This window comes from Monodelphis domestica, chromosome 2, assembly GCF_027887165.1.
Source record: "Monodelphis domestica isolate mMonDom1 chromosome 2, mMonDom1.pri, whole genome shotgun sequence".
Classification (NCBI taxonomy): domain Eukaryota; kingdom Metazoa; phylum Chordata; class Mammalia; order Didelphimorphia; family Didelphidae; genus Monodelphis; species Monodelphis domestica.
The window spans coordinates 494,764,293-494,834,847 of NC_077228.1; the positions used below are offsets into that span (position 1 = coordinate 494,764,293).

General features: G+C 42.4%; 2 long non-coding RNA genes and 13 other non-coding genes across 15 annotated transcripts; 9 read left to right on the top strand and 6 right to left on the bottom strand.

Moving 5' to 3' along the window:
- Positions 1-13,044: 13,044 nt before the first annotated feature.
- On the bottom strand, positions 13,045-14,149 carry LOC130457522 (uncharacterized). Its single transcript, XR_008916791.1, has 2 exons — positions 13,660-14,149; positions 13,045-13,525 (listed from the first exon to the last, which is right to left on the bottom strand). It is a non-coding gene; the product is annotated as an uncharacterized LOC130457522 (long non-coding RNA).
- Positions 14,150-14,186: 37 nt separating this feature from the next.
- On the top strand, positions 14,187-14,260 carry TRNAI-AAU (transfer RNA isoleucine (anticodon AAU)). Its single transcript has one exon. It is a non-coding gene; the product is annotated as a tRNA-Ile (tRNA).
- A 3,271-nt stretch (positions 14,261-17,531) lies between these two features.
- Positions 17,532-17,602, top strand: TRNAG-GCC (transfer RNA glycine (anticodon GCC)). The gene has a single exon. It is a non-coding gene; the product is annotated as a tRNA-Gly (tRNA).
- A 2,727-nt stretch (positions 17,603-20,329) lies between these two features.
- TRNAI-UAU (transfer RNA isoleucine (anticodon UAU)) lies at positions 20,330-20,426 on the bottom strand. The gene is made up of 2 exons: positions 20,389-20,426; positions 20,330-20,365 (listed from the first exon to the last, which is right to left on the bottom strand). It is a non-coding gene; the product is annotated as a tRNA-Ile (tRNA).
- Positions 20,427-21,681: 1,255 nt separating this feature from the next.
- TRNAK-CUU (transfer RNA lysine (anticodon CUU)) lies at positions 21,682-21,754 on the bottom strand. The gene has a single exon. It is a non-coding gene; the product is annotated as a tRNA-Lys (tRNA).
- A 120-nt stretch (positions 21,755-21,874) lies between these two features.
- TRNAK-CUU (transfer RNA lysine (anticodon CUU)) lies at positions 21,875-21,947 on the bottom strand. The gene has a single exon. It is a non-coding gene; the product is annotated as a tRNA-Lys (tRNA).
- A 994-nt stretch (positions 21,948-22,941) lies between these two features.
- On the top strand, positions 22,942-23,014 carry TRNAK-CUU (transfer RNA lysine (anticodon CUU)). The gene has a single exon. It is a non-coding gene; the product is annotated as a tRNA-Lys (tRNA).
- A 120-nt stretch (positions 23,015-23,134) lies between these two features.
- TRNAK-CUU (transfer RNA lysine (anticodon CUU)) lies at positions 23,135-23,207 on the top strand. The gene has a single exon. It is a non-coding gene; the product is annotated as a tRNA-Lys (tRNA).
- A 1,255-nt stretch (positions 23,208-24,462) lies between these two features.
- TRNAI-UAU (transfer RNA isoleucine (anticodon UAU)) lies at positions 24,463-24,559 on the top strand. The gene is made up of 2 exons: positions 24,463-24,500; positions 24,524-24,559. It is a non-coding gene; the product is annotated as a tRNA-Ile (tRNA).
- A 2,727-nt stretch (positions 24,560-27,286) lies between these two features.
- TRNAG-GCC (transfer RNA glycine (anticodon GCC)) lies at positions 27,287-27,357 on the bottom strand. The gene has a single exon. It is a non-coding gene; the product is annotated as a tRNA-Gly (tRNA).
- Positions 27,358-30,628: 3,271 nt separating this feature from the next.
- TRNAI-AAU (transfer RNA isoleucine (anticodon AAU)) lies at positions 30,629-30,702 on the bottom strand. The gene has a single exon. It is a non-coding gene; the product is annotated as a tRNA-Ile (tRNA).
- Positions 30,703-30,750: 48 nt separating this feature from the next.
- Positions 30,751-31,872, top strand: LOC130457523 (uncharacterized). Its single transcript, XR_008916792.1, has 2 exons — positions 30,751-31,229; positions 31,369-31,872. It is a non-coding gene; the product is annotated as an uncharacterized LOC130457523 (long non-coding RNA).
- Positions 31,873-57,993: 26,121 nt separating this feature from the next.
- Positions 57,994-58,066, top strand: TRNAK-CUU (transfer RNA lysine (anticodon CUU)). The gene has a single exon. It is a non-coding gene; the product is annotated as a tRNA-Lys (tRNA).
- Positions 58,067-59,787: 1,721 nt separating this feature from the next.
- On the top strand, positions 59,788-59,859 carry TRNAM-CAU (transfer RNA methionine (anticodon CAU)). Its single transcript has one exon. It is a non-coding gene; the product is annotated as a tRNA-Met (tRNA).
- A 10,108-nt stretch (positions 59,860-69,967) lies between these two features.
- TRNAK-CUU (transfer RNA lysine (anticodon CUU)) lies at positions 69,968-70,040 on the top strand. The gene has a single exon. It is a non-coding gene; the product is annotated as a tRNA-Lys (tRNA).
- The last annotated feature ends 515 nt before the right edge of the window (positions 70,041-70,555 follow it).

Here is a 70,555-nt window from a genome sequence, read left to right on the forward strand (position 1 = left end):
TCTCAATAAACTTTATTTTTGGCTTGGAGACTTTGTTTCTCTTATTTGCATTTTGTTTGGATAGAAATTACACAACACTGTGGATTAGAGTTGTCATATTTACTGGGGTCTGGTAGCTTCCAAATTCAGGTGGAAGTATGTTTTGGGGTTTTTTGCCATAAGGAATAAGAAGCATGTGCAAGTTTGAGGGATTTTTCTAGAATGACAGAGTCTCCAGTGTTCCATGTTCCTCTATTGTCTACCTTGTCATCATTTATCTATTTGGGAGAAGTCTTACTGCCCTTCTAGAATGAGAACATGGGGAGTGGGTGGTACATTGGAGTACCACTATAGGTAATTAATTATTTCTAAGCACAATATAAGTAATTAATAAAACAGAGTAGGTACAAAGTTGATGCCCAGTATAGAATGTTACAGATGCAATATACAGTGTCTATAATTGAACAATCTACAATTCATGTTTGACTAATGCTGAAACTATAGGTTTTACAGTTGATATCTAACCAGTACTAACTAGTGAGAAATGCAAGATTTCAGAGTATGAAGGTCCCATTCCTATTATTATACTATCTGTAATATTCTTGAATAAACATTTTCATGCCTTAACATGAAGGAGTCTAAACTGCAATACTTTGGGTGAGAACTAGCATTCACTCTCCCACCACAAAACTCCCTCTCCTACACTATGATAGACCACTCTGACAAGACATGTTTAATATCAGAAAAAGATCTCCATATATTCCCATATTACTCAATGGGGAAGTTTTGCCAAACTCTGAAAACACCAACAGCCCAAGATAAATATGTTCTAATCCCACAAATTCCTGATCTCCTGCTGGGAAGAAACATGGGGATTGCATCTCTAGGTTAGTCATTCTATCACATTCCAGGGCTTCTACAGCTCCACAATGGTTGGCTTCCTGCCCCCCCCTTATTCCCCCTTTCTAGCTACACACCAGCTTCCTAGTGACTTTAACCAAGGTCAAATTCCTAGGTAAAGTAGCCTATCTGAACTCAATCCTCAATGGATAATGTATTCCCACCCTACCTGATTTTCCTTTCTTAGTGATTCAGATGACCTGCCTGTCATTGCTCACATATCAATCACTGTTCCTCCAGACCAGTCCTTTATTCCCATTCCCCTTAACACGTACTTCTCTCCCAATGCTCCATTCTAAAGCTATACATCACTTCTACTGTATTCTTTGGGATACTTGTTCCCTAAGTAGCTCATATGCTTTTCCTTTTTCATTCACTTCTATCTTCTTGTAATCATTGAGACCTCAACTTGCTTGTTAACATTCCCTGGTTTCCCCTTTTCAGCACTGGTTACACTTTCACTCATAACATCTCCCCTTCCCCTCCTCCCACTCATTTATTGTAATGGGAAAGTTGAAATACTCCTTGCTTTCCATTGCAAGAAGATGTAAGTGACATCTTTCTTAATGGACACTGTTAATATGAACACTCCCCCCCCCATCTGCAATAGTTTTAGAAAGAAATTTATTAGATTATTTGCTAGACAGTAACTCAGAAAGGAGTTATGATTCCCTCCCTCCAGATTCTGAAAGACTCACATTAAATAGGATTTTGAAAAAGGTTTCATACTGTGACAAGGGAATCACTTTAAAAGACTGATATATATTAATTTAAGGTCGCCAAGGAATCAGCTATGTAATTCCTAAATGAAAAACTCAAGTCAGCCGTCAGCCTTTTTTGGAGTTTAATTACAATAGGAGTAAGAAGGGAATTAGAGAGAGAGAGAGAGAGAGAAAGGGAGAGAAGGGAATAGGGCTTAAATACCCCTTCTGTTTAGGCTGGGCCAAAAGGCCCAAGCCCTTAGATAGCTGGGGCAAAGAAAAGAGATCAGTCCCTATTACTCACATGTCCAAAATGGAGAAACAGTCTCAGAGGCCCCCACCTTCAGCTTCCTTCAGAGCAAGCCTTCTCAGAGCCCAGGAACCACACCGACCAAAACCTCAACCAACCTCCTTCAGCTCCAGACCCTCCTATCTTTAAGGAAACCCTCCAAGTTGCCTCCCCTCAGTCCTCACATCTACCAATCACTGTTCATCAATTTCCCTGTCAATGGAGGCTCTAGCTTAACCCAGGACCGCCCAGAGGTTTCTGGCTTTTGCACATGTCTGTTGAAGGTCATATTTTCAAATGATTAAATCTTTACTCCTTTGCTACAGCCCTTTCTAAATCCTGTTAACTTGAGTATGGTAGAGATTGGAATAATTAAATTTTGATCTAGGCTGCAGCCCTTACTCAATCCTATTAGGACTGAATAGGGTGGAGATTTATTCCAAGTATCTCCATTGTATCAATTCTAAAATCAATCAAGACTCAAAGAAATTCCTGTTCTATGCTTAAGCATAGGTCAAAGTCCTTTCCATTGTTCAGCAAAGGGTTTCTGTCCTAAAGTAATCTTAAGAAGGGAAGAGAAAGAACCTCCCATGCCAATGGGGTTCCCATTCCAATAGACTATCAGTAAGAAATTTTCCAAGTATGAAATATCCCAATGGTGAAATTTCCAACATTTATAAGTCTAAGGAAATTTGAGGTTTACAATACTCAGGAATGCCATGTACACAATTAAGTAAATTTGCCTAAAAGCAAGGTAGATTGAGATAGCTATGAACATGCTTAAACATTCAATAATATTTAATCAAAGCTAAAACACAAGAGTACCCAAAACAGAAGTTTGGGGTGGACTCCTCAGGAGTTCCTGGGTATGGCAACCCAAGACAAGAATACTTTGGATGAATTTTGGGCCTGGTAGAATTAGAAACACCTTGTAGCTATCTCCAGTGTTCCTAGAGAGTTATTGAGTTCAAAAGACATTTTACGTGTGGACAAACTTTAATAATATAAAGTTGGATTTAAATAGTAATTTTTTTCCTGAAACTATGATAAATCATTTCCCCACAAGGAGACAAGGATGTATAGAGGAATCTGTTAGAGTTGTAAAGGGTAAATTTAGGGTTGAAACTGAATATAATTTTAATTGGTCACTAGAGATTTGATTTCTTAAATCCCAATGAAGCACTCAAGTCAGAATGGAATTTTATGGTGATTTATTTGCAATAGGAGGAAGAAATTAAGAAAGAGAGAGAGAGGAAAAAGAGTTAGTTTAAACTGCTCTAGCTCAGGCTGAGCCAGGAAGGAGTTCAAGGCCTTGGCCCAGAGGGTCTCCCCAGAGAGCCAAGGGAAAGGGGAGCTAGTCTTATCACTCACCACGTGAATATCTTAAGGAAGCCCTCTGAGGGAGCTCCTCCATGTTCGAGTTCCAGGGTCAACTGGAGCCAAGCCTCCTCATAGGAAGAGAGGAGAACTCCAAAGGCTATTCTCTAAATCACTTCCTGCATCTCACATTTGCCAATGGTGGCTCAAGCTTGACTTAGGACAACTGTGATAATTAAAATGTTTTGGGAGCAAGGGAAATATATAACAATTATGACCGCTGAAATATGTTTTCTACTGTGTCTTGGGTTTATATAAATATAAGATGGTCGCCAGGGAATATATTCCCAATTTATGAATATGCCCAAGCCCTTAGATAGCTGAGGCAAAGAAAAGAGATCAGTCCCTATCACTCATGTGACCAAAATGGAGAAACAGTCTCACGGGCCTCCACCTCCAGCCTCCTTCAGAGCAAGCCCTCCTCTCAGACCTCTCCAGGAGCTCTCCCTCCAGGACCTCTCTCCTCTCAGACTCCTTCAGAGCAAAACATCTCAGAGCAAAACCCCCTCAGAGCAAAACCTTCTCAGAGCAAAACCTCTCAGAGCAAAAAACTCTCCTCCTCTGTCCTCAGACCCCGCTATCTTTAAGGAAACCATCTAAGTTCCCTCCCCTCAGTTCTCACATCTACCAATCACTGTCCATGACTCCCCTGTGCCAATGGTGGCTCTAGTTTAACCCAGGACCACCCAGAGGTCTGTGGCTTTGCACATGTATGTTGAAAGTCATATTCTCAAATAATTAAATCTTGATCTTTGCTGCAGCCCTTCCTAAATCCTGTTACTCTAAGTAGGGTGGAGATTGTATTTTCCAAGACCTGGTTCTGTCATTCCAAGTATCTCTATTGTATCAATTCTAAAATCAATCATGACTCAAAGAACTTCCTGTTCTATGCTTAAGCATAGGTCAAAGCCCTTTCCATTGTTTAGCAAAAGGTTTCTGTCCTAAAGTAGTCTTAAGTAGGGAGGAAAAGGATCCTCCCATGCCAACGGGTTTCACATTCCAATAGAGTTCTTACTATCAGTAGGAAATTTTTTTCAAGTATGAAATTTCCCAATGGTGAAATTTCCAACATTCATAAGTCTAAGAAATTTTAAGGTTTACACAACTCAAGGGATAGTCAGTATTTTCTGATTTGTCACTCGCTAGCATGTGCCAGTGTAGTGTGGGTGTATATATTCCTGGGGGCTAGACTAAGCAAAATGGAGAAAATCCTAAAAATCACAGAGTTAATAGTGAGGAAGCAGACAGTATATATTATGGACAGATCCTGGTGACACTCTGTCTATAGGAAAGGACTTCTGTTGTGAGTTTACATTACAACATGGGAGGGTCCATCAAGAAGGAGGAGGGGAGGAAGGGGATAGAGAGGAGTGAGGGATGCACTACTTCTCTTTGATATCTAAATTGGTGTTGCCTTTCATATCCAGTTGATTCCCTTTATTTGGCAAGTCAGTCCAGACTTTTTCCAGCTCTTTTGCTTTCTCAGATCTTGTGGATTCCTGATTATGGCAACTGATTTTCATTGCACAAGCTTCTTCTTATTCTACAAGATTATATTCAATAAGTTTCAATCTCATTTTCCAATTCTCACTCTAAGCATCAATTATTTGTTAGAAATCATTCAGAATCAAATTGTTGCAACATATGATTCTTATTCAATGAAAAATAAGTGGCTATTACTAAAAGATTATAGAATCATGGGTTTAGGGGTACAAGAGATCTGAAATGCACACTGAATCTGACTGATGTTCAGATAGGTTAAGTAATGCACATAGAATTATATAGCTAGTTAAGCAACTGAAACAGGCTTTGAACCCAAGTTTTCCTGACTGAGTAGAAGAGCTCTATACACTGTTCATCATGCCTGATTGAGGGAAGGGTTGGTGAAAAAAAAAAGAGTAGATTTAATCATGCACCCAAAGGCAAAAAGTGACATTTCATAGAATATTTGGTCCTCATGTGCTGCAAAAGTATGCACGGTATTTGCAAAAAGTACCCATGAAAATCAGTATATGCATCAACATTGCTTCTTGGGGCTTGAAATAATATATATATATATATATATATATATATAAAATGGATAAAATCTATAACTATAACAAAATAACAGTTTATTTAAGGTAAGAGAAGGAAGGGAAGGGAATTGGGATGAATTATCTAAAACCCCGAATCAAGTTGTTACCTTATACTATCTAATATTTCTCTACCTATAAATCTATCTCCTATAACTAGTTAAATTAAACCTCTTAGTTACTATATAAATTGGGAAGGAAATGAAGATAGAAGGAACAGGGTTCAGAAGAAAGTCTCACTGACAGTTGTCCTCAGAAGTCTTGAACAGCCCTGTTGAACATCACTCTTCAGCAGTAGCAGCAGGGATAGGCAGAATCTCAAGGAAAGCCACAGGAGAGGGAATATCTGATTCTCTAGGTTCACTCCAGAACCAGACAGAAAAATCTCCTGGCTGCTTAACAGTCTCCCCCAGAAAAAAAGACTCTCTGTCCCTTCTTCAGAGCTTCAGAATCATGCCCTTGATTCTGCCCTATAGAATCTTCTGCTCTTGTTTTGCAGCATTGCTTCTGCTCCTGCTAATTCCCTTTATCAGGCTGAAGAGATAGAAATATTCTACAAAGAACTCTGTAAGAACCTACAAATTAAATCAGCCACATCCCCTGATATTTGGTGAGTTCAATGCAAAATTGAGGATAGGGAGACATTGTATGGAAAAGCATAGCTCAGGAAAAGAGAATGAGGGTGAGGACAAATTCTTGTATCTTACCCAGAAGTCTCAATATCATGAATGCTTTCTTTTAAAAAAAATAAATGCTGCTAAGTGCTGGACATTGCAAGCACTAAATAAGTAGACAAGAAATGAAAAAAGTATATTTTAACAGACAAGGAATGATTTTTTATTGATATGAATCATTCCTGAGTCAGTTATCTGTGTACAACCAAGTTATTCACTTATTGAAACCAAGATCAGAATTAATCAAAATCAAGAAAAATAATGAAGATGAGAAAAATATATTTCACCATGTAACCCAATGTAGCATACCAGGCATGTTGGCATCTGGGAAGTATGATTGATATTGTATTACCAGACACATGGTCAGACCTCTTGATGGTCATTGTATGGAAAGGGATAGGCCAAAGCACTAGCAAAGGACTATTAAATTCATGGGCTGGGCCTTGACAGGGGTCAGGATGCCTCCACTAGGACTACACTCATTTGCAAAGCTCAGGTTAAGATTAATCCCCACCTCTTTGATCTCATCATTGTCAATTCAACCAATGTTAAAACCTATGTCATGTTACGTATTTATTGATCCACATTCCTAAAAACCTTCAATAAATACTGGGGACTATCATGGAAACTCTCTCTTACTAGCCCTTTACTAGCTCTCTCTGGCTTGGTCTCTAACTAGCTCTCTCCCCCTTCACTTCCTCTCTCCCTCTGTTCCCTCCTCAACTCTCAGTATTACTCTTACTAGCTCTCTTACTTTTACTCTTACTCTCTCTCTCTTCCCCTCCTCTCCTCTTACTCTGTTGCTTCACTGTATCTCTTTCCTAGCAATGGGGTCACCCCCAGTGCCTCCTATTGCTATAGGTGACACCAAGGAGTTGAGACTCCTCACTTTTTCTAGTGACACTGTCACCCCCAAAGCAGACTCTGTTATCTATAGAGCATCAAGGAGTTGATACTCCCCACCTATTCTCTTAATCCTCTTATTTCCTCAGAGTTTGCTTTACTCCCCATGTGTTTCAACTTTAGCCTTTGAGTCATTATTATTCTCCTATTTCCTTAGCCTCCTCTCTCCACCTCAGGTTATTACTCACAGATAAATATTATAGGACTTCCGAGGGGGGGGGGGGGCTTTATACCCAATATCTTGGATTTCAGGTCATTACCCTGGCTCCATTCATTATGTTGATGTAAAAGCTTTTAAGTTTCATATAATACTTTTTAGTTTACATATTTTACTTTTTTTGTGATTGTTTCTGTTCTTTGTTTCATTAAAATCTTTTCCTTTAACCACAGCAACAGCTTAGATATATGTGTGTGTATATGTGTTGGAACTTGTACTGAATATGGGAGCAAGGACAAATAACGGAGAACAAATTCTCCCCAAAGTGTCATATTTCTATGATTACAAAAATAACTTACATTTACATATATAACAAGGTTCAAAGCACTTTACACAAATTACTCCTATTTGGTCCTCATGGTAGTACAGAGAGATAAGTGAGAGAAGGATTATTATTCTAGTAGCATAGGTGAGAAAACTGAAGCATAGAGAGATTCATAAGGTTTTTTTCCAGGGTGGATTCTCTGATGTTTTCTAAGACTTGAGCTCTCACTAATGTCTTTCCACATTGCTTGCATTCATAATGTTTCTCCCCAGTGTGGATTCTCTGATGTTTTCTAACATTGGAGCTATGACTAAATGTCTTTCTACATTGCTTGCATTCATAAGGTTTCTCCCCAGTAGGGAATCTCTGTTGACCAGCAAGACCAGCCCTGTGCATAAAAGTCTTTCCACACTGATTACATTCACTAGGTTTTTGCTCACTGTGCATTCTTTGATGTTCAATAAGGGAGGAATTTTGAGATTCATCACAGAATTCTCTCCAAGGGAAGTTATCAGGACCTTCACTCCTGAATTTTTGGTGGTTGTGTTCTTCCATAGAAAGGCTAGCCTCTGTTGGAGTCACCTTCATTTCAGGTCTGATTTCTCCTTCTGAATGGCAATTTCTCAGACTTTCTTGCTCTAGTATCCAGGGGGCTGCCCTTTGCTCAGAAGAAGAGATCACATCTTCTCTGGGAACTGCAAGCCCCACAGACAGAAGGTTCTAGGCATTCTCCAGCATCACCTCCTTGTGCAGCTCCTTCTGGGTGTGAGATTTAAAATGGTTGAGGTCTTAAACTGTAGTGATTAAAATAGTGGAAGATATAAATTGTGATAGATATAAGAGAGGGTGAGTAAATTTGACTGCAGAAATATGTTTCACTACAGTGTCTTGAGTTTTAAAATCAAATATAAGGTGGTCACCAGGGAAATATTCCCAATTATTCAAATATCCAAGTCAATTGGGTTTTGTAGAGATTTTAATTAATAATACAATGAGTAATCAAGGAAAGAGATAGAGAGTAAGAAAGGAATAAGTATGAAGGGCCACAAGCCAATATGGCCTAGACCTGAGCCTTAAAAGAGAAATCAGTCAGTTTTTTATAACTCACCATAAGATCTGTCTAAGTAAGGATTTCTAATGACACCAGGCCATCGTCCTTCTTCAAAGAGTCTTCCAGCCAGAGATTGTTTGGCGAGGGCCTCTCTCAAGAGCCTCCAGAGCTCCTACCCCAGAGGGACAGAGCCCCTCAGAGGAGCTCCTCAAGGAGCTCTCCTTCAGAATGAGAGTCAGAAATCGAGATCCTCAGAATGAGTCTTCTCAAAATGAGCTCCCTCAGAATCAGATCCAGCTCTTCTCTGAGCTCTTATTTTTAAGGGCAAAATCTCCTATGTCACCTCCCCTAAGTCCTTACATCTACCAATCACTGTAGATGTTTCTAAAGGACCACCCATTCTTAGTCCACACCTAAGAAGGAGTGGATTTTTGAGTAATTCACACCAGGAAAGCTCTGAGTAAGTTTTCCAGTTCTTTGTTCCTTGTAAATTCACAAGTTGCTTGACCTTTATAGGTACTTAGCTTAAGAAAAGTATGGGTTTAAGTACTTTTCATTGTTCAGAAAAGTTTACAACTTTATCTTCCCCCAGTGCAGACCCAAGTAGGTAAAGTAGAGTTCTCACATTCCTGCTTTAAGTAGAGTTCACTGCCCAAATGGGGAATGGTCTTAATCCAATCTTATAAAGTAGGGTCTGGGAAATTTTAAGGTTTACATGGGGAGTGGTCAAGAGGCACCACTCCTCCTGGGTGAAGTCCACAGTCACATCCTTGAATGTCACTGCCTCCTGGGCTGGGAGTCTGTCCCTCTCAAAGGCCATTCCCTCTGCCTCCAGGCTCCCCTTCAGCTCAGCTCACCAGACAGAATCTCTCAGCATAGAGAGATTCAATGACTTACCAAAGTCATAGAGCTACTAAGTGTCAAAGGCAGGTTTCTGACCTAGGGAGAATGAATGCTGGTATCTTGGTCTTCCCACTAAACCACATGATGGCTATGTAAGAATTATATCTGGAGTCCCCCTTGTAAAATAGTGCTAAAAATGCTAAAGTTAAGAAAGAGTTAACATTGGTGATGAATGCTAAAGGCAACAAAAGAGACTTCATTTATTCATCCATCTATTTATTTCCTTAGTCATGTTGGGGGCATGCCTGTGCAGATGAATGAGACAATGATAATAGAGCTCAAGGGAGAATTTTTCTGTATTTGCAAGATAGAGAGGAATGATCTTCCACTTGGGAAAGGTAGAACAAAAAGAGTTAATAAGAAGTTGAAACTGAAGTGTAAGATTTAAAATGGGTTTGACAAATATAGGAATTTTAAAAATAGTTGTGATCACTGTTTATAAAAATTAACTCTTAAGTCATGAAGCTGTTAGTAGCTTTATTACAGCAAGGTAGAGATAGTAAAGGGGAAAATGTAGGAAGCAGGTAGAAAATATTGCCTAGCTAAATACCCTAAGTCCAGATCTCAGTGCCTCCAGAAAAAAAGAGAGCATTCCACTGAAGAAAAGAGAAGAGCCAAAAGGCCAGTGTCTCCAGCCAGGGTCTCCTCAACCCAATCTAGTGACCAAAGCCAAACTCCTCAAGCCACCAATGCAGAATCACCAGACAGAAAAATCCCTTTCAGCAAGAGCCACCAATGCAGTAGAATGAATCAGAATGCCCTCAGCTGGCTTTTGTAATAGGATATTTGTTAATTAAGAGTTTATTAGGAAATAGGGTTGATTGCAATAGATAAATATAGAAATTTGAGAAAGCTGGATTTCTTTAAGTCAAATTAGAATTTTCAAAGAGAATTATGGGAAATAAAAAGAATTTCTTAGAGGTTCTTGGAAAGGACAGTTAGACCAATGTGACAAGGAAATCACTTTAAAAAGACTGATATATATTAATTTAAGGTCGCCAAGGAATTCAGCTATGTAATTCCTAAATGAAAACTCAAATCAGCAGTCAATCTTTTATGGAGTTTAATTACAACAGGAGGAAGAAAGGAATTAGAGATAGAGAGAGAGAAAAGGGAGAGAAGGGAATAGGGCTTAAATACCCCTTCTGTTTAGGCTGGGCCAAAAGGCCCAAGCCCTTAGATAGCTGGGGCAAAGAAAAGAGATCAGTCCCTATTACTCACGTGACCAAAATGGAGAAACAGTCTCAGAGGCCCCCACCTTCAGCTTCCTTCAGAGCAAGCTTCTCAGAGCACACTCCAACCACTCAGACCAACTCCTCAACCCACCCCCCTGAGTCTTCAGACCCCTCTCTCTTTAAGGAAACCATCCAAGTTGCCTCCCCTCAGTTCTCATATCTACCAATCACTGTCCATCAATTTCCCTGTGCCAATGGAGGCTCTAGCTTAACCCAGGACCGCCCAGAGGTCTCTGGCTTTGCACATGTCTGTTGAAGGTCATATTTTCAAATAATTAAATCTTTGATCCTTTGCTATAGCCCTTCCTAAATCCTGTTAACCTGAGTAGGGTAGAGATTGGAATAATTAAATTTTGATCTAGGCTGCAGCCCTTCCTCAATCCTGTTAGGACTGAGTAGGGTGGAGATTGATTCCAAGTATCTCCATTGTATCAATTCTAAAATAAATCATGACTCAAAGAAATTCCTGTTCTATGCTTAAGCATAGGTCAAAGTCCTTTCCATTGTTCAGCAAAAGGTTTCTGTCCTAAAGTAATCTTAAGAAGGGAGGAGGGGGAAACTCTCATGCCAAAGGGGTTCACATTCCAATAGTCAAGACCCACTATCAATAGGGAATTTTTCAAGTATGAAATTTCCCAATGGTGAAATTTCCAACATTTATAAGTCTAAGAAATTTTGAGGTTTACACCAACAAACTCACTCTTGGTTCATCCTGACTCAAGGAAGGTGGTCCAAGGAGTTTGCTTAGGGAGTTGGAAGTTGAAGATATGGTGAAATTTCTACTTGAGAAATATCCAAGTAAGGAGATTTTGTTGTATTATCATTGCTTTGCCAGTGGTGGCAAAAGAGAGCAAAACTATGAAGATTCTGAGTAGCTGTTTTCCCTTCTAAACAGCAGGAAATAAATCCAATCTTTCTCATTGTGATAAAATATATATTTTTTAGTTTTAGGGTAGAAAGTTAGAATTGGGTTAATAGACAGATATAAAGATAAGTTAGCTTTGATTTTTATCAAGGAGAAGCAAGTTCTTGCGAACCTTAAATTGGGGGTTTGGGTACAATTACAAAATTTAGATTTAGGTTAAATATTCTTACTTGTCTCCTTTTTCTTTCTCTTTCCCCTAAATCTTAATACTTTCAATAAATAGTTTTTTATATAAAACTATCCTGAGACCAAATTTTTTTTAGACTGCTTGGGAAGCCATCTTTCCCAATGGTCAAATCAACAGCCTGTCTATATAGGGCACAATTATTGGAAATACTATACCAACTTATAAAGGTTAGAAAACCTTTAAAACACTTTTATAAGCAGTTTTCTCCCTGTCACTTCCTGTATCTCTGGCTTCTACTTTTCACTGTGGGCTGGTCTATCACATCTCTGGAATCAATCAGTTTCTTAATTTGTCTTAATTTGTCACCCAGGGGGCAGTGCCTATAGGATCCACCTCTCATCATCTGAGGATGTGAACCCTTATCCAAAGGATCCTCAAGTTCTTGACTGAATAAGTTAAAAGGGTGGAACCCTCCTGGTTCTGTTCCTTTCACTCTACATCAATTCCTGGAGGTCATTCCAGTTCACGTGGAATTCCTCCATTTCTTTATTCCTTTCAGCACAATAATATTCCATCATAAACATACACCACATTTTGTTCAGCCATTCCCCAATCGATGGACATCCCTCATTTTCCAATTTTTTGCCTTGACAAAGAGTATATATACTATATATATGAGTAATAAGTATTATAAGGCTATAAGTAATTTTTTACAAGTTTTTTCTTATTATCTCTTTGGGGTACAAACCCAGCAGTGATATGGCTGGGTCTAAGAGCACGAATTCTTTTAAAGCCCTTTTTGCATAATTCCAAATTGCTCTCCAGAATGGTTGAACCAATTCACAACTCCACCAGCAATGTATTAGTGTTCCAAGGCACATTTGTGGACAGAACTAATGTACTTATTTCTTTTGCTTGACTGCATATTTCTGATATGGGCCTTGTTTTTCATCTCTTTTTCCTTCCTCATTTGACAGGAAAGTGGAAAGGAGAGACATGTTTGTTAATTGAAAAAGAAAATTGGAGGCATGTAAAGTCACGTTCACTTGATCATATAAGGCTGAAAGTACATGTTGGGGGGGAATCTTTCTATTTTTTTTTTTTGGTCAGAGAAATTGTTATCTGGTTCTTTCAGTATTTATCAAGAAAAGGCTTTGATGCTTAGCAGGAACTTTACCAAAGAACCCTGGATCATTTCTCTTCAGCTGTTTCTCCCTCAACTTTATTGGGCTCTTTGGACTCCACTTCCTGGTCAGAAAAAGGTTTGGTGTCTTGCACTCAGGTACTTTACCCTACTTTAGGGTGGGCATTCCTTGTAGCCATCTATGACCAATGGCTAGACTACCCCTACTAGTCAACTACCTACAAACTTTGAGAGACTGTCCCCCAAATCCTAAGGTTCAAAATTACTTCCACATTCCATAAGTATAGTTGGCATTCTGTATTTTCCATTTTCATAGCCTGGAACACCACAGCTTCAGAACCTCAGCTTCTAATCTGCTGCTGGCATCCTTAATTTCAGTCCAGATAGGCAGAGATCCAGGAACCACAAAGAGAGTCATTTCACTTCTGGGTGATATAGAGACAGTGCTCGTACAATCGTCAGTTCTCAAAGTGCCCTAGTCTTCGTGTCTCTGGAACAGATGAGTGGAACCAGGAAGTGGGAGATCTGGGCTTTCCTTATTAATTTCCAGCATCCCAAACCTTGGGACCCTTTCCCCTCTCTCCCTTCCAGGACTGGGCTCTCCTTCCAAGCCGGCTTGGATGGCTTGATACTGCAAGCCCCAGGTGGATTCCTCCTGGGCAGTTTGCCCTTCCCACAGTGCCTTTGGAGCGTTGCCTGGAGGTCACAGTCTTTTGGTTCAGGATTCTAATCGTAGCCCCGAAAAAGACTGGAGCGACTCACCCTGCCAAAAATAAACACAAAAAGTTGAGGCTGGCATCCAAGAAGAAGCGTGTTGGGGAAGGGTGGAGGTGTGGGGGGGGGGGGCATAAAGGTCGCGGTGTGGGGGGCTTTCCGGTGCAGAGTGGCCCCACTGACCATAGGTCAGCGAAGTGGTGTTTGTGATGTTTCTCTCTCTCTCTCTGCGGTCTTCTAACTGGCGTGTCCCCTGGCCTCCAGGATGCCAAGCCGGAGAGCGATAAGTAAGAGGCAAGGCGGCCCCCGCCCGTCTGGGCCAGGTATTGAACTTGAACTCCGGGGAGGGAGGGCTGGCCCCCGCTTCGGCCCCCCTGTGGGGAGACTTGGGTTGCTTGGACACGGAGCCACGCTGTTGTTTTCTTTTCTTTCAGAAAGGCATGGAGAGTGTCAGGGAGTGTGCGGGTGACGGGAAAGGCGAACGGGACGAGGCTTTTAGAGGGGTGCCTAGTGGGCCAGGCGGGCGTGAGTGAAGTCAAGTAGTGTCGGAGAGGCTGTGGTTCCACGGGGCTCAGGAGGAATGACAAAGCTTTCCTCGAGTCCAGTGGCGCCGCTGACCAAGTCAGGAGCGGCGCTGAATGGCTGTTCGAGGACAGCGTGGTTTTGCTATGCAACCTCATAAAGGGTTTGTGCAAGCGCTGTTCCGAGGGGGCCGGTTAGCTCAGTTGGTTAGAGCGTGGTGCTAATAACGCCAAGGTCGCGGGTTCGATCCCCGTACGGGCCACTTGCCTCCCTTTTGGGACCGACGGATAACGGAAAACAGCTGCGAGACGCGATATACAGGACGCGCCTTGCCTGCCTGCCTGCCGGCCTGGCAGGCGCTTGCGCATCTTCAATAGTGAACCTAACCAGACATAGTCGATTGCAGCATGCCAAAGCAAATCCAGGAACCACAGAATCCCAGGTTCAAGAGCGGCGCCTAGATACAAAACAGGCCCAAGGAGAAAACACAAACCTTCCATTCTACCACCTACCCAGGGACTTCTCTTTATTGCTGACACCTGGAGCCTTCCCACACTTCCCACACTTCCCTAACCTTAGCCCCAACTCCCCACTGAGACCCAGCTGTCACCATTCCTTCGCCTTACTTACACAGAAATTACCAGGATCCTTGCAGAGATCTCGTCGAGAAAAGCTACTGTAACATAATGAAACTACAACACTTTCCATTCTGTCGCCGAAAAGACTAGTGCATGTTGTTCGAGGCTTGATTTCTGTGCCTGCCTTCGCCCAGCCGCGCCCTAGAGGCTCTAGACCTACCTACGGTTCCCTATGGGTTGGGATAGGGTCTAGACGCCTGGTTTCATCGAGTTGCTGGGAGAACTGAGAAGCGACGCTACTGGTTGGGGTCACAAACTGGTCTGTGTCAGAGGCACAGGTCTCCCTCTGAGACTCTCCTCAAGATGCTTTCATCCTCGGAACTAAGTGAAGATGTGTCCAGCAAGCAGATCTAGTGAGTGGTCGCTATCAGTGGCAGGAACAAGTTGGTCTGCCTGGGCCGGATGAGAGGGTTCTCTCAGCTCAACATTCATAGGATTTGGGAGGTTGGTGGTCCAAGCAGGTATGCATTCCTGACCAGAACTACAAACTCGGGGCCCAAGGCCTCTGAGGCCAGGGTAGGCAGAGAAATGGCCTGAGGCAGTGGAAGGATTAGGGTCCCTGACTCCCGGGGCCATACTTAATGAACAAGAGCCCAAAGAGAAAGCACTTTCAATTGAGCTGTTTGATGAACCTTTGGATCCCTGATTCCTTCAGTAAGTCAGCTGTCACCTGAGTTTTTGTTTTATTGAGGAATGCTGTGTTTGGGAACAATATTGACTTTGGGCTTGAGGAAATGGCTGGTTTCTGGGAGATTTTCAAGGCTAGGATGGATTTCTGGATCTCTGGATTTTCTCTCTCTTTAAGCAGAGACACTTAGAAATTGGAACCTTTGAACGAGTGACTCTCAGGCAGGCTTGTTCCCAGTATGTCGGGGTCTGAGCAAGCAATATTTCCTTCCACACCAGTGTCCAAGGAAGTAATGTTTCTGGCTGGCCCTCAGCTCAACAAGTTCCTTTCTTGGACCTTCCAGCCAGCACCTTTCATTTAGCTTCAACTTCCTTTTGTCTTCTGGTTTCAGTTATGACAACAAGCACAATCTGTTTCGGGACTTGCAGTACCTGGACAGTTTGTTGCTTGTTAGGCAGGCAGATCTCTGTGTGTGTGTGTGTGTGTCTCCCCCAATGTGCAATGTTTCCCAACAAAAACCTCCATTAGCATGGGCTCAGCTGTTACTGAACTTGGAAATCTCAAAACTTAATAGTAAGACTTTGAAGAGCTGTGGGCGCAAAATGATGCCATCATTGGCAGTTTGCGCTTTCATGATAAAGTCAGCAATGAAGAGTCACCTCTAAGCCCCAGGACCAGATGAAGGGTGGATTGTTTCTGGACGTTGTAGTCAGACAGGGTGCAGTCATCTTCCACGCTTGCCTTGCAAAGATGAGCCTCTGCTCACCAGGAGGGATGTCCATTTCAGCTATTTTTCCAGAGGGGCTCCGAATGCTGCAACTACCTTGCCAACCTATCACCACCGTCTCTAATCCTACTCTTTCCTCTCCTTTTAATGATAATCTTCAAAATCTACAAAATGCATCCCCTTTCATTGGATAAATGAAACCAGCTCTTTAGAGATGTCTTTAGAGACGCTCCACTTCCAGCCCCCACCAGTCCATTGGCGTCCAGCCAACTGAGAGAATGGAATGGCATCCCCATTTCGATTGGAAACAAAGCAACCTGTCTATGTATGCATTCCATGCCCAGCCAGATCCCAGTAAACTCCTTAAAGAGCAGGGGCCTAACCTAGAAGCAAACCAGTCAGCTCAGGCTCACTAAATTGTTGATAAAGAAGATGATTGCCACTCAGTCCTAGGCCTCTCTCTTCTCGGGGGTTTTCACCTGGGAAGGGAGGAATGGGCCCATCCGGGATTGCTATGAAGGGCTGGAACCGAAGCCGCTCTGGTCAGTAAGCTTAGGGCTTTCGTGTAGAAGAAAGGGCAGGTCATAATAGGGCGTTTCCCCTTCTCCATAGCGGCTAGCGAGGCCACTCCATTTTCCATCTGTCGAGGCTCTTTTTGTCTTTTTTTTCCTCCCCTCCCCCCCCCCCCCAATGGAGGTACACAATTCCCCAGTTGACTCCAGGCTCCAGTTACTTCCTCCCTCCCTGGGTCTGCTCTCTTCTCTCTCTACCTCGAGTGTCCAGGGCCTGCTGACCTTGCTTGGGGCGTGAGGGTGGGGGTGGGGGTGGGGGAAAGATGGTCCGGGAGAATCACCTCGTGGGACCCGAGAGTTACTCATTTCCTGCGGTTAAAAAAAAAAAAAGCACTCCTGGCCCAAGATGGAATCTAAAGATCCAAGACCCTCAATTCCCCAGAATCTTCCACCTCCCGCCAGGATCGCCTTGGCTCTCTGAGCTCCTCCCACACACCTCGCCCAGTTTCTGCCGAGGGGCTGCGGTCCCAGTTCCTCTCTTTTGAACCTGGTGCATCGCGGCGACGGTGGGGGTCGCGGAGGTTTGCATCCCTGAAGAAATCAAACAGGCGTCATTTCTCTGGCACTGCGTTGGGGTGGTCTCAGCCTTCAAAGTATCCCGACTGCCCATCAGCCCTCTCAGCTGACCTCATATGTAGTGGTCCCTGCCCTCATGTAGCTTTTCCTGCTTCAGGCGTTCCGCCCTCTCCCCTCGGTCCCGCTGCCCCAAGAATCTTCCTAAAGCAGGGCGTCTGAGCACGCTGCTTTCTGGTCTGGGGGCGGGTTGCAGCAGCCTCGCTGTTATCCATTAGTGTAGAAGATAAACGGGTCGGCTTGACTTTCCTATCCCTGCCTGTGCGTTCTACCAGTGGCCTACCTTTTGGAGCTAAGTTCGAATGACTCTTCTGCGCCCCAAGTAGCTAGCCTACGCTCTGGTCTCGCAATGGACATCACATCAGTGGCACCTGCAAGAATAGCTTTCCCGCCTTGCATGGGTGGTTCAGTGGTAGAATTCTCGCCTGCCACGCGGGAGGCCCGGGTTCGATTCCCGGCCCATGCACAAGCGTGTTTTTGCCTTCCGCGGCTCCAGGGCCGCAATTGCTTAGTGAACGCCGCTCGTAGAGCAGTACTAGTCGGCTAAGAATGCCGAGCTCGTGAGCTCGATCCTCCCCTGGAGAAATTTGCTTTTGCCGTCTACGGGGGTATTCTAATACCTTTGCGGTGAAGGCTTGCCGCTCCCTCCCCCGCCCGGCGCACTGCCTCCTTCCCCTTAAACCGTCTCGTCTCCGCTTGAGGGTAACACGGGGCCTCCAAATTCTCGGTGAGTTACTGGGGTGTCTACGTCAGGCACGTGAAGACTGCTCATCTGGGAAGATGCGAATGAGAACAATTTATTCCAACCGCCACGACGGCAGTGGAAGCAAGCGCTTTGGAGAGCTTAGAGTTTGGTTAGAAATCCAAGAAGGCGAAGGTCATTCATTCATTCATTCATTCATTCCATCCACAGTCATCACCTTTGATGATGACTTTGTGCAGCAGCTCAGCCTCACTTAAATCCAACGTAGGCACGAGTCAAGAAGCATCACCAGTGACCACTTCACGTGTATCAGATTGGACAATATGGCAGTAAGGGAAAGTGATAAACATTTGGGGGTGGGGGTGGCAAGATTAGGACTCTAATGCATTGTGGGCGGAGTGCCGAACTGATCCAGCCATCCTGGAGGGCAATTTGGAACTAGCACTACTGGTTCTGTATCCCGAAGAGATTAAAAAATAATAATACTGATGAGGCATGGAGTAGGGGGGAGAAGAACTTACGTGAACAAAGATATTTATAGCAGCCCTTTTTGTGGTGGCAAAAAACTGGAAACTCAGGGGGTGTCCACCAATGGGGGAACAAATTGTGGTATATGATGGTGATGGAATACTTTCGTGGTGTCAGGAATGAGGAACAGGATGATTTCAGAAAGGGCTGAAAAACCCTACCTGGACAGATGCCCGATGAAGGCAGCAGAACCAGGAGAAAATTGTACTCGGTCACAGCAATACTGTGGAATGGCAACTGGGAAGGACTTGGATTCTCAGCAATACAGTGATCCAGGGCAATTCTGAGGGACTTGCGACAAAGACTGCCATCCCCATCCGGAGAAAGAATTGTTGGTGTCGGAATGCAAGACCGAAGCATACGATTTTCCACTTTAGTTTATTTGAGTTTCTATTTGGGGGTTTTGGTTTCAGATGATTATTCTCTTACAAAAATGAATGACATGGAAACATGTTTTTCATAATACATGTGCACATTGCATACCAGTTTGAGGGAAGAGGAAAGGAAAGGAGGCAATTTGGATCACATAACTTCAGAAAACTTGTGTGGAAAATTGTTATTGCATGTAATTCATATCATAAAATATCTTTACCCAAAGCAACAATAGCAAAAACACCCCATCACCAGTGATATCATTTTGGTCATCTTCCAGTAGGAAGGACAAAAGCCAACCTTTCTCATGGACTGCCTCCTTTCCTGGAAAGGAGTCATTTTCTAAAGAGCTGCTTGGAAGCTTTTACTTCCTTCAAGTCTCAGCCAAGATCCTGCATGGGCCAGGAAGATTTTCCTGAGATTCTGTTGGCATTCCCTCTGAGGTTTGCCAGGAGACTCTTTCTCCTTAAATTATCTTGTATTTGCTTCTCTGTGTCTTTGCTCTAGAATGCTGCTATAAATAGCTTTGTACAAGTAGGCCCTTTGCCCCATCTTGTTTTTTTCTTTCTGAGCCATACATGGAGTATCATGCAAAACACACTCCCATATTGGTCGTTGTTGTAGAGCACATTCATTCAAAACCAAAACCCCCAAATAAAAACGGTAAATACCCTGATGTGAAAGATAGTATGCTTTGATCTGCTGCCACCGGCCCCCAACAGTTCTTTCTTTGGAGGTGGGATAGCATTCTCCATCATAATGATGCCCTTCAGAATTGTCTCAGATCGTTGATAGCTTTGATTTCTTCATCTACAAATTGCTTTGTCTTATATCCTTTGACCCTCTGCCATTGGAGGAATGGCTTCTTTCCCCCTGTCTGTGATCTCTTTGGGAAATACTTTAGCAGTGGTATTGCTGGGTCTAAGGCTATGTATGCACAGTTATATGGTTCTTTGGGCATAGTTCCAAATTGTTCTCCAGAATGGTTGGTTGCATTAGCTCAAAGCTCCACCAACAGTATATTAGTATCCCCGTTTTTTTTCCACATCTGGCCCAACACCCTTTTCCCTTTCCTTTCCTTTCTGTCTCTGTCTCTGTCTCTGTCTCTGTCTCTGTCTCTGTCTGTCTCTGTCTCTTTCTTATTAGCCCGATAGGGGTAAGGTGCTACCTCAGAGCTGTTTTCCTTTACATTTCTCTAATTAATAGTGATTTGAAGTATTTTTTTCCTATGACTAAAGCTACTTTCAGTTTCTTCATCTGAGAATATTATTCCTTTTGACCCCTAGTGAATTGGAAAATGTTTGTTCTAGAATGAATGTAGACTCCGGAAGAGTTTTCCCACAGGTGTTAGCACAGCAGTCGACCTGACCTCCCAGACCTTGTAGGCGCTTCATAATACTGGTTAGATCATTGTTCCCCGATCCCAACCCCCCCACCCCACCCCACCCCACCCCACCCCAATCGACTCAGCTCCGGTGAGGCTAGAAACGCCAACCCCGGCTCTTGGCACTCCACTCCTGCTTAAGGAAATCAAATTCCTAGAGGCTCAGCTTCTCTTTTCGAGCGCGTCCCAGGAGGGCAGAAAATGAATGCTCCAGGTGAGGATCGAACTCACAACCTCGGCATTTCTCGCACCCCAAGTACTGCCCTATAAGTACCGCGCGCTAACCGATTGCGCCACTGGAGCCACGAGAGATCTCCTCTTTACCCCCTCCGCCACCTAGAAGCTTCACCAGGACTCTTCTCCGCCAAACTGAATCCCGCCTAAGGCTGCGCGCCTAAGGCTCCTGAAGATGTAGGCAACACGGAAACAATCTTGGGTAGGATAGCTTCGCAGGACAGCACACCTACCATGCCTTGAACCAAAGGAGACAGACTGGGGGAACCGCCGAGGCCCCAGGCCCTCGTTCTGGCCTCCTGCACCCAGACCACCTTCACACCTTGTCCAGGAGGGGCCGGCCAGGAAGCAACAAGGGAACGACTTTTCTGTCACCAAAGGAACATTCTCACTTCTCAGAGAGCCCTCACGCACGTCCATTCCGTTTGCTTCCACGGAGAAACCGCAGAGGGCTCCTGTCCGCACGCAGCTCCACAGCTCCACTGACAGAGCACACGTCCCGGTGTGGGGTAAAGGGAAACAGAGGAGTGGTTTCTCCGAACCCTTTCCTTTGGAGGATTTCCTTGACCACGAATCTTTCCCTGGTTCTGCATCTTCCACTTTTTTCTTTCAGAAAACAGAGCAAAGGAAGGAGGCTTAAAGAAAAAAAAAAAGGAGGGGGGAAGGGGGAGGGAAAGCAAAACACCTACTAGAATCCTCGCAGTCTCTGAAGACGCAGGTCCGGCTCCAGGGTTCCATTCGTGCCTTCTCTTCCCCTGATCGCCGAATGCTGAGCCCCTGTCGGCGTTGCCCTTTATCCAGATTCCGGAAAGAGCCTCCCATTTTTTCTCCCTTGTTTGTAGCACCCTTCCCCCAATTCATCCCTGTCCGCGCGCCTACCCTCCCCCTTTCCTTCCCGTTTCGGAGTTTCTTAGTAATGGACGATGCTCTGCTGAAGAACCGGAGGTTCCCGGCTTCCTGAATCACAGTCGCTGTGTTCTGTGTTCCACCGGACTCTCTAAGGCCTCCGTGAGCTGCTCGCACTCCACCTCGCAAACATTATTCGTTTCGATCCACTAGGCTAGCCCAAGTATCCTCGTTTCCTTACTCCGCGCCCAAACACCCATCAAAAAGACACAAGGAGATAGACTGCCAACTCTCGCTCCCGACTCGGGCCTGGCTGGAGGATCAGGGACGAGGTGGTGGAGGGGGGACGGCATCTAACTAGATTTCGGGAGGTGAGAGGCCGGCAGCATTGGGAGTAGAAAAGACCGTTAGGTTTTGCTTTTTGTTTTTGCTCCTACCCGTAGCCTCTCAGAGGGCCGGAGAAGCGGAAAAGAAATTCCGCCCAACGTGGGGCTCGAACCCACGACCCTGAGATTAAGAGTCTCATGCTCTACCGACTGAGCTAGCCGGGCACGCTCCCAGGTTGCCCTCCCCAACCGGGAAGTGTACTCGGGATTCTTCTTGGCGTGCAAGAGAAATGTCTCAAAACTTGAGCTGACTTTGTTGTGTGGAAAGCGGTCGAAAAGAAGTCGCGCCCAACGTGGGGCTCGAACCCACGACCCTGAGATTAAGAGTCTCATGCTCTACCGACTGAGCTAGCCGGGCGCTTCCACGGTTTTTTTCTCCCCACCTGACCCTTCAAAGAGGCACCCGATGGTCGGTGGGTGAAGGGGGAGCGGTCATCAATTCTTCAGGCGGGAAATGAATCAAGGAATGATTGAATGACTCCGTCAAATCCAACAGGTCAAACGAAGATCGCCACCAGCACCCCATACCCTCCAATCTCCAGCCACAGGCTAGATCGCCACCGGACTTCCCACAATGTTTTGCCGGGCCCATGGGAAGGAAAGAATCAAGTTCAGGGAATCCCATGAATGTCAGCAAATAAAAAGGGAATTTCGCTCCAGATCCCAGCCTCTGAGGCTTCCCAGCACGAATTTGATGACCAAAAATAGAGAACTGTTTTGAAAGAGATTTTAAGAAATTTATTAAAAGTACAAGATAGAAACTTTTGACTGGAGACTAGCCAATAGAACTGGCTTTTGAATTGAATTTTAGAAGGTCGGATGGGAGATGGAATGGAAAAATTGCCCCAAAAGTAGAAAGTGGAAAGGATGAAAAAACTTACTGAGTAGCCTTTGTAATTAGAACTGAGCAAACAGGCTCATCCTTGGGAAGTCATAATCACTTTTTGGAAGCAAAATGTTTTAGAATGTAAAACATAGATGTCAGTGATGTTTGGACGTCTCTCCAATTTTATTCTAATACCCAGTAAAGGCTGAATTCGCAAACTCTTCCAATAGGAGAAGAAAGGTGGAGAGAGGATTTTGATGACAGTAGCAAAGGGAGAAGGCAAGGGGAAAAGAGACCATGCACTTCCCCCTCTTCCCCCTCCGCTGTTACATTGAGCGGGGAAGACAGTATTCGTAGACTAAGCCTCAGAGGCTGGTGTCCCGTCGACGTGACGAGCTAGCCTGTGGCTTGAGATCATTCCTTGATTCATTTCCCACCTGAAGAATTGATGACCGCTCCCCCTTCACCCACCGACCATCGGGTGCCTCTTTGAAGGGTCAGGTGGGGAGAGAAAAACCGTGGAAGCGCCCGGCTAGCTCAGTCGGTAGAGCATGAGACTCTTAATCTCAGGGTCGTGGGTTCGAGCCCCACGTTGGGCGCGACTTCTTTTCGACCGCTTTCCACACAACAAAGTCAGCTCAAGTTTTGAGACATTTCTCTTGCACGCCAAGAAGAATCCCGAGTACACTTCCCGGTTGGGGAGGGCTACCTGGGAGCGTGCCCGGCTAGCTCAGTCGGTAGAGCATGAGACTCTTAATCTCAGGGTCGTGGGTTCGAGCCCCACGTTGGGCGGAATTTCTTTTCCGCTTCTCCGGCCCTCTGAGAGGCTACGGGTAGGAGCAAAAACAAAAAGCAAAACCTAACGGTCTTTTCTACTCCCAATGCTGCCGGCCTCTCACCTCCCGAAATCTAGTCAGATGCCGTCCCCCCTCCACCACCTCGTCCCTGATCCTCCAGCCAGGCCCGAGTCGGGAGCGGGAGTTGGCCGTCTATCTCCTTATGTCTTTTTGATGGGTGTTTGGGCGCGGAGTAAGGAAACGGGAATACTTGGGCTAGCCTAGTGGATCGAAACGAATAATGTTTGCGAGGTGAAGTGCGAGCAGCTCACGGAGGCCTTAGAGAGTCCGGTGGAACACAGAACACAGCGACTGTGATTCAGGAAGCCGGGAACCTCCGGTTCTTCAGCAGAGCATCGTCCATTACTAAGAAACTCCGAAACGGGAAGGAAAGGGGGAGGGTAGGCGCGCGGACAGGGATGAATTGGGGGAAGGGTGCTACAAACAAGGGAGAAAAAATGGGAGGCTCTTTCCGGAATCTGGATAAAGGGCAACGCCGACAGGGGCTCAGCATTCGGCGATCAGGGGAAGAGAAGGCACGAATGGAACCCTGGAGCCGGACCTGCGTCTTCAGAGACTGCGAGGATTCTAGTAGGTGTTTTGCTTTCCCTCCCCCTTCCCCCCTCCTTTTTTTTTTTCTTTAAGCCTCCTTCCTTTGCTCTGTTTTCTGAAAGAAAAAAGTGGAAGATGCAGAACCAGGGAAAGATTCGTGGTCAAGGAAATCCTCCAAAGGAAAGGGTTCGGAGAAACCACTCCTCTGTTTCCCTTTACCCCACACCGGGACGTGTGCTCTGTCAGTGGAGCTGTGGAGCTGCGTGCGGACAGGAGCCCTCTGCGGTTTCTCCGTGGAAGCAAACGGAATGGACGTGCGTGAGGGCTCTCTGAGAAGTGAGAATGTTCCTTTGGTGACAGAAAAGTCGTTCCCTTGTTGCTTCCTGGCCGGCCCCTCCTGGACAAGGTGTGAAGGTGGTCTGGGTGCAGGAGGCCAGAACGAGGGCCTGGGGCCTCGGCGGTTCCCCCAGTCTGTCTCCTTTGGTTCAAGGCATGGTAGGTGTGCTGTCCTGCGAAGCTATCCTACCCAAGATTGTTTCCGTGTTGCCTACATCTTCAGGAGCCTTAGGCGCGCAGCCTTAGGCGGGATTCAGTTTGGCGGAGAAGAGTCCTGGTGAAGCTTCTAGGTGGCGGAGGGGGTAAAGAGGAGATCTCTCGTGGCTCCAGTGGCGCAATCGGTTAGCGCGCGGTACTTATAGGGCAGTACTTGGGGTGCGAGAAATGCCGAGGTTGTGAGTTCGATCCTCACCTGGAGCATTCATTTTCTGCCCTCCTGGGACGCGCTCGAAAAGAGAAGCTGAGCCTCTAGGAATTTGATTTCCTTAAGCAGGAGTGGAGTGCCAAGAGCCGGGGTTGGCGTTTCTAGCCTCACCGGAGCTGAGTCGATTGGGGTGGGGTGGGGTGGGGTGGGGTGGGGGGGTTGGGATCGGGGAACAATGATCTAACCAGTATTATGAAGCGCCTACAAGGTCTGGGAGGTCAGGTCGACTGCTGTGCTAACACCTGTGGGAAAACTCTTCCGGAGTCTACATTCATTCTAGAACAAACATTTTCCAATTCACTAGGGGTCAAAAGGAATAATATTCTCAGATGAAGAAACTGAAAGTAGCTTTAGTCATAGGAAAAAAATACTTCAAATCACTATTAATTAGAGAAATGTAAAGGAAAACAGCTCTGAGGTAGCACCTTACCCCTATCGGGCTAATAAGAAAGAGACAGAGACAGACAGAGACAGAGACAGAGACAGAGACAGAGACAGAGACAGAAAGGAAAGGAAAGGGAAAAGGGTGTTGGGCCAGATGTGGAAAAAAAACGGGGATACTAATATACTGTTGGTGGAGCTTTGAGCTAATGCAACCAACCATTCTGGAGAACAATTTGGAACTATGCCCAAAGAACCATATAACTGTGCATACATAGCCTTAGACCCAGCAATACCACTGCTAAAGTATTTCCCAAAGAGATCACAGACAGGGGGAAAGAAGCCATTCCTCCAATGGCAGAGGGTCAAAGGATATAAGACAAAGCAATTTGTAGATGAAGAAATCAAAGCTATCAACGATCTGAGACAATTCTGAAGGGCATCATTATGATGGAGAATGCTATCCCACCTCCAAAGAAAGAACTGTTGGGGGCCGGTGGCAGCAGATCAAAGCATACTATCTTTCACATCAGGGTATTTACCGTTTTTATTTGGGGGTTTTGGTTTTGAATGAATGTGCTCTACAACAACGACCAATATGGGAGTGTGTTTTGCATGATACTCCATGTATGGCTCAGAAAGAAAAAAACAAGATGGGGCAAAGGGCCTACTTGTACAAAGCTATTTATAGCAGCATTCTAGAGCAAAGACACAGAGAAGCAAATACAAGATAATTTAAGGAGAAAGAGTCTCCTGGCAAACCTCAGAGGGAATGCCAACAGAATCTCAGGAAAATCTTCCTGGCCCATGCAGGATCTTGGCTGAGACTTGAAGGAAGTAAAAGCTTCCAAGCAGCTCTTTAGAAAATGACTCCTTTCCAGGAAAGGAGGCAGTCCATGAGAAAGGTTGGCTTTTGTCCTTCCTACTGGAAGATGACCAAAATGATATCACTGGTGATGGGGTGTTTTTGCTATTGTTGCTTTGGGTAAAGATATTTTATGATATGAATTACATGCAATAACAATTTTCCACACAAGTTTTCTGAAGTTATGTGATCCAAATTGCCTCCTTTCCTTTCCTCTTCCCTCAAACTGGTATGCAATGTGCACATGTATTATGAAAAACATGTTTCCATGTCATTCATTTTTGTAAGAGAATAATCATCTGAAACCAAAACCCCCAAATAGAAACTCAAATAAACTAAAGTGGAAAATCGTATGCTTCGGTCTTGCATTCCGACACCAACAATTCTTTCTCCGGATGGGGATGGCAGTCTTTGTCGCAAGTCCCTCAGAATTGCCCTGGATCACTGTATTGCTGAGAATCCAAGTCCTTCCCAGTTGCCATTCCACAGTATTGCTGTGACCGAGTACAATTTTCTCCTGGTTCTGCTGCCTTCATCGGGCATCTGTCCAGGTAGGGTTTTTCAGCCCTTTCTGAAATCATCCTGTTCCTCATTCCTGACACCACGAAAGTATTCCATCACCATCATATACCACAATTTGTTCCCCCATTGGTGGACACCCCCTGAGTTTCCAGTTTTTTGCCACCACAAAAAGGGCTGCTATAAATATCTTTGTTCACGTAAGTTCTTCTCCCCCCTACTCCATGCCTCATCAGTATTATTATTTTTTAATCTCTTCGGGATACAGAACCAGTAGTGCTAGTTCCAAATTGCCCTCCAGGATGGCTGGATCAGTTCGGCACTCCGCCCACAATGCATTAGAGTCCTAATCTTGCCACCCCCACCCCCAAATGTTTATCACTTTCCCTTACTGCCATATTGTCCAATCTGATACACGTGAAGTGGTCACTGGTGATGCTTCTTGACTCGTGCCTACGTTGGATTTAAGTGAGGCTGAGCTGCTGCACAAAGTCATCATCAAAGGTGATGACTGTGGATGGAATGAATGAATGAATGAATGAATGACCTTCGCCTTCTTGGATTTCTAACCAAACTCTAAGCTCTCCAAAGCGCTTGCTTCCACTGCCGTCGTGGCGGTTGGAATAAATTGTTCTCATTCGCATCTTCCCAGATGAGCAGTCTTCACGTGCCTGACGTAGACACCCCAGTAACTCACCGAGAATTTGGAGGCCCCGTGTTACCCTCAAGCGGAGACGAGACGGTTTAAGGGGAAGGAGGCAGTGCGCCGGGCGGGGGAGGGAGCGGCAAGCCTTCACCGCAAAGGTATTAGAATACCCCCGTAGACGGCAAAAGCAAATTTCTCCAGGGGAGGATCGAGCTCACGAGCTCGGCATTCTTAGCCGACTAGTACTGCTCTACGAGCGGCGTTCACTAAGCAATTGCGGCCCTGGAGCCGCGGAAGGCAAAAACACGCTTGTGCATGGGCCGGGAATCGAACCCGGGCCTCCCGCGTGGCAGGCGAGAATTCTACCACTGAACCACCCATGCAAGGCGGGAAAGCTATTCTTGCAGGTGCCACTGATGTGATGTCCATTGCGAGACCAGAGCGTAGGCTAGCTACTTGGGGCGCAGAAGAGTCATTCGAACTTAGCTCCAAAAGGTAGGCCACTGGTAGAACGCACAGGCAGGGATAGGAAAGTCAAGCCGACCCGTTTATCTTCTACACTAATGGATAACAGCGAGGCTGCTGCAACCCGCCCCCAGACCAGAAAGCAGCGTGCTCAGACGCCCTGCTTTAGGAAGATTCTTGGGGCAGCGGGACCGAGGGGAGAGGGCGGAACGCCTGAAGCAGGAAAAGCTACATGAGGGCAGGGACCACTACATATGAGGTCAGCTGAGAGGGCTGATGGGCAGTCGGGATACTTTGAAGGCTGAGACCACCCCAACGCAGTGCCAGAGAAATGACGCCTGTTTGATTTCTTCAGGGATGCAAACCTCCGCGACCCCCACCGTCGCCGCGATGCACCAGGTTCAAAAGAGAGGAACTGGGACCGCAGCCCCTCGGCAGAAACTGGGCGAGGTGTGTGGGAGGAGCTCAGAGAGCCAAGGCGATCCTGGCGGGAGGTGGAAGATTCTGGGGAATTGAGGGTCTTGGATCTTTAGATTCCATCTTGGGCCAGGAGTGCTTTTTTTTTTTTTTAACCGCAGGAAATGAGTAACTCTCGGGTCCCACGAGGTGATTCTCCCGGACCATCTTTCCCCCACCCCCACCCCCACCCTCACGCCCCAAGCAAGGTCAGCAGGCCCTGGACACTCGAGGTAGAGAGAGAAGAGAGCAGACCCAGGGAGGGAGGAAGTAACTGGAGCCTGGAGTCAACTGGGGAATTGTGTACCTCCATTGGGGGGGGGGGGAGGGGAGGAAAAAAAAGACAAAAAGAGCCTCGACAGATGGAAAATGGAGTGGCCTCGCTAGCCGCTATGGAGAAGGGGAAACGCCCTATTATGACCTGCCCTTTCTTCTACACGAAAGCCCTAAGCTTACTGACCAGAGCGGCTTCGGTTCCAGCCCTTCATAGCAATCCCGGATGGGCCCATTCCTCCCTTCCCAGGTGAAAACCCCCGAGAAGAGAGAGGCCTAGGACTGAGTGGCAATCATCTTCTTTATCAACAATTTAGTGAGCCTGAGCTGACTGGTTTGCTTCTAGGTTAGGCCCCTGCTCTTTAAGGAGTTTACTGGGATCTGGCTGGGCATGGAATGCATACATAGACAGGTTGCTTTGTTTCCAATCGAAATGGGGATGCCATTCCATTCTCTCAGTTGGCTGGACGCCAATGGACTGGTGGGGGCTGGAAGTGGAGCGTCTCTAAAGACATCTCTAAAGAGCTGGTTTCATTTATCCAATGAAAGGGGATGCATTTTGTAGATTTTGAAGATTATCATTAAAAGGAGAGGAAAGAGTAGGATTAGAGACGGTGGTGATAGGTTGGCAAGGTAGTTGCAGCATTCGGAGCCCCTCTGGAAAAATAGCTGAAATGGACATCCCTCCTGGTGAGCAGAGGCTCATCTTTGCAAGGCAAGCGTGGAAGATGACTGCACCCTGTCTGACTACAACGTCCAGAAACAATCCACCCTTCATCTGGTCCTGGGGCTTAGAGGTGACTCTTCATTGCTGACTTTATCATGAAAGCGCAAACTGCCAATGATGGCATCATTTTGCGCCCACAGCTCTTCAAAGTCTTACTATTAAGTTTTGAGATTTCCAAGTTCAGTAACAGCTGAGCCCATGCTAATGGAGGTTTTTGTTGGGAAACATTGCACATTGGGGGAGACACACACACACACACACAGAGATCTGCCTGCCTAACAAGCAACAAACTGTCCAGGTACTGCAAGTCCCGAAACAGATTGTGCTTGTTGTCATAACTGAAACCAGAAGACAAAAGGAAGTTGAAGCTAAATGAAAGGTGCTGGCTGGAAGGTCCAAGAAAGGAACTTGTTGAGCTGAGGGCCAGCCAGAAACATTACTTCCTTGGACACTGGTGTGGAAGGAAATATTGCTTGCTCAGACCCCGACATACTGGGAACAAGCCTGCCTGAGAGTCACTCGTTCAAAGGTTCCAATTTCTAAGTGTCTCTGCTTAAAGAGAGAGAAAATCCAGAGATCCAGAAATCCATCCTAGCCTTGAAAATCTCCCAGAAACCAGCCATTTCCTCAAGCCCAAAGTCAATATTGTTCCCAAACACAGCATTCCTCAATAAAACAAAAACTCAGGTGACAGCTGACTTACTGAAGGAATCAGGGATCCAAAGGTTCATCAAACAGCTCAATTGAAAGTGCTTTCTCTTTGGGCTCTTGTTCATTAAGTATGGCCCCGGGAGTCAGGGACCCTAATCCTTCCACTGCCTCAGGCCATTTCTCTGCCTACCCTGGCCTCAGAGGCCTTGGGCCCCGAGTTTGTAGTTCTGGTCAGGAATGCATACCTGCTTGGACCACCAACCTCCCAAATCCTATGAATGTTGAGCTGAGAGAACCCTCTCATCCGGCCCAGGCAGACCAACTTGTTCCTGCCACTGATAGCGACCACTCACTAGATCTGCTTGCTGGACACATCTTCACTTAGTTCCGAGGATGAAAGCATCTTGAGGAGAGTCTCAGAGGGAGACCTGTGCCTCTGACACAGACCAGTTTGTGACCCCAACCAGTAGCGTCGCTTCTCAGTTCTCCCAGCAACTCGATGAAACCAGGCGTCTAGACCCTATCCCAACCCATAGGGAACCGTAGGTAGGTCTAGAGCCTCTAGGGCGCGGCTGGGCGAAGGCAGGCACAGAAATCAAGCCTCGAACAACATGCACTAGTCTTTTCGGCGACAGAATGGAAAGTGTTGTAGTTTCATTATGTTACAGTAGCTTTTCTCGACGAGATCTCTGCAAGGATCCTGGTAATTTCTGTGTAAGTAAGGCGAAGGAATGGTGACAGCTGGGTCTCAGTGGGGAGTTGGGGCTAAGGTTAGGGAAGTGTGGGAAGTGTGGGAAGGCTCCAGGTGTCAGCAATAAAGAGAAGTCCCTGGGTAGGTGGTAGAATGGAAGGTTTGTGTTTTCTCCTTGGGCCTGTTTTGTATCTAGGCGCCGCTCTTGAACCTGGGATTCTGTGGTTCCTGGATTTGCTTTGGCATGCTGCAATCGACTATGTCTGGTTAGGTTCACTATTGAAGATGCGCAAGCGCCTGCCAGGCCGGCAGGCAGGCAGGCAAGGCGCGTCCTGTATATCGCGTCTCGCAGCTGTTTTCCGTTATCCGTCGGTCCCAAAAGGGAGGCAAGTGGCCCGTACGGGGATCGAACCCGCGACCTTGGCGTTATTAGCACCACGCTCTAACCAACTGAGCTAACCGGCCCCCTCGGAACAGCGCTTGCACAAACCCTTTATGAGGTTGCATAGCAAAACCACGCTGTCCTCGAACAGCCATTCAGCGCCGCTCCTGACTTGGTCAGCGGCGCCACTGGACTCGAGGAAAGCTTTGTCATTCCTCCTGAGCCCCGTGGAACCACAGCCTCTCCGACACCACTTGACTTCACTCACGCCCGCCTGGCCCACTAGGCACCCCTCTAAAAGCCTCGTCCCGTTCGCCTTTCCCGTCACCCGCACACTCCCTGACACTCTCCATGCCTTTCTGAAAGAAAAGAAAACAACAGCGTGGCTCCGTGTCCAAGCAACCCAAGTCTCCCCACAGGGGGGCCGAAGCGGGGGCCAGCCCTCCCTCCCCGGAGTTCAAGTTCAATACCTGGCCCAGACGGGCGGGGGCCGCCTTGCCTCTTACTTATCGCTCTCCAGCTTGGCATCCTGGAGGCCAGGGGACACGCCAGTTAGAAGACCGCAGAGAGAGAGAGAGAAACATCACAAACACCACTTCACTGACCTATGGTCAGTGGGGCCACTCTGCACCGGAAAGCCTCCCACACCGCGACCTTTATGCCCCCCGCCACACACACACACCTCCACCCTTCCCCAACACGCTTCTTCTTGGATGCCAGCCTCAACTTTTTGTGTTTATTTTTGGCAGGGTGAGTCGCTCCAGTCTTTTTCGGGGCTACGATTAGAATCCTGAACCAAAAGACTGTGACCTCCAGGCAACGCTCCAAAGGCACTGTGGGAAGGGCAAACTGCCCAGGAGGAATCCACCTGGGGCTTGCAGTATCAAGCCATCCAAGCCGGCTTGGAAGGAGAGCCCAGTCCTGGAAGGGAGAGAGGGGAAAGGGTCCCAAGGTTTGGGATGCTGGAAATTAATAAGGAATGCCCAGATCTCCCACTTCCTGGTTCCACTCATCTGTTCCAGAGACACGAAGACTAGGGCACTTTGAGAACTGACGATTGTACCAGCACTGTCTCTATATCACCCAGAAGTGAAATGACTCTCTTTGTGGTTCCTGGATCTCTGCCTATCTGGACGGAAATTAAGGATCCCAGCAGCAGATTAGGACTCCAAAATCTTCACCAACCCAGAGCACCAGCACCCCTGCACTACTCCCTCTCCTTGCTGAACACAACTTTTTGGGGATTCCGCTGATTCGTTTAGAAGTCTTTTCCTTTACCTTTCCTTAAAGGGTTCAGTAACCCTTTTACGTGTAAGATGCCTTAGCTGTTCTGGGGTGGGGGTAAGGAGTAAGTTTTCTAGAAACAAAACATCAAAAGCTAAAATTGCATGTTGGGTTTCAACAAAAAATTAGGTCATTTCCCCCATTGTACCAGGTGATTTAACCTTAAGGCCAAAACATTCCAGAGGAGGTAGCTATGAGTCAGAATCCTAGACCCATCATATCCCTAAGTGACAAAGAGTATTTCCAATTTATTTCCACTCTTCTATTATGGCCAAAGGGCAGCTTGGTGGTGAAGTGGATGGAGATCTGGGAAGATCTGACAAATGAGGCCTCAGATACTAGCTAAGTGATCATGGGCAAGTCACTTAACTGTTTACCTCAGTTTCCTCATCTGTAAAATGAGCTGGAGAAGGAAGTGGCAAACTAACCCAGTATACTTGCCAGGAAAACCACAAATGGGGCCAGGAACAGTAGGACAAAGCAATTATTGACAACTAGTCTCATTGTTCAGGAAGGAGCTTTCTACTCACATGGAGAGTTACCTAACTGAATTGTTTTTCTCTCTCTCCTGGAGAAGCTGGGATTTGGAAATTGAGGGGACTTGAGAGAGTTTAAAAGTTTGTATGTAGGGACTTGTGGACGCTGACTTTTGGTCTAGATTCCTGGCAGTTGTTTAAGACCAAAGCTGTGGAGTTGGTAGCCTGGTAGGAGCTGGATTCTGGAACTCTGGTGAGTTAGCCACTGGTCTGATAATTGGAACTAAGGAAATTAGGAATCATTTTTGTCATCTATTGGATTTTGGTGGGGTTGGGTAGAAGTATAACAATGCAGATGTTGGAATCTGAAGTTGTAGAAGTTTGGAGATAGGAGGATTTGTGCATTACCCATGACCAGTGGAATTGGTATAATGGGAACTGTAGCATGGCTACACAGTGGTGGGTTGGCCCTGGAATAAAGGTGGGCTAATAAGAGCCAGAAATTATGAGATTTGGGATAGATTTTCAGGGGCCCTGGAAGGAGAATCTATTTTCTTTGCTTTTAGGAGAGATCTCCATTTCCCCTTATGAAGATGGGTTTAAACTGTTAACCATTATCTGAAGTTCTTTCTTAAGTTTCACTTTTCTTAAGCTTCAATACCCTATTAACAATTTTTGTTCTATCTTTCCCAATTCAAAGATCATTTCCTTTAGTTACAAAAAGCAGAACTCTCCATTGTCTTTTTTCATGGTTGGTCAATCCATTTAAGGAGCCATCCTTCCTATTGTTTGATAGAAGAGCATTTGTAACATTTGCAAAAGACCCCGAGAAAATATCTGTAGAGTAATTACCACATTGATCACTGAGGCTAAAGAAACAGAGGAATTCTCTGAAGATATCAATATGACTTTTCAAATTAAATAAACCATATATTCTGATATTTGCTGACTTTGGTACAAAATTGGTAAAAGTCCAAGGGGCAAAACTACAAAGCTCTACTCCCAGCCTGGACTATATTCCATTTGACATGCTGCTGACTTATGACTGTATCCTTAGGTATTGGATACCCTAAATATACATAACTCCTCTGATTCCTTGATAAAATGATGTAGAGCCCTGACAAGCAGGGTCTACAAGGAGGGGGCTGTCCTTTGTGATAGGGACCCGAGGAGAGATAGGGAATCGGGGAACCAGGGTGAAGAATGACAGACAGGGACAAGTTAGTGATTGAATAGGGCAGGCAAACCCCTATGATTTTCTCCTTGGGAGGAAAGTAAGAGGATCAATGGAATACGAGGTTGAGAAGGAGATTAGGGTGGAGAGTGCAAGTCGACAGGGGCTGGAGCCTCAGGGGAGGAAGAGATTCAGAAAGAGAGAGAGAAAGAGGGAGAGAGGATTAGGAGCAGAGCAGAGCTCCAAGAAAGGGGAGAGGAAGTTCAAGAGGAAGTTCAAAAGGATCTATCATAAGGTTGCCTTTGCTTTTATTCCTATCTGGTCTGGGCGGTACTCCCAAGCACATAGTGATCACATCATTTAGCATTGACAAATAAGATTGGTCGGTAAGGTAGAGGTAATACCTCTGGGCCTGTAGATTACAAACCAAGCTTTCCAGGGGGAATTGACTCCGGGCATGTTAATGACTTTGTCCTAGGCAAGGGCCGCATGGCCAGGGCAAGGTTACATTCACAAACAGCATTGGTATAACCTTATGCTTGGAGAGACAGTAACCATACAATCATTTATATTTCATAGATGTGAATATGCTTGGAATGCTACAAATGATACTATCTTACATAGATATCCTGTTCATGGTGGGAACAACATTCCAACTCTTCACCTTAAGCTCTATTTACACCATGGTCTCTTGATGGATTAAGTGAGCAAAAGAGAAACTGAGTTCCTTCAGATACTAATGAAGAAGAAATAGAAGGCTAAAGCTAACTCAAAGGTCTTTTTGCCAATTCCATGCTAACCATTTGAACTCTATATCCAGTTGAAAAAGTCTCCTCTCCAGCACATGGTTAGACTTTCCAATGGCCCAGTTGCTAAAGAGAAGAAAATCCCACTGTGATCCTTCCTAAGTCTTGAAAGAGAAGAAAAGGAAACCTGTGTGGATGAATATCTTTGGGTGTAGTTTCAAACAAAATTTTTTGCATTAAAAACAACAGGGGGCAACTAGGTAGCTCAGTGGATTGAGAGCCAGACCTAGATATGAGAAGGTCCTAGGTTCAAATCTGACCTCAGACACTTCCCAGCTGTGTGTCCCTGGCAAGTCACTTAACCCCCATGCCTAGCCCTTACCACTCTTCTGCCTTGGAACCAATAAACAGTATTGATTCCAAGATGGAAGGTAAGGGTTTAAAAACAACAATATCAGACAGTGTCTGTGGGAAAAGGGGCCAGTGGCCATGGATTCTGTAATAGATTATCTGTTAGTTAATTAAGAGTTAATTAGAAAATTGGATTAATTTACAAGGTTATAAGAAGGTCTCCAATTTAGAGAAACATTTGGACAGGTTACCTTAAGAAGTCAGCTGGAATTTTCATGAAGATTCTTTAAAAGATTTTCTAACAACCATAGGGGTCTGAGAAAAAATAATGGTCACTCTGGGAATTTCACACTCAGAGGTTGGAGGTTTTGGTTTTTTCCTCAGAAAATCCTGAGAGAAAGTTGGTGACAGTTGGTTGAGAAGATTTGGGAAAATTTGGGAAGTTGGTGGATTTGATCATCGGTTTGGAGAGAAACTAGCTGAAATTTCTCTGTGATACATTCCAGAGGTGAAGGAGGCCAACAGGCCTGAAGAGAGCTATTCTGCTGAAACTATGTTATGCTGATTTCTCTAAAGCTGGAGAGAAGGAAAGGAATTACTTATCAAATTTAATTAGAATAGTTATATATAGATAGAATTGGAAGTTTTAGGTCAGCCTTGATTTTGTCAAGGAAGAAGACAGTTCTTGTGAGCTAGAAATTTAGATTTTGGGTACATATATCTCAATAAGAAATATTTTCCTACCTGTTTTATTTTCCTTTCCCTTTTCTATAATTTTATATATATTTGAGCAGAATTCTTTCAATTGCTTAGATTCAGCCATCTTTACCAACTGTCAAAACTCAGGATCTGACTCATCTCAAGAACTTGACCACAGCCACCATCAACTGTTGGTTAATACCAATACAAATCAATATTTAGAGTCCAGATATTCCCCTAAATTACAGTTCATACCCCAACTTTGTTGTTTATGATTTTAGTGAGCTTCAGCAGGCCACTTGTCTTCCCAGAGTCTTAATTTCCTTATCTGAAAAATAAGTGGGATTTTATGACTTCTTCAATACCCTCCAGCTCTAAACCTACACTTTGATTTTATTTATCTTTTTAAGCCATTACCTTCTGTCTTAGAATGATATTAGATCGGTAAACCAGACAATTGGGGTAAAGTGACTTGCTCAGAATCATATAGTAAAGAATTGCCTGAGATCAGATTTGAATCTAGGACTTCCTGGCTCCTCACTCAGTTGTCCCAAATCCCACACTTTTATATGTACCAGCACAGGAACTTAACTTTGCTTCTTTAGCAGTGTTCTTTGCTTAGCTGAATGGGTAGAATATGTCACATTCCATTGTAAGCTCTTAGATTCCAGTCCTATTTAATAGATGCTGGCCAATCAGATAATTTATTTTTCATTTTTATTTTTTAACCCTATAATAGATCAGAAAGGGCTAGGCAATGGAGGTTAAGTGACTTGGGCCCAGGGTCACATAGCTAGGAAGTGCCTAAGGTCATATCTAAACTCTCAGTCTTCTGAGCTCCCCAGCTGCCCTCACTCAGATAATTTCTACAGTTCTCCCATGTCTACTATAAGCAAATCATCATGGGTAGGCTTTCATTCTGTTCAACAAGAGAAAACTTTCTTTTTTTTTTTAAAGAGTTTTCAAGCTACTAGGAGCCCCCATGCAAGGAGTATTCTAGGTCTATGTAAATCTGTAAATATAAGGGAATTTTAGGTGCAAGGAAGTACTAGAAACTGGATTCTGAAAGGCAGAAATGAAGATGGGGGAGGGGAGGGGATTTGGTAGCACCAGCACGAAAAGATAATAAAGAGAAGAGAGCTGTGATAGAAGATTATCTGGTGTAGTACAATAGACCAGGATTAGGTAGTGGGAAGATAGGATGCCAGTTAGTGGATGGAAATGGAGTTGAATCCTTCTGGTGACTAAGGGTGCAGTTGACAACAGGGGATGGGATCCTGAAGGTTGGAGTTTCACCTCTGTCACTCTGGGTGTTGGTGTCCTGGTAAAATTCCCAGACAATTTTATTTTAGTTATAGCTCTTAATAAATATGAAATTTTTGCCTAGGGACAAAGGAACAGACATAATACTGGAGAAATTGAGTCATATCCATTTTAATGTTGCTGATCTAAAGGAATCCAGGAGATAAAAGAATGTTGCTGATTAATAGACCATATTGTTTAGTATTTTCAGTTGTTTGACTCTTCATCAAGCCCATTTGGGAATTACTTGGCAAAGGTACTAGAGTGGTTTGCCATTTCCTTTTCCAGATGAAGAAAGTGAGGCAAAGAGGGTAAAGTGACTTGTCCAAGGTAATTCAGCTAGTAAGTGTCTGAGGCTGGATATGAATTCAGAACTCCATGATTTCAGGTCCAATGCTCTGTTTCCTGAACCATGTAGTTTCCCTGGAATCAATAAGAACTATTTAATAATCACAGTGGGTGCAGATAGGTGGCTCATTGTATAGAGAGCCAGGCCTTGTGGCATTTAAAAGAGTGGGAGCCATAAACTGTAAGAGTTAAAATGGTTGAGGTTGTAAACTGTAGTGAGTAAAATAGTGAAAGATATAAATTGTAGTAGATATAAGAGTGGGTGAGTAAATTGTGACCGCAGAAAATGTTTTTACTACAGTGTCTTGTTTTAAATCAAATATAAGGTAGTCGCCAGGGAAATATTCCCAATTATGAATATACCCAAGTCAACTGGGTTTTATATTTAATTAATAATACAATGAGGAATCAAAGAGAGAGAGAGAGAGAGAGAGAGGGAGAGAGAGAGAGAGAGAGAGAGAGAGAGAGAGAGAGAGAAAGGAAATAAATGAGAAAAGAATAGGCCGGCCCAGGCAGCCCTGGCCAACCCAGGCCTAAGCCCTAAAAGAAAAGATCAGTCAGTCCTTAATCACTCACCATAAGATCTGTTCAAGGGAGGATTCAGGGGGACAGAGTCTCCCCAGAGGGAGTTCCAGCCAGAGTCAGCCTCCCTTGAGAGACCTCCTTAGAGATTGTCCTTCTCTCAACAACCTCCTTAGAGACTGTCTTTTGAGAGCTCCAGAGAGATTCTGTTTTTCAGCTTTTCCTTTCCTTATAAAGGGAAATTTTACTTTGTCACCTCCCCTAAATTCTTACATCTACCAATCACAGTAGATGTTTTTCAAAGGACAGACCATTCTTAGTCCACACCTAAGAAGGTGTGGATTTTTGAGTAATTCATACCAGGAAAGCTCTCAGTAAGTTTCCCAGTTCTTTGTTCCTTGTAAATTCACACGTTGTCTAACCTTTATAGGTACTTAGCACCCCCTTTGTATTAATTCTAAAAATAGGCATGGCTTAAGTATGGGTTTAAGTATTTTTCATTCTTCAGCAAGGAGTTTTTTCCCCTAAAGCAGGCTTAAGTACAGGTGGAGTAGAGGTCTTCACATTTCTGATCTAAATAGAGTTCTCACATTTTAGATATAAGTAGCTTCACTGTTTAAAATGGGGAATAGTCCCAATGGGGAATTTTTTAACATTCACAAGTCTGAGAAATTTCAAGATTCACAATCCCCCCTGATGATCATTGGCAGACTATTCTCCCCATTGATCATTTAACATAATCATTTTGTAATCCTAAATGCACTTCTAACTATAGATATACACAAGATTCAAATTTCTAAGAGGAAAATAGAGTAGTGAGGGAGGAAATAGAAAAGAAAAGAAAGCAAAACCAATGTTTTGCTGGGCTCATTGACAGAAAGCCAAATTAGGGGCAGTCCCTTTTGGCATAAATGTGTACATTTACAATAAATGTTCAATCAAAGTTCAGTTCAATCAATCATATCCAAAGTTCATTCTTGATCTTCTTGATGTAGTGTAGGTTTTCCAGCATCTTTCTGCAACAATTCATTCTCTGGATATAGGAGTTTCAAGCTTCTTTCTTGAAGATACTTTCTCAAACAGAATCAAAATCTTTGAAATTTTTAATAAAGGTAAAATCTTAAACAAAATTCTTGGATTTTTATAAAAATACAATCTCAAACAAAAAAAAAATCAAAATTCTTAGATTTTAAATTAAAATACAGCCTAGAGATAGGAGATCCTGGGTTGAAATTTGGCCTCAGACATTTCCTAGCTGTATGACTCTCAGTAAATCAATTAACCCTAATTGCTTGGCCCTTAGAATTAATACTTACTATAGATTCTAAGATAGGAAGTGAGAGTTTAAAAAAAAAATTACAGTGGTAATTCCCAGGCCAAAATGGATAAATGGCCCAAGGCTATAAGCTAATGTCAAAGAAGGAAGCATAAATTATTCATAATAAATTTTTTAAAAGCTCAGATCCATTTCATAGTTGGAGAAATGAAAGTTAGCAATGAAATCTCATACTCTCTGGACAGCAGAAAAATAGATGTATCTGTCCATTTCTGGTGTAATTGCAAACCTGAAATGCTTTTGGAGAGTAATCTGACAGTATTCAATAAAAGTACCAAAACAAAGAATATCTTTTTACCTAGAATTTTGACTGCTGATAGAGCTATCCAAAAAGCCAAACAAAAAGGAGTGATCCATTGGAAGATTTTTATAGCCATAATATGGTAAAGGGGATATGAGTACTTCTATGACTTTTGACACATAATTTCTAGTTGTTTTTCAGAATGGTTGAATCAGTTTGCAACTCCACTCCTTGTGAATTATTGTTCCTATTTTTCTAATACCTCCCTTCAATATTATATCAATCTTTTGTCATCTTTGTTAATTTGCTGGTTGTAGAGAATCCTCAGAGTTGTTTTGATTTGCATTTCTCTTATTATTTATGATTTGCCACACCATTTCATTAGGTGGGTGATCATTTGAAATTCTTTTGAAAACTTCATATTCCTTAGTATAATAATGTATTTTATCAGTTTGTGAATGGCTTTTGCTCTTAGATGGATGAGTAAATTCTTATATTTCCTTTATATCAGTTTTCAGAATTAATCTGTGTAATTTTCTCTCTGCACTTGACAGTCTCCCTTCTTTAGCTACCTGCATTGATCTTGTTTATGCAGAAGTATTTAAATATTGTATAGTAAAAAAGTATCGCTTTTCTCTTTTAATATCTCCATCCCTTCGTAAGGGTTAAAATAGGGGTTTTGACAAAATATGAGAGCAGCTTTTAATAATTTAAGTTTTAATGAGAATATAGTAGAGTTGTAAATTAATACTATCCCTTTAAGCCAGAGAAAAGAAAACTTCTAGCAGCTTTTAACAATTAACAATTTAGTTTAATTAAAATAGATAGTAAAAGAATATAGTAAAGGAGAGAAATATAGGAAAGAGGTAGAGAAAGAAAATTTCCTAATGTCTATACTAGTTATCCTATAACTACCTATAATTACTACCTAAAACTGCCTATATCTACCTATAATAACAACCACCCCACAAAGTTCCAGTAGAAAGATAGAAAAGAGGAAAGAGAGATTACTAATCTTATACCTTATAAATATACCTAAAATTCCTAGTACTACCTGTCTTCTGAGGACAGTTTCTTCTGCCTGGCACAATTCAGGCCTAATATAACCTATTCTATCTATAAATTATTCACTAACTACCTAACTCGCTAAAATAATGGATAGCCACCACTCATTCACTCCTTCTATCAGTTTTCTATAGCAGCCCAAACTGTCAGTAGCCAACTGACAGCAGATATTTGCCTAAGAGACAGACCTCCTGCTATCTAGAGATCCCAGAGGCAAAAAAAAAAAACAAACCCAACAAAAACAAACAAAACAAACAAATTAAAAAAAAACAAAACCTTTAAAGGCTAAAGCCAAAAGCCTTCTTAGTAAGCTCAGGTCTGCTTTTATATTCCAGCAAGTAAACACCAACCAACCCCCAACGCCCAACTCACACCCAACAGCCAACTTTCCTCCAACTGCCAGTCCTGTCAGAAACTCACTGACCAACTGTCAGCAACTGACTCTGCCACTAATAGCCTGCAACTGACACTGGCTCAGCAGGAGGCTACCTGGTTTCTACTTCCTGTTACTGTGGGCTGGTTAATCCCTACACATCTCTAGGGTAAGAGGACCTCCAGGTCCCCTGTTAAATTAAAAAAGGAATAAAGAATTCCTTTTTATACCTTGTTTGGTTAAGTATTCCACCACCTAACTATAGTTATGAGAGGTAACTCCTTCCACTCTCCTCTAATTAAAAATGATTGGACTTGATGTGTTTGAATAGAGCGTTTATTTGAAACTTTCAGTATACAATGGAAAGAGTCTGAACCTATACCTTCCTTAATGAGTTCCCATGTTCCCAGACATTTTTTAAAAAATTATTAAATGAATTCCTCTTGAGATCTTTAGTTTTTTTTTTAATCTTACCTTTTGTCTTAGACTCAATATTATGCATTGGTTCCAAGGCAGATGAGCCATACAGGAGGCAAGGGGAATTGTGACTTGCCCAATAGCACATAGCTGAGTATTGTCTAAAGTTAAATTTGAACCCAGAACTTGTTATCTTTAGACCTGGCTCTCAATCCACTAAGCCACATAGTTGCCCCAGGATATCATTAGTTTTAACATTGCCTCTATTTGGCAATATATCCTCCCTGTATTGCTCATGAAGACCAATAAAGAATCAGAAAAAAATAGGGAAAAGTAGGTCATAAAAATTAAACAATACATTGAAAAAGTATATTGTATAAAGGGCTCAATATTCATAGTCATTCACCTTTTCAAATGACTCTTCTTGGACATATTATGATAAATGTTTCTTATCTTTTCATTTGCCATCATATCCTCAGTATCTCCTTTGGTCTTATTGCTTCTCTCTGCAACCAGTTTCAGTGCTTCATCTTTTCAGTACCATTGCATGAATCTTGCCTTCCATCTGCTAAAGCACTTTGACTACAAATATTTTCCTTGATAAGGACAGTTTGGCAGCTCCTTTATTTCATATCTAAGAGTCACTATATTCATTTAAGGGAAACTGTACAAAAGTCAGATAGAGTGACTCCAAATTTGGAATGCCTGTGACCTGAGGCTCATTTTGTCTCTTATGGGTAGCCATAGTTGTCCACATTTAGGAACCTCTTCTACCTTAACTAACAAGTAATTGTATGGAAGCTAGAGTTATAAAACTAATTTCATTCCAAGTTCCTCTTTAGATTGTGTAATAGTGGGATTTGGTAGGGGAATGAACAAGAAGGAAACATATAAAATAATCAGGTTTATTTTGGGGGGAAAGGGAGGAAGGAAAAGGGGTTAGGAGAATTATTACAATTAATCTTAAACCCTAATTTCTAGAAATCTATCTTAACCTATCTTATCTAAGCTAAAACAATAAGTTTCCCCAATAACCAAATCTCACAAGTGGAGTCCAATCAAGTGGGCCGTGATCTTCAGATGAAAACTGTCCAAAACAGGTCCAGTGGAGAAGTGAGTCCTCAGTCCTCTTTTCAATCTGCCAGCAGCCAGTTCAAAAGATTCCTCTCCTCAGTTGGTATCACCAAAAGCCAGAAAACTGTTTTCAAACCTCCAACTGTGATAGGGAGAGTACATTTGCAAAAGACTGTGTAATGCGAAAGTTAGAGTGATTGACAGGAGCATGTTACAGAGAGTCATATGGGAGCCTAAGGGTCAGGATCTGGGTAAAGATTCTAAGGTCCTAACAGTCTTGGCACTTCTCTCCTGAAGGACCTTGGGTTGGAGGTTGGAAAACAGGTTTCTGGCTTTTGGTGATACCAGCTGAAGAGAAGAATCTTTTGAACTGACTGCTGGCAGCTAGAACAGAGGACTGAGGACTCACTTCTCCATTGGACCTGTTTTGGACAGTTTTCATCTGAAGATCATGGCCCATTTGATTGGACTCCACTTTTGAGATTTGGATATTGGGGAAACTTATTATTTTAGCTTAGATAAGATAGATTAAGATAGATTTCTAGAAATTATAATATAATATAAATTATAGAAATGATTAATTGTAATAATTCGAACCCCTTTTCCTTCCTCCCTTTCCCCCAAAAATAAACCTAATTTTTATATGTTTCCTTCTTGTTCATTCCCCTACCAAAACCCACTATTACATAACTCAAGGTCCTTAAACCCTAATTTCTATAAATTTCTATAAACTGGTATCACCAAAAGCCAGAAACTTGTTTTCAAACCTCCAACCCAAGGTCCTTCAGGAGAGAAGTGCCAAGACTGTTGGGACCTTAGAATCTTTGCCCAATCTTGACCTTTAGGCTCCCATGTGACTCTGTCACATGCTCCTGTCAATCACTCTAACTTTTGCATTACATATCTTTTGCAAATGTCCTCTCCCTATTACAATTGGCATGAAATTGAATCTAAACAATACCCAAACTAAGCAAATAAAACAAAGTCATTATCTTGCATCCTGCTGGCATACATTCTTGATTTTATAGTCTAATTATGTCAACAGCAAAAGACAAACATTTCCAGTTTTACCTTCCTTCTATTCCAGGGTATACCCCTTCTCTAATTCCCCCTCCCTTTTTGGTAGTCTTATGGCTAGTATAGATGCTTACTGTCTCCCTACTGTAAATCTTGAAATTTCTCAGACTTGTGAATGTTAAAAATGTCCACATTGAGGAATCCTCCATTGGAACAAATTCCCTACTGGGAAACATTCCCCATTTTGATGTGAGAACTCGCCAGGATCAGAAATGGGAGGACCCCTACTCTACCCGTCCTTAAGACTGCTTTAGGGGAGAAAACTCCTTGCTAAACAATGAAAGTACTTGGACCCATGCTTATAATAAGGCAAGGAGTTCTTTGAGCCATGCCTGTTTTTTAGAATTGATACAATGAGATGCTAGGTACCTAAAAGGGTCGAGCAAGTTTTCTCTTAATGAGATTAGTTGACTCAGCTGTGTTTTCACTGGTTCAGACTTACTGAGGAGATTAGTCGACTTAGCAGGAATTCAGATGGGCAGTCCTTTGGAAAACATCTACAGTGATTGGTAGATGTAAGGACTTAGGGGAGGTGACATAGGAGAAAAACCCCTATATAAGAAAAAGCAGAATCTCTTGAGGAAAAAAAAATCCTTTTGGAGGATCTCTGATGAGGATTGCTTGGGAAGAATCTCTTGAGAGAGGCTCTGGAGAAGGAAAGCTCTTGGAGGACAATCTCTAAGGAGGTCTCACTGGAGCTCCTCTGAGGGGACTCTGTCCCTCTGGAGGCTCTGGAGAGAAGCCCTTTGGAACAGTCTCTGGCTGGAAGGCTCTTTAAGGAGGACTCTGGCTGGAACTCTCTCTGGTGAAGTCAGCTGAGATGGAGCTGGCCTGGTGTCTGTCACTAGAATCCTTGCTTAGACAGACCTTGTGGTGAGTGTTAAAAGACTGACTGACTGATCTCTGTCTCTTAAGACTCAGGTCTAGGCCATGTTGGCTTAAGGCCCTTCATACTTATTTCCTTTCTCTCTCTTTCTCTCCTTTCTTTAATTCCACATTTGTATTAATTAAAAACTCTATAAAACCCAGTTGACTTGGGTATTTGAATAATTGGGAATATTTCCCTGGAGACCACCTTATATTTGATTTAAAAACCAAGACACTGTAGTGAAACATATTTTCTGCGGTCAAATTTACTCACCCACTCATATCTATCACAATTTATATCTTCCACCATTTTAACTCACTACAGTTTACAACATCACTCTTTTAACTGTTATAGTTTAAGGCCTTCAACCATTTTAAATCTAATACTACTTCCCTTCCTGGCACAGAATTTCCAGTTCCAGCCAGTTGCTTGGGATACACTTGAACCATTTATGAACATACAGCACAAGTGACTTAAATTACCTATGATATAGAAAGAAATAATCTCCCCAGTTACATAAGATGATGTACAGGTACCTAATACTAGAAATCTGTTTATCACCTCTCTGACAGGAAGTGAGTAGTATGTTTCACCTTCAGTCTTTTGAACTACAGGCTTACCATTACATTGATCAGTATTCTCAAGGCTTTCAAAGTTGTTTTTTTATAATGTTTCTGTCATTGTATAAATTGTTCTAGTTCTACTCACTTTAGTTTGCATCATTAATAGAAGTTTTCCCAGTTTCTTCTGAAACTGTCTACTTGGTCTTTTATGACACAAAAAGACCTATTAGAAATAAAGTTGTAAGTATAGAATATTTTCCACTTTCTTTGATATATTTTATAAAATTCATATTAATGGTATGTCAATTGGGTATGTACAGTTTGTTAACTTTTGTGCCAAAGTGCTTCCTAGAATGCCTGTACCAATTCACATCCCTACCAACAGTGCACTACTCTGCCTGTTTTCCTACAGCCCCAATATTCCTTTTAAAAAATTAATTTGTTGATTTGCTTGTTACATTAAGATTCTTTAGTATCTCCCACACTTTCTCCCTTCCTCTCACTAGAGAAAACATCATTTAACAAAAATATATATGTATATATAAAACTATGCCTTACATGTTTCTATTATCAGTTCTTTCTCTGGAGGTAGATATACACAAATAATTCTTCAAACAATATTTCTGTTGCTGTATATAACATTTTCTTGGTTCTGCTTGTTTCATTCTTTATAATCTCATGTAGGGCTTTCCATGTTTTTCTAAAATTATCCTTTTCATCATTGTTACTGCACGATAGTATTCCATCACAATCATATGCTTCAACTTGTTTAGCCATTCCCCAAAGAGACTGCTGGTAGTTGGCTGTTGACAGTTGGATGTCTATTGTGTTAGGGAGTTAGAGAATATTTTACAGATAGAGTAGATTAGGCCTGGTGTGTCAGGCAGAAGAACCGTCCTCAGAAGACAGAGGTAGTATTGGGAAATTTTAGGAATTATTTATTAGTGAGACTTCGTTTAGGTAGATTTATAGGGGATAAGATTAATCTCATTTTCTCTTTTCTATCTTTATATCTGTAGTTCTTTTTAAATAAAAATTTTAAATTTAAATAAAAACAAAGTTTTTATTAAATTGCTCTCCTCATTTTGTGAACCCTTACACTTTGATAACTGCCTGTTGTATATTATCTATAGGAAATGGCTGTTCATCTAATAAATTTGAATTTAGCTTACCCCAAGGAAGCCATCAAAAGAAAAAAAAGTACCTCTATACTTTAAAATATTTATCTCAACATTTTTTTTTTGGTGATAGCTAAGAATTATAAACAAAGTACATGCTCATCAAATGAGGAATGGCTAAACAAATGTTGGTACATGAATATTAGTGGAATATGTAATGGTGAAAATTTCACCTTTTTAAGATTGTTGTAATATTGAACAATGGCCGCCAAGCAATTTACTTATGAAATTCCTAAAATGAAACACTCAAGTCAGAATGGAGTTTATGGAGGTTTAATCACAATGGGAGTAGGGAAAAGGAGAGGGAGAGAAGGAGAGAGGAGAAAAGGGAAAGGGGCTACTCAACCTCTGACCAAGGCAGAGGGAGTTTTAGGCCCAAAGGGCCAAGGTGGAAAGAATCAGTCCTTAACTCACGTGACCGATCTGAAGGAAAGCTGTCTGTGGGCGTCCTCTCTCTCCAAGCTTCTAACACCAACTTGGGTCTCGCTCTCTCCAAAGGAGCAAATTCCAGAGGCTGTTCCCTACCTCACTTCCTGTGCCTCACAAGTGCCAATGGTTGGCTCTAGCTTGGCTTAGGACAGCCCAGGTGGGCAGTTAGTTATTTCTGATTTGTCATTGACTAGCACATGCCCCTGTAGTGTGGGTGTGCACAATTTTTGGGTGCTATACCAAGATGGAGACTTTTGAAATTCACAAATATTAACTGTACTGTAAGAAACAACATGTGTGATGAATAGAGAGAAGTATGGAAATATTGATATGAAATGATGCAGAGTGAAGTAAGCAGAGCCAAGAAAACAATATTACCAGTAAGTATAGCAATGTAAATGGAAAGAATAACCCACAAAAAAAAAATCAAAAGTAAACATAGGAAAATTACAAAGAACAAGTAGGACTTAAATAAAGACATATTAGAAGACAACCCCAACCTAACTATTTATGGAGGTGAGAGGTCCATAGGTTTTAAGCTGCATATGCTTAAAAAAGTCCTGAGTTTAAAGCCAGTGATCATAAGTTTACATCCGGATATTGATTCTTCCTTCCTTTTGTAGTAAGCAAAGTCTTCTTGTTGTAACACTTTGTGACCTTGGGCAAGTCATTCCCAGAGTATCAATTTCCTTATTTGTAAAATTAATAAGACTTTATTACTTCAAAGATACCTTTAAGCTCCAAGTCTATGTTCTCATATGTACCAAAGTGGGAAACATGACTTTCAACATTAATTTTCCTAGGCTGGGACTTTGTTTCTTTAGCAGTGTCCCAACCTAGCTGAAGTGGTAAGAGTATGATATTTTATATTGTTAGGGTCCAGGTTTTCACCCACCACGGAAGACCAATAGACAATGCAATTAGCAAGAGGGTCTTTTATTGAACTGGTGCACACTAGGGGAACTCAGCAAAAGAGTTCCAATTGTCTTTGTGGATGCTGGAATTTATATACCCTCCAGCATGTATGGCCCCCCAGTCCTTATCTGGTACATACCATTGTTGGAATGTTTGCCAGCATTTATGGCCCCTAAGTTCTTATCTGGGACCTACTGCTCCTGGGACCTTAACATATTAACTTCCAAGGCCGGGCAGTTTCCTGCTCAGGCCTCCCTCAATATCACAGGTTCTTAGATTACAGTTCTACCTAGGATGCTGGTTTACCAAATCACTTCTACAATCCTTCTATGTCTCCTATGTGCAAAGCATTACAGATGGATTTTCATTTTTTCTACCTTGAAGAAAAAACAGCTATGTCCTTAAAGTCTTTTCATGCTACTAGGGTTTCCCAATCTGTACATCTAAGGTAATTTGAAGAGGAAGAGAGCACTTAATAATTTGGTTCTGAAAGGAAAGGATGGAGTGGTAAGGGATGGGGAGGGAACTTGGCAATTCCAGGAAGCAAAAGGAGCAAAGGGAAAAGACCTATGAAAGAAAATTATCTGGTTCTGTCCAACAGGCCAGTATATAGTGTCTGGAGGGTGAGATGATGATCAATAAATAGAAGAGATGAATCCCTCTGATGAATGGAGGTCCAGCATCAGCAAGGGATCTAGACTGGTATGCTGACTTCTTGGAAGTTCACCTCCATGCCCCTCCGGGGATTGGTACCCTGAACAAATCCCTAGATCATCTCATCTTAGTTACAACTCTGAATAAGTGTAAAGTTCTTGACCAGGGACCAAGGGGCTGACATATTATTTAGTAGTAGTCTCTTGGTAACCAAGGATGACGATTGTCTTTGTGCGTTTTCATCTATGGTGTATAGATGAGTGTGCACAAAGACACTTATGCGTGAAGGAGATTTAAGTGAAAAAGTCATTGCACAGAGACAGTTGCACTCTCTCGGCATTGGAAGCCTGGGTCCAATGGCACGAAAAATCATTACACCTGGAGACTTCCTCAGCTGCATTGGATGGCTGTGTTGCCTTTTGTGCTCCAACATGCCCTAAACACTCCACAGTGCTTTGCTGCATCGCCATCTCAGCTGTTGAACCTTCTTATTGGTTTCTTCTGTCTGTTCAGCCGAAGCAGTTTTCACATGCTGGGTGAGCAAAGCCTTGGTTCACCAGGGATCTATGATCCAAAGGCTACCCTCACAAGGTTTAGCCAGCCTGTCAAAGCCGTTGCCCAGGGTGTAGCTGCTGCCACATGCTAGCAGCTACTAGGAGCCACAAGTGAGAGCTGGGTGTCAGGTGAGGGGTCACTATGTGTGTGTATGGAGAATGTATAGGAATAATTGGCATTAAAACATCAGGGTCTGGAATACTTTAGATATTTAGATATTGCTCTTTGATTCCAAGACTCTTACTCCCCATGTATACCTTTATAAAGTTGCTTGGGCATTTTCCTGGGATACCCCACTATGAGGTAGATTTTCACCATGGGGATAGCTCAAATTTAGATATATTGTTGTTGGGTACTTTGTTGTGTATTATCATTTATCTCATTTGGAGCATTATTTCCATGAGTATTTTTATTATAATTTTTATTTTGTAATATCTATTATTTCTAAAAATTACCATTATTCCTATATTTTATGTTATTGAATACCTGATTCCAGTTTCTGCAATTTAACATTAAGTGGCCTTTCCCCCCACATAATATTTTGTTTTTTTTATTTGTGAATTTCTGCCAAGAGGTGAGTTACTCCCTGATTTTCCAGTTTTTCTCTTAAAATATTATTTTCTTTCTTTAAGGCCTACATTGATTCATTGTTCTTATGTTTTCGGGCATGGCCCTTTAAAACAGACTGCTACCCTCCTCAATTCCTTGAGATACATACGAGTCTCAAATCGGGCAGCTAGTCTTAAAGAAGTCTTTGGCCACTTTATAACAATTCTCAATGAATTGTCTATGAATTTGTCTAATATCCCATTCTCTGGACAAATCAAGGTCAATATATGTTTCCCAGCTCTATGAGACTGTCCATGAACTGGGAGCAATTTTCATTGATTTTTTGTTTAGTCCTTTTGAATTTTGACCATGAATATGGCCTATCAGAGCAAGCTCTCATGGCTGTCAATAGTGTTGCTCTGTCCTGGCATAGTTTTATGTAATTTCCCTCAATATTGGGGCTCCATTTTGGATCCTAGTCTGTCAATGAGTTGCTCTCCTACCTCACTCCTTCTAAGCAAGAGAGAAGATTTTATATTGCTCTTTGTCAAAAAGTGTCTAATAAAATCTCAATATCCAGTCAATTGGGGTCAAACGTTTCGAATATGATCTCCATTTTTTTTATAATTATGATTGGTTCTTCTTGTGAAAAAAAAATGGTCTCTTCTTTGAATCTACTTAGATCTGGGGGATGATGAGTGAGTGGTATCTTAAAGACACCACATTTCTGCCTTTATTGAAGGTGGGTATTTCCTTTAATGGGAAGAAGCTTTTAACTGAATCATTTTGTGTTCCTGCCTCTAGGATCCATGCTTGGTTTTTGATGGGGTAAGTAAGGGAAGAGGAGGGGCTGAGGGGGTGGGACTGTGGGCAGGGAGGGGAAGAGCAATGAAATGTGGAATCCAGAGGAATTGGGTAGGGTGGGAGGGGCTGGGGCAGAAGAGGAAGGACAGGAGACAATAAGGGTGGGAGGAGAGATGTTGGACAGGAGACTGGGTGGGTTCAGTAGGAGGGGAAAATTGTGTAGGGCAGAGTAGGACAGAGATTCTGATAATGAGGAAGATAGGAGACACATCTCTCTTACTCTGGATTTTTTTAATAAGTTCTACTAGCCCTTGATTAGCCTTGAGACTATTCCACCAGTTATTATACAACCATAAACTACTACTTCATCAAATAAAATCCTTTTCTTACAAATTGAATAGAGTTTGAGTCTGCCATTCTTGGGCTGAGATACTTCTACAAAATTGGGTGTGTTTCTCCCACAAGAACTCCTCTCTATTCTCTCTGACCCAGTGATACCGGCCTCCTGAATGATTCTTGATCAGGACCCTTCATCTTATCATGCTGCCTTTCCCTTGGTTGTTTCCACTGCTTGGAATATGTCTTCCATGCTCACATTAACCTCTTTGATTCAGACTTCTCAGGTAGCATCTCACTTTCTGAGAAGTTTCCCTTGGTCCCTAAAATTCTTAGAGCTTTCCTTGTGAGAGTCCTAAATCCTGTTCTTTCTCAGGCCTTCAAATTCTACCTCAGAGCCTGAATTCTACCTGGGTCATTACCACCTTCCCCATCTCTTCAATACCTTCCTCTTTTCCTCCATCATGCCCAGGCCTCAGACCCTCCTACTGATTAGGTAGATAGCCATAAACCCTGAGCAGCAGACTAATCTGAAAGTAGAGGTCCCTATCATTTGAAATGCTGACAGCAAATGTCTCTTCAGAAAAGATTCTGTAGGGTACAATTCATGAGGATAGATCTATTTGACAGAACTGTCTTAAAATCAATTATAATGTAGTAGCACTTCAATTCACATCTGTTCTCCTATCAGGATAATTGTATTTGACATTGTATGTGTAAGTGTGAAACCCCTATTTTCCCTTTCATGATTATATTATTAGCCTTTATAATGATTTTTATAACATAACCATTAGTTTTGAGTTCATAGTCAATATAGTTTGCTTAATAACAATTATATACATTCGCTAAGATAATTAGAGTTTGTGGTGTTATCAAATCTTGTTTACATCCTAACCTTAAGCTCCAACCCCCAAGTTTCCATAAATCCTACCACACCCCTCTTGGGTGTATAACCAGACGGTCAGACAAAATGAGGAAGGATTATCTTGTTTGTAGAACAAGACAAGTCACACAGGAGGTGGAGGTCTACTCTTGTTTTCACATATCAGTTAACCAAAACTGCTGACTCCCATTATCCCACCATAATTATCAGTTCAAAATCAGAATCAAAATACCAAATAAAATGTTGAGTAAGCAAGAATAAATTGATAATAAACCCTTGTACACGTCCAATTCAAAGTAATTTCTATCCCACAAGTCTGTAGGACAGAGTGCAGCTATATTTCACTTAGCCATTTGCAGCCAAGACTACAGGAAGTTGCCATAATATAAGAAGAGAAGAATTGGAATTCTATTTTGATAGGGAAGCGTCATTCCCTTGTCTGACTTTTTTCATTCTCAGGGATATAGGGAGCCAGCATGATAGTCAAATTTTGGTACTCGTATGAGTACTTCACGAAGTGTGTAGATATAAGGAAGTCTTATGACTTAACATATGTCAAGTGTCTCAACCTCAAGTCCACATTAGTATTTCCTGTATGCTCTTTTTGGCACTATACAGGTTAAGTCTGTGCTTTCTCTTTCATTGCCAATAGCTGGATAACCATTGCTCACTGTGACCTAGTAAACCAGGTGTGTGTGTGTGTGTGTGTGTGTGTGTGTGTGTGTGTGTGTGTGTGAGCAACAATTTGCCTCTAATCCTCCGGGTTTTTTTCACCTGGGGAAGTAACCCAGATATTCCAAGATTCTACCTCCAGCTTAAAATTCAAGAAAACTGAAAGATGTGAGTTCAGCTCAATCTTTTTTTATTGAGCCAAAATAAACTTTAGACCTACTTTGCTCTCCACAGTCTGCTCTTTCCTTTTTCCAGAGATCTCATGTGGGTCTCAAGCCTGGTAGCCACTTAAACCTTATGTTTGTCCCTGCCATGTGGTCTGAAAGTAGCCTCCTGGAAATACCTGGCCTCTAGCATTTTACCCCTAAAGAGGAGGGGAAGGAAGGTAACCTTTCCAAACTACTGAGAGAAAGTATAATTGCAAGCATGGGTCTGCTCTGTGTAAGACATGTGCATTACCTCTTTTAAACAGCTACTGTTCCTGGGTGCACTGGTCATTGAAATTAGCTAGAATAATTCTGAAATTCAGGGGACAAAATTCATCTTCCTAGACCCCCTTGCCATTTTGACCTGCCCAGTTTCTACAACATATCCAAAATAAGATTCCTCCACACTATACTTAGTACAAAGTTCTTCCTCACTATGAGAGATCCCAGAGATGTGATCTATTGAATGTAGATGGATGATGACACTAGGATGGGGGAAGGAACCTTAGACCCTGGAGCTGAAATTTTTAGCTTTTTAGACTCCATTGCTGTCAGTTCATTACCCTCTGAATAATGAAGAAGTCTGTAATTATAGGTATTGGAATCAAGAAAAAGGACTCTTAAATTCAGTGCCTGTATCCTCACACTCATCCTGTTTTTAGGTGCCGACATAATCAGAATATAAATTTGGTGTAGCCCTGCTTCTTGCTCTCTTCTCTTTCTGTGAGGGCAGATGAGAACATGGGGATTTTGAGCAGCTAGAAAAACTTAGTCATATGTTTATATTTTGTTAGATAATGAACTAAACTTACAATAAATGAGGTATTAGACATCAATTTTAATCTGATAAATTTTGAAATAATCTGCAAACATAATATATGTATGATGGTACAGAAAGAGGGACTCATGCTTTGCAGCTGCCCTCTCAGGAAGAGAAGGTACATCAAGAAGCAGGGTTACACCAAATTTATGTCCTGTCTACATCAGCATCTCACAACAGAATGGGGTGCTATGACAGTTTTTAGGATAACAAGTTCCAAATTATGTAGCATATGTGGTATGAGTCTGAACATGGCTCAGAGGCAAGGATTGCGTAATGGAAACCATTGAGTGAGGATAGAATGGCAGTAGGAAAAAGGCAGAAAAATAGTAGAGAGATCATAAGATGAGGAGAGGGTGATATCCCCTGGATTGCCTGCCTGAGTGGCACATGCAAAATAGAAGGCATTGTTTGCTCCTCAGATGAGATGTGTGTTAGTGGGTAGAGAAAAAGTTTGATAAACTGAGGCAAGAGCAAATATCCAAGCTTTTCTCTTTCTGTTTTGTTGCTGGTTTAACTTCCCTGTGAGCATGGCCAGGATACAGTAACGATGGCCACAGAATAGCAAGCTAAATGGAACAGTGAGGAAAGTTTCTTTCTCCTATCTTTACATTCCCCTCCCCCCCCCACTATGTTAGATTAAATACAATTTAGGGCTACTCACTACAGGCATTCACACCGAGTTCTCACCTTGTTCAAAATTGGAGAATTCACTCTAGTACATCATAAGTTCTCCTCAGATTAAGTCGAAATGGGCCTATGATTTAGACATAAAGAGTGATCCCAAAAGAAAATTAAGGGAGCAAAAATAGTATAAATTTCAGATCAATTTATTAACATGGGAAGAATTTATGACCAAATCAGAAATAGATAACCTTATAATGTATAAAATACATAATCTTTATTATATTAAATTCAAAACTGTTTGTAAAAACAAAACTAATGCTTACAAGTTTAAAATTGGAAACAAGAAGTTATAATTTGCTCTACAACAATATGTCCAATTAAATGCTTCAGTTTTTCAAAACCCTAACCTTATTCTTGTATGCCTTAATTCATCACTCATCATATCTAGCTCTAAGGAGGAGTTAATTTAGGAAGGAGATAATGTCTCTCCTGAATAGAAATCATTTTTATTTTAATTATTTAATTTTATTTTAATTAGCATTTCCTATATGAGGTTTTCCCAAAATTTCCTATTAAAAAAACCTATAAAACAAAAATTAAAAGAGAACCTGATATTGGGGATTTTAAATATGAAATGAAATCATTGACATTCTAATGACTTCTATTCAATTGAATGCATTATCAGAACAAAATTAGTCAAACTGATCTAGCTCTTTCATGTTGACATGGCAGGGGAAGTCCTATCTGGTGGAGAGACTTCCAATCGCTTCAACATCTCCAATGGCGTGAAACAAGGCTGTTTCCTCGCTCTGGTACTATTCAACCTATTCTTTACTAAAGTATTACGGCAAGCTGTGATGGATCTAGACCTGGACGTCTACATCAAATACCGACTGGATGGCTCACTATTCAACCTGCGCCACCTGACTGCAAAAACAAAGACAACAGAGAGACTCATCCTAGAAGCTCTCTTTGCAGATGACTGTGCTCTCATGGCCCACCAAGAAAATCATCTCCAAACCATTGTGGACAGGTTCTCCACCGCAACAAAACTGTTTGGCTTGACTATCAGCCTCAGCAAAACAGAGGTGCTGTTCCAACCTGCACCAGGGAGGCCAACGAACCAGCCGTGCATTACAATCAACGGCACGCAGCTTTCTAACGTCAACACTTTCAAGTACCTGGGCAGTACCATTGCCAACGACGGGTCCCTAGACCACGAGATTAATGCCAGGATCCAAAAGGCCAGCCAGGCACTTGGGAGGCTGCGCTGCAAAGTCCTCCAACACAGAGATGTAAGCACTGCGATGAAGCTCAAAGTGTATAACGCAGTGGTCCTCAGCTTGCTCCTGTACAGTTATGAAACATGGACACTGTACGGGAAGCACATGAAACAGTTGGAGCAATTCCACCAATGATCCCTCCGGTCAATCATGAGGATCCGATGGCAGGACCAAATCACCAATCAGGAAGTCCTCGACAGAGCCAACTCCACCATCATCGAAGTCATGGTCCTCAAAACCCAGCTACGATGGTCTGGACACGTCATCTGCATGGACCCACAGCGAATACCAAGACAGGTATTCTATGGTGAACTGTCAGCTTGACTCAGAAAACAAGGATGACCAAAGAAAAGATTCAAGGATCAGCTAAAGTCCAACTTGAAGTGGGCTGGCATTACACCAAAGCAACTAGAACTCGCTGCCTCTGACAGAAGCAGCTGGCGAACCCACATTCACCATGCCGCCACCACCTTTGAAGATGAACTACGTCGACACCAGGCCACAACCTCACCTCCCGTAACAACTGGCGTCCCATGCCCCATGTGCCACAAACTCTGCGCCTCAGCCTTTGGACTCCAAAGCCATATGAGGGTACATTGTAGATGAAACTGCACAAAGACAATAGTCATTCTCAATCACCGAGAGACTACCACTATACTATACTATAGAGAAAATCACCATATCTACTTTATATTTTGGACTGCTTGCACTCAGAGGCCAGTGTGACATAACTGATAAAATTAGACTTATTTCTAAAATTTCCAAAGCTATCACTTACATATCCAATCTTAAGCCTATTTTGCATCAAGGTCTTTTCTACATATAGTGAAAATTTATCACACCAGTGCAGAATGCCAAGCTGAATAGGTTTGTTGGGAGGAGGCCAGTCTCCCCATAAAGCTGGTCCTTGGTCAATCAAGAGCAGAGACTCTCCCACCCCCCAAAGCCTCAAGAAATAGCCTTCTTTATGCCAAGATATCTGATGACTGTAGAAAATACAGCCACAATGAAAATAGAATAGATGTAAAATCTTTCACATGGGCATCTTAATGACACAACTGCTGATTATTCTGTTAATTTAGAAAAGATCACTATGGGTGGTAACTTTGCAATACTCTGTCAGGATCTTGGTGTTTTTCCTGATGATCATATTATTTAAGGAACTGAATAACATCAGTCTTGACTTTGCTGATCTAAAGGAACCCAGAAGAGAAAAAAAGTTGCCAATTAATGAAAGCGTAGTTTGGAGACATAAACAAACAAATGAATTTGGGAATGAAAGCCTATTTGGGTTACAGAAGTAGAATACTATTTCAAGGACATTCAGTTATTGCCACAGGCCCAGTGAGTTGGGAGGCCTCTTCTCTAAAGGAAGAAACCCATTAGAGTATCCTACCTCCTTATCTCCTTTGACCCTTGGGAGCCAGAAGAGCCACTCCGGAGGGCATAGCTATCCTTCCATAACCCTTCCCCTTCCTGGTAGAAGTTCATGATAAAGCTCATGCTATTAATGTCAATGTGTAATCTGGAAAGCCCAAGTTTGCCCCTCTCCCTTGGGAACTTATCTTAAGGGAAGTCCCCAGACTGACTCTGTATCAGACTAAATAATAGACCTTAAGGTACTTAATGATCCCAGTTTTGGTGAGACTGGTAGACATATTAGTAGTAGTCTCTCTCGGTAACCGAGGATGACGATTGTCTTTGTGTGTTTTCATCTATGATAGATGAGTGTGCACAAAGACACTTGTGCGTGAAGGAGATTTAAGTGGAAAAGTCGATGCACAGAGACAGTCCCACTCTCTCGGCGTTGGAAGCCTGGGTCCAGTGGCACAAAAGGTCGTTACACCTGGAGACTTCCTCAGCTGCATTGGATGGCCTTGTTGTCTTTTGTGCTCCAACATGCCCTAAACACTCCAGGGTGCTTTGCTGCTTCGTTGCCCTCTCAGCCGTTGAACCTTCTTATTGGTTTCTTCCGTCTGTTCAGCTGAAGCAGTCTTCACATGCTGGGTGAGCAAAGCCCTGGTTCACCAGGGATCTATGATCCAAAGGCTACCCTCACAAGGTTTAGCCGGCCTGTCGAAGCTGTTGCCCGGGGTGTGGCCGCTGCCGCATGCTAGCAGTTACTGGGAGCCACAAGTGAGAGCTGGGTGTCAGGTGAGGGTCAGAGGCTGGAGAGCTGCCCTAGGAGGGCACGACAAACCCTCCATACCAGAGATACTACCCTTCCCTGAACACCCCATACACCCCAATTTTAGTATATGTGCTGCCAAAGCAAGCACACACTGGTAGACATAATCAAAAGTTAATACTGTTTTGGTCTTAGAAGTTTCCCCCATTGTATCAGACATCCACTCCCAAGAAGACCAATACCTGTGCAGAAACCATTCTTTGTGTATCCATTGTAGCAGACCACTCTCTGATACCCCAGTCTCTGGCTACAGCGTCTTTCCGAAGCCTGCTTACAACCTGTCAGTGAGAATCATCTAGCCCTGTGATACTTTCAGAGACACTGTCCCCAGAGTCCCCAGGTTTGATTCTTTGTGGTATTTAGCACTTGGTTCTGTGTGTCTGAGAAATAAATACTAAGGACCTTTCCTGATTAAAGATTTGGTTTTGCTGACTACTTTCGTGGTTCTGTGTTTTTCCAGGTTGACACTATGTAACTTCTTGTTTTCTGATTGGGGAGACTTGCTGGTCTAGATTCTAAATCGAGCCCCCAAACCATGGGGCATTGGGCAGAGTTGGGTGGGGTGGGGATCTTGCATTAGGAATCTATAAAATGGTTTTATCTGCACTCATGCATGGGGCTTTGCCATTAGGACAACGGTCCCCTTTCTCATTAGAAAGAATAAAGACTGCTGCTTATGCTATCCACTCTCTGACTCCAGGTTTGTAACTATCCTCTGGGTGGGTGGTCATTTTATTTCTTCCCACTCAAAAGGCATAAAGAAACATAATTTGGAGATAGAGTTGATCTACATGTTCTCCCAAAATTTACTGGCGCCTAAAACATATTCCCTCTTCAATTCCCCACTTTGGAATTTTATTTTATTTTTTTGAAGGCAGGAGGCAGACCATAAGTGAAGCTTCCCTGAATCTCTGCGCCAAGCTACCACCCACCTTTTGCATTTCCTGTCTTGTGTATAGGTTGAATTGTTTGTCTCCTCCTCCTCCTGCCAGTCACTCTTGACCAAAATCAACAGTCTCTGCTCTCACTGATCTGCTGCTGAAGATTGATATAGGCTATTCCACTAGGAAATGGAATAATTCCACTCTAAAGTGAAGTGCTATTTTTGGGTTAGAAAAGAATGTCTAAGAAGAAGTGAGAGGTGGAGACCGTCTTTTCCTGGCTTCTCCACCGTTCAGTGCCTGTTTCACGTTAACCGTTGTCTACCCAGTCTTCTTGTGGCACGAGAGAAAATAAAGAAAAATCCCCCGCTAAAAAAGGAAACCGAAGAATGGTTGTATTGAACTTTCTGCAGCTGTAGTAAGAGCTAACAGTAATACTTCTTCTGAGATACGGCAGGAAGTCCTAATACTATCCTTCGCCCGGCTAGCTCAGTCGGTAGAGCATGAGACTCTTAATCTCAGGGTCGTGGGTTCGAGCCCCACGTTGGGCGTGCATGCCTTCCTTTTAAAATAAGGCATTCTGTGGATTCGTCTGTATTCTTTGCACCTGTCGGGTCTCAATTACACAACTCAACAGCTTTAAGTGCCTACACAGACAATAGCCTAAGACTTTCTAATAGGAGACAAAGTCAAAGACAGAAATGCAGCCCACAGCAAGATTACACTCTGGCCTGTGTTCAAACAGCTCCCTGCAAGATCTGGAGCAGATTTCCACTGTAAAAAGCACTTCTGCAACTTCCAGGAAGCTACCTGAAGTAGAAACTTGGAATTCTGGGCAGGAGCTAGTATCAATAACCGAACCTGGGCCAACAGTTAGGGTAACAGTGATAAATTCGCACTAGCAGAGCCTTTTTTTTTTTTTAAGCTTTCTATCGTTCCTTAGAGAAGCAAAACACCTGCTCTACTGGGCTTGAATGGTCCTCTTCTGGGCTTCTCCTATTTGGGTAACTGAGCATGAAAAGGCAAATGGAGCATTCAAGGAGAAGCGCTGGGGTGAGGGGGTCATTACTTCGATGTGGAAGCAAAACGCTCCCTATTTGCCTTCCCCACAGGCCCCGGACACTACCACACTGTCCAGTTCACAAAGAAATCTAGGAAGGAATATTTAGATGGCTCTTTGGTATTGGTAGTGGTTCATTGACAGAATTCTTGCCTGCTTGAGAAAGTGCTTGCTCTCGATTCCAAGCTAATAGCGTTTATTTTGCGTTCATGTCAAAATCTTCTGTTCCCAAGAGTTAGTAATAGCGTATGGAAAATGCGACAGCTCTTTGTTGTCTTCTTTGTTTTCATTTCTCCTTCCACACGCGGTCAGAGAAAACAGGTCGTGGCCACGGCATCCAAAAACATTCCCTCTCATTTTCCATCCCACATATGGTGTTTCTGTCCTGCCCATGATTTAGTCCTCATCCAGAATGTCACTGTGTAGCATGAGATTAAGTGTAGAATTCTCAGAGTAATATTTGGCTCATTAACGCCAATATTTTCAGGACCCCAGCAAGAGGTAGAGGCTTAGAATAAAAGTGCTCCTCCACCCCTTCCCCCATTTCTATATTTCATAACTTTGGGTGGTTTATCTAATCCGGAGGCAAACTTCTCAGAACAAGTCCAGGAAGTAGTGATAAGAAACATAGGGGAGCAAAAGCTCCCCGTCCCTAGAAAATGTATCTTCCTGAACTGATCTCACTGTCCCAAACCTGGTTACAGAAGACCGCGAGTTTGTTAAACTATCCGCAAGGAAGGAAGAGTGTTGGAAGAAACTCTTTTGTTCTGTATTTTTCATTTACTGTACCCTGAAATGAAATTCCCCGCTCAAAGACTGTAAATGTCACAGTCCCTCTCACATGGAGACTGGAGAAGTGGGGAGGAGAGCGGAATCTTGCATCAGGATTATTATAAAGTCTGTTCTCACACCCTGGCGTTGCATTTTAACAGTGAAGCAATTCTGCCCTGCATTTTGCTGGCAGAGCATCTGCTGCGTATTCCCTATTCAGAGCCAGGGCAAAGCCCTTTAAGAAACGACATTCAACTTGCTGTCTTGTACTTCAGTCCTGGCCCCCCAAAATGATTAAGTGACTGAGTGGGGATCGACGGTTTGAAACCTCCGTTCCACGCCTCAGGAAGAGTAGATAGTTTGAAGAAGAGAACAAAAGACGAGAGAAGCAGGAAAATGTAAGTGACATTTTAGAAGGAAGTCAAACCCAAGTTCAAAGAGAGCAGAGTGGCGCAGCGGAAGCGTGCTGGGCCCATAACCCAGAGGTCGATGGATCGAAACCATCCTCTGCTATCTTAGTTCTTTGTTTATGCGCTTCGTCATTTCCGTTTCACTTTATTAAAATGACTTCTTTATCAAGAAAAAGAATTGAAATGTACATCATGTATGTATGTAAAAGGATAAATTGAGTACACTTAAGTTTGCAATAGAATATAGGACACAGTTTAGGAAGATACTTATAAATCCAACGAGCATATTTTACAAATGAGGAAACACTTGGATCCTATTCCCTTTTAAAGAAACAGCAACAGTATCCAAAGTCTCTTGGAAAGACTGGCTATTGAATCTTGCGTCTTACAGACAGATGTGTCTTTTTTCTCTTCACTGATTCCTTCTCTGAGAACAAATTGCTTTTTTTCCTCTCCTAACAAGCAAAAACCCTTCCCTATGTGAAAAACCCTTTACTATTGATATTACTTTCTGAAAGAGCAGTCTTTATTCCATATTTTTAGTTACCTACTTAGCCTTTGCAATTGGAATTCTTCTCCAAATCTTATATGGAAACTGTTTATTAATCACCAACCCAGTGATATTTTCTCTGTATTTGTTTTCCTTGCTTGAGTTCTCTAAGATTTGATGCAACTGACCCCTTTTTCTTCTTTTGGCTTTCTATTCTTTGAAATAGCCTCAGACCTTTTCCTTCCTCACCCCCACCCCCATCCTGTAATCAAATTCCTCTTCATGATTTACCTCTAAATGGCAAGGGAAAAAATCATAAAATTGTTATTACTAGGTTCATTGCATTTTATGTTTTGTAATCTTGAGGAATTACTTAACTTATTATCTTGAAGTTAACCTTAGCTCCTAACAAAGGGCTGTAGTTCTCTCCAACCCTGACCTTGCCAAAGGATTTCAGAGCAGAAGTTCAAGCCTGTCTTTTTTGCTACTTTCCTCAGTTGGCCCAAAGTGTCTTTATGGCTCTGTCACATTCCCTTTTCTTCAACATGTTGTCCCCTTTGTCATCTCCTTTCTTATTCCCCATGTGCTTATCTTTATTTTTTTCCTACCTACTGGTTGTTTCTCTACTGTCTATAAACATATTCATTTCTACCCCATCCATTCTTTTTGTTTGTTTGTTTTACTACTTTTGCTCATTCTCTTCCTGTGTGGGTGGCTTTTGGGAGCTATGTATCCCTCCATTGGGAGGCTTTTGAGCTATGTATTGAATTGAATGTTGATTCATACTTTACCTATATATTTGGAGTTGTTTTTCTTGGATAAGGCCCATGTGTGAAAGAGTAAGTAAGCCTTAGGTGCTCTATTAGAAAAAGATACATTTCAGGTGTACCATCATCTTTTGACCCACACATTTCCCATTCTTTAGAGAAATGTTGTACATTTGAAAATAGGAAACAATGGGGAACATGTAGAGGAGAGGTAAAAAGCAGGGAACTGATCAAAGCGAAAGCATCTGGGTTTAAGACATAATATTGAAGTCTAGGAAGCCAGAAGCACAGCTAGGAAAGGAATTAAAGTTGAACAGCCTGGGACTTCCTTACAAAATGGAGACCCCAGGAGGAAATCACCAATAGGAAAAAGGAGAAGAGAGCTACAGAGGCTTCAAAGACTAGGAAAGTTTAGGATGAGAATGCAAGTGATGTATGGTTTTTGAAGTCCAGAAAATCATTATGCTTTATACATATAAACATCTACATCATTCCTATTCTCCATCTCGCTCACATAAAGAATTTGTATCAGCTGAGCCCACCAGCACACCCTGCTCAGGCCTCTGAATACATTAGCATTCTAATAAGGAGAAACAACACATACATGGGAGTATTTCCATTGAAGACTGTTTGATTTGGGGAGTCACAGGAATTGTGAGTTCATAGTGAAGTTAATTGAAATAAACTTTCTAGTAGCAATGGTAGTATCAATTTGATTATAATTCCAGAGCTGATAAAGGGGCCATGGTAGAGATGTACTGCAACAGGACAGGTGGCAAAAAGATGGCCACAGTTTGACATAAAACCTGGAAGAAGCCAGATAGGTATAGTGGGTCCAGAGTAAGAATTCTGGAGCTAATAGAGTGAAATTTCCTTAAGTGTACTCTCTGGAAGTCTGTGATGATAGGCATCTGCTTTGCAATATATAAGCTTAAATAGTTGTCTGGAAGCACTGAGAAGTTGTCACATGCACATAGTCATGTATCCAACAAGTTTCAGGGGTAAGATTTGAACCTAAGTCCTTCTGATTTCACTGTTAGCTCTCTATTCCCTGCCCTACACTGCTTCTTGATGATTATGATGACTAATGATGATAACAAATTCCCAAGATTCTTGGGAATTCATCAGATATATCAGACCTATCCTCTCATCCTCAGTCCCCAGTTCCCCTAAAAGGGTATTTAAATTTCCCAATTTTAATGGCTCTTTAGTTTTCATCTAAACAGTGACACTCCCAGGGGTCAGGGATCAGAGCAATCAGAGTCTGGGGACTCTGAGGATTTGTAACATGCATGCTCTGGAAGGAGACCTAATAATGCACTCACCCCTTTTTTTCTTCATTAAAAAGTTGGTTTTCTGACTAATTAATAGTTCTGTGATTTTTCAAGTTTAACAACATAAAAATGCAAGTCTCCAAAACTGATCTTAAAAATAAAAAGAGAAATTTGTTCATTTGGAGGTAATATTGAATAGCCAGGAGACAGTGTGCAGGTGGAACATGGTCTCCCTGAGGAGATGGGATCTGGGGTTTTTATACCCCTTTGACAATAGAGGTTACAGGATAAGGGGGGGATGGGGTTAATCAGTAATGAGATAATTCATTGGGTTGGGGGTATGATGATGGAATTCAAAGAATAATCAGATTAGGTACCACCCAGTTCTTATCAGGGTAGAATTGAGAGGTGCATATCTATGTTCATTGAAGATGTAGGGGAAAGTCCAAAGGGAATGTTCTCTCAGGGAGCAGGAAGGAATTTCCTATGTCTGTTTTGACCTGGAACACTTCTGGAATTTGGGGTGTCTAGGAGGGAACCTGCACCCCCATATCAACTTGTTGATTTTTACTAGCATTTCTATTCCAATGAATCTCAAATCCAGCTCAGACTGCTCTCCTCACACTTTCTCTGTGTGTGGGCTTGGAAAAACTGAATGTCCCAACCTGCTCCCTCTCCTGGGCCCCATAGCTTTTTGAGACCTTCTGTGCTCTATAAGGAAGGCTTAGCCATGAGTCTTTGCCCTTCCATTCCAAGAAAGCTAAACATGCTAAAAATTGATTTTGCCTGAGCTCTGGCAGAAGAGCCCAAACTAGCCAGTCCAGTAGATGTGCCCAGATAAATCACTGAAACTTCTTGTATCACAACCCAAGCCCTCTTTTCACAGTCCTGGGATATAGAAGGCTTATGAAGACACTGAACTTTCTGATTTGCACTCTTGCTATGCCTGTTGAAATTTTTGGCTAATTGTCTGATATTCAACATTACCGTGCTTTACCTAATCTAATGTTCTTATTAACTATATTGAATTGAATTGGTAATTAATTTGTAAAATTATGAAATAAGGGCAGACACACATGGTTCTTTGGGTACTTGATGGGAAAGACCACAATTGGTAGCAGGAAATGGGACAACAAATAAACTTTAATAAAGAAAAAGGATGTGAGGACAAACAGAACAGAAAGTGCAGGGATAAGTAGTGAAAAGTGAGGAAGGCTATGAAGGGACAGGGAATGGGATGATGAGGAAAGGTAGATAGGTGAGAAAAAGAGGATGAGAAGAAGAAGAGGCAGAGATAATATCACTTCCATAACCACAGATTAGAGTTGAGAGCACTAGACATCATGGACCTGTTGAAGATGGAAGAGGATTTAGGAACAGAAATTTGGGGTCTCATTTTTATGGAGTTTGGAGCTGATAAATTCTTAATCTGTGCCACCTTGAGGTCAGTTCATTAATATATCAAAATCATCTCAAATTTAAAGACAAAACTTTAAAGTTAATATGTCCATGGTCACCTGAAAGTTGTCAGTGCCTTTAGATGTTCTGCTACTCTGGAACTGTGGAGTCTGGGATTTATATATCATAGGACTAGAACCCTGACCTAAGCACCTGGTAGCATCTGCTGATTCAACACATATTGTTGTTGCTGGTGTTCAGTCATGTCCAACCCTTTGTGACCCTGTGGGCCTCTGTACATAGAATTTTCTTGGTAAAGATACTGGAGTGGTTTGCCATTTCCTCTTCCCAAGGATCACCTTTTGTCAGAACTCTCCACTATGACCTGCCCCATCTAGAGTAACCCTACATGGCATAGCTCAGAATGTCATTGAGCTATGCAAGTCCTTCACCACAACAAAGCAGTGGTCCATAGGCAAACAGAGGTTAAGTGACATAGCCAAGCTCATGTAGCTAGGATGTTTCTGAGGCTAACTTTGAACTCAGGTCTTCCCATCTCCATGTCAAGTAATCTGTCCATTGTACCACCTAGCTGTCTCTTAACACAGATAACCAAGAAATTTTGTTAACATAATGGTCCAGTTTTAAAATTATGTTCCTTTGATCTTTAGGATAGCTTGGTGTGACTTTTAGATACCCCATTTGCAATCTAATTTCCTGCTCTGTCCCCTTGTTACTGGTTGCTTATCAACCTATTACTGAAAGGGGTGGGAGTTCATCAGGGGGCCCAGAACAAGATACAATTTTAACACAAGTTTTGAAGAGATTTGTTAACAGTTTGATCTAAAAAGATTGCCAAGCATGAAGGATAAAAATGAACCAATAAGAATATCTTTAGTCTGGGCTTTAAAAAGGAGTTAAAAATTTTTGTGAAAGAATAAAATATGAGTAATAAATAGGGAGACTTCAGCTCTCTGACCTGATTCATAAGTGCTAGAAGGCAGTGAAGAGTATGCTAGATTTGAATTCAAGAAGGCCTGGATTTCAATAGTACCTCTGACACATGCCAATTGTGTGGATTTAGGTAAATCATCTAGTCTCTCTAAATAGAAACTTTCTTATCACTACAAAGGGGATAATAATATCTATACTTTGTATCTCACAACATGATAATCCTTAAAGGAGCATATAAACATCAGTTATTACTTCTGCTACTACTAATAAATGCTGGCACAAATCTCCCAGGATAACTAGTCTTACTCTTATTCAACTGTGAGGGACCAAGGGATTAAATCCCCCCAAACTCTCCCTCCTCTCATTCTGTAAGTTCACAAAGAGGACATAGTTAAATAGAAGAGAATAACGTAACCTTGATAAAGATATGGAGGATAGGAAGAAATACCCTCCCTGGCTCTAGATGCCAGGCTGTAGTCAAAATTATGTTTGTCGATTGTTTGATTCCCATAATGAGCTAGTTTGGTAAAAGAGATAAAATAGGGACTGTATCTGGCTCAGAGAGCAAGTAGAAGCAGAAGCTCAAAGCAGAAGCCTGAAGCCTTTTGGAGGAGAGTATGATGGAATAAACCAAGATTGTTAGTAGGCTGCTGGTACTAAGTGTCATTTCTTTTAACTCTTCATTAACTCCTGCCCCCATGCAATATCCAACCTTAGTCATCAGCCCAATGATTGGGTCATTCTCACTAATCTTTTGTCAAGTCTGGCATTTCCCTAAGATGAAGTATTGTTCCTGTTCTTGCTACTCTAAGTAGCACTGTCGTTTCTCATTACTCTGTGACTAATTGGTTCCACTCTTTTTGAAGTTCAAAACTCACTACATTCCTTCTTCCAAAATCTAATTTCCAGATTAAAGGTGCTTCTAGAAGACAGATAACTCTTGAGCTAATTTTACAGCTGAGGAAAAAGTGCTCTTCCCACTTAAGCATGTTCCTAAAATTATGCTTATTTCCAAGTTAACGCATATTCAGAGATGACCGTCTAAAACCCACCTCCTTTTAAAAAAGCATTTCATAATACTTTATAGTAATCATACCATTGAATTTTGTTTATTGGTAGAGGAAAGATAAGTGAATCATAGAATCTCAGAGCTAAAAGGAAGGGTAGAGATCATACAATCCAGTGCTTCCCCAACTCCCCGTAACTGGGCTCATGGGAGAGCTTATCTTTTTCCTCAAAACTTATATTTCCATGAATATGTATTGCTTAAAAGCACTGTTAAAACCATGTTAGACTTTTTATAGTCTTGTGGAGGGAGAAGGAAGGGAAAAAATCTGAATTGTAAAATGTCAAAACTTTTTTCGATGTGTAATTGAAAAAAATATTAAATGTTTTAAAAGTGAAAAAAACTTATATTACCATAGATCTTTATTTCTTTTATTAATTCAAAGATATTTCATTTCCCAAAACCCATGTAATAATAATTTTCAACATACATTTCTCCAAATTCTAAGATCCAAACAATCTCCCTCCTTTTCCTCCCCCAACTCTAAGATGGTGAGCAATTTTATCTAGGCTGTACATGTATTATAATGCAAAATACACTTCTGCATTAGTAGAGTCCTCATTGAATCTTGCTAGTATATTCATTTTACTACTGTCACTATGTGATCTCCCTATGATCATTTAAACTTAGACATCTCTCTTAGTAAGTGGAAAATACATACTGCTCTTCATCATCATTATTATCATTTCCTTCTCCATCCTCTCCTCCTACCTTCTTTTCCTATGGATCTCCTGGAGGCACTGCACTCTCTTGAAGTAAAGAACATAGATAGATCTGTATTGTCACTTGTTGGATTCCTCAAGAGGGTCAAGACATTCTAGTCATTAAAGAATTCACTAATCTTAAAGAAAAACTTTTTCCTCAGTAAAGAACAGAAAGATACCAGATGAGAGTCAATGAAAGAGCCCAGACTAGGTTAAGAACCAGTTTCTTGAAAATGCCCAATTACACAGGAGAGATGGGAGTTGGAAGCTGAAAGAAAGAGAAAGAGGTTGAAAGCAGTAAGTTCCATAAAGAGTTCACAAAACTCTACAAGGAGCTTTGACAAGAAGGCAAGCTAATGGCAGAGACTAGTACTGGTTTAATTTATTCAGTTCAAAAATCATTTAATAAGTTCCTTCTCTGTGCAAGGAACTAATGCTACTAATACAAAAACAAATTAGTCTCTGCTTTCAAAGAGTTTACATTCTCCTAAGGTTATATAACACACATACAAGCAAATAAACACAAAGTGTTCATATATAAAGTAATATAATCAGTCTACCAAGAAGCATTTTCTACTCACTTTTTTTGTGGCAAGCACTAGTGCCAGGGACACAAAGAAAGATGGAAAACAGTCCCTGGTCTCAGAGATCACAGCTTACTGAGAGAAATAGCATGTAAACATTTATTTACAAATGAGATATATAAAAGATAAACTGGAGATAATCTCAAAGTACTAAGATTAAAGTTTATGAAGAGTATTAAGAATGGAGTTTTCTGAGGATTATGGGAAAGCTTAAGCCTATGGTATCTAACTTCAGAGAGAGAAAAACTGAACTTTTGCATTCATGAGTCTTTTCACTCAGAGACTAAGAAGAGGTTTAGGCTTGTTATACAGAACATGGTTACACAATGATATTTACTTACAGAAAATGCATGTGCAATGTTTGGATCTACAGTCATGGATCAATTATCTATAAGCTAATTCAGTAAGATTGTAACATAAACATTGTTAGTGGAATGCATCAACATAAGCTTTTCAGATGCATGCTCTTAACAGAGTTACTAATACAAAGTTGAAAAAGAATAGTGGAGCAGCACCAAAATGGTGGCTTAGTAGCAGAGAAAGCTGAAACCACTCTAACAACCCTTCCAAACCAATCTTTAAAAAGTACCTCAAAATGACAGTGCCTAAAAAAAAACAAAAAAACACCAAAATGTAGTGAGGGGGCTCTCCCACTGAACACAACTTGAAGAGTAGGCAGAGTCCATTTTTATGGAATTAGGGGGAACCAGAAGCAAAATTGGGCATAGAGGAGTTACTGGCCAACCAATCCCTCTCCCCCCAAGACAGGGAATAGGCCAACTTTGGGATCCTGGGACCCTACCTACACCAATGACAGAGCACCCCAAACCCCAGGTCCACTCCTTTAAAGTCCTGGGTCCTGGCACCATCCCCCCAGTGAGGCCTAGAAGTCCATCATTCTGGACCCTTTCAAGCCTGCACTGTGATAAAGCCCGTAGCCCCAGAGCAAAAATAACTCAGAGTGCTGAGTCCTGCAAGCCATCAGCAGAGGAGAAAGAATTAGAAACTTTCAGAACTCCCAATTCATGGGCAAAGAAAGTCTAGGAAAATAAGCAAACAGCAAAAGAAACACCAAACCCTAGAAAATTTCTATGGAGTCAAAGAGCAAGGCACAGAAGCAAGGTGAGATCCCAACAACCACATGTAAAACTTCAAAGTAAAATGGGAAGTGTTCTCAGGCACTGGAAGAACTAAAAAAGGAATCCAAAAACAAAATAAGAGGTTGAAGAAAATGGGAAGAAAAGGGGGGGGGGGGAAAGAAATGAAAGTAATGCAAAAATAAAATAACAGATTAAAAATCAAAATTGGTCAACTGGAAAAAGAGGCCAAAAGATCCAATGAAGAAAAGTGTAGTTGAGGATTACCTCCTCTTTTCTTTATTTGTATTTGCTTAAGATAAAGTTGTGGATTTGCTTGTCTTTGCTTCAGACAAAGATGAGGATTAATCTTTACCCATCCTGGGACCAAGGATGGAACAGTAAACATGAAGGAAGCAGGATAACACTTATGAAAGGCAATTTATGATTAGGTGGGCGCTTATCCCCTTCTCTGCCCCTCTTCCCCTTGTTTGTATTTGTAATAAACGAAGGATGTGGGTTAACCTTTGAACACTTGCCTATCCCTGGACCAAGGTTAGGGTTTCTGGAATGAAGAATCATAAATTCCTGTGGGTTTTGTCTAAGTAGTCTTTACCTATAAAAGTTCTGTGTGAAGCAAATAAAATTGGCACTATTTCTCTCTTTTCATATAGTGTCCATCTCTTCTTTTGTTACTCTTCATTTTTCGTTACCCCAAGCAGGATGTCACAGGACTGGCCGACCCTGTGGATGAGTCTTGTAAGCCATAGAGTCTTACAGAAAAGAGTTCCATGAAAAGTAAAATGGATCTAATGGACATGGAAGAAATTCATTCTTTAAAATCAGAAGTAGTTAAACACTGTCCCCAGAGTCCCCAGGTTTGATTCTTTGTGGTATTTAGCACTTGGTTCTGTGTGTCTGGGAAATAAATACTAAGGACCTTTCCTGATTAAAGATTTGGTTTTGCTGACTACTTTCGTGGTTCTGTGTTTTTCCAGGTTGACACTATGTAACTTCTTGTTTTCTGATTGGGGAGACTTGCTGGTCTAGATTCTAAATCGAGCCCCCAAACCATGGGGCATTGGGCAGAGTTGGGTGGGGTGGAGATTTGCATTAGGAATCTATAAAATGGTTTTATCTGCACTCATGCATGGGGCTTTGCCATTAGGGCAACGGTCCCCTTTCTCATTAGAAAGAATAAAGACTGCTGCTTATGCTATCCACTCTCTGACTCCAGGTTTGTAACTATCCTCTGGGTGGGTGGTCATTTTATTTCTTCCCACTCAAAAGGCATAAAGAAACATAATTTGGAGATAGAGTTGATCTACATGTTCTCCCAAAATTTACTGGCGCCTAAAACATATTCCCTCTTCAATTCCCCACTTTGGAATTTTATTTTATTTTTTTGAAGGCAGGAGGCAGACCATAAGTGAAGCTTCCCTGAATCTCTGCGCCAAGCTACCACCCACCTTTTGCATTTCCTGTCTTGTGTATAGGTTGAATTGTTTGTCTCCTCCTCCTCCTGCCAGTCACTCTTGACCAAAATCAACAGTCTCTGCTCTCACTGATCTGCTGCTGAAGATTGATATAGGCTATTCCACTAGGAAATGGAATAATTCCACTCTAAAGTGAAGTGCTATTTTTGGGTTAGAAAAGAATGTCTAAGAAGAAGTGAGAGGTGGAGACCGTCTTTTCCTGGCTTCTCCACCGTTCAGTGCCTGTTTCACGTTAACCGTTGTCTACCCAGTCTTCTTGTGGCACAAGAGAGAAAATAAAGAAAAATCCCCCGCTAAAAAAGGAAACCGAAGAATGGTTGTATTGAACTTTCTGCAGCTGTAGTAAGAGCTAACAGTAATACTTCTTCTGAGATACGGCAGGAAGTCCTAATACTATCCTTCGCCCGGCTAGCTCAGTCGGTAGAGCATGAGACTCTTAATCTCAGGGTCGTGGGTTCGAGCCCCACGTTGGGCGTTGCATGCCTTCCTTTTAAAATAAGGCATTCTGTGGATTCGTCTGTATTCTTTGGACCTGTCGGGTCTCAATTACACAACTCAACAGGTTTGTGTAAGTGCCTACACACACACACAATAGCCCAAGACTTTCTAATAGGAGACAAAGTCAAAGACAGAAATGCAGCCCACAGCAAGATTACACTCTGGCCTGTGTTCAAACAGCTCCCTGCAAGATCTGGAGCAGATTTCCACTGTAAAAAGCACTACTTCCGACATTTTCCTCTCTGCAGCTTCCAGGAAGCTACCTGAAGTAGAAACTTGGAATTCTGGGCAGGAGCTAGTATCGATAACCGAATCTGGGCCAACAGTTAGGGTAGCAGCGATAAATTCGCACTAGCAGAGCCTTTTTTTTTTTTAAGCTTTCTATCGTTCCTTAGAGAAGCAAAACACCTGCTCTACTGGGCTTGAATGGTCCTCTTCTGGGCTTCTCCTATTTGGGTAACTGAGCATGAAAGGCAAATGGATCATTCAAGG